At 45.1% G+C, this 72089-nt stretch overlaps 2 protein-coding genes across 2 annotated transcripts; both read right to left on the bottom strand.

The window, feature by feature from the left end:
* Nucleotides 1–2427: 2427 nt before the first annotated feature.
* On the bottom strand, nucleotides 2428–5424 carry LOC134965348 (nicotinamide N-methyltransferase-like). Its single transcript, XM_063941818.1, has 4 exons — nucleotides 5337–5424; nucleotides 4975–5199; nucleotides 3597–3804; nucleotides 2428–2971 (listed from the first exon to the last, which is right to left on the bottom strand). The coding sequence occupies exons 1-4, from the start codon at nucleotides 5422–5424 to the stop codon at nucleotides 2545–2547; spliced, it is 948 nt and encodes a 315-aa protein (XP_063797888.1). The 3' UTR covers nucleotides 2428–2544.
* An 18778-nt stretch (nucleotides 5425–24202) lies between these two features.
* On the bottom strand, nucleotides 24203–37228 carry LOC134965347 (nicotinamide N-methyltransferase-like). Its single transcript, XM_063941817.1, has 3 exons — nucleotides 37177–37228; nucleotides 27421–27628; nucleotides 24203–24635 (listed from the first exon to the last, which is right to left on the bottom strand). Exons 1-3 carry the CDS (start codon nucleotides 37226–37228, stop codon nucleotides 24203–24205), a joined length of 693 nt encoding a protein of 230 aa, XP_063797887.1.
* Between the last annotated feature and the right edge of the window lie 34861 nt (nucleotides 37229–72089).

Below are 72089 nucleotides of genomic sequence, written 5' to 3'. Positions count from 1 at the left end.
TCATACAATATATCTACTATACCCCACAAATTAATGGTCAGCACACCCTTGTGCACTGTATTTGTTGCCTTATATTTGTATTTTAATAAATGCTATCCAGTCTGAATTAGGCCCAATATACACAATGAGAGTGGCTGTATGTAAATTTATAAAAGGAAAGTGTGGAGAGAACATGCGACTGTGATGCTGCTGCCTCAGAGTGTGTAATATATATTATACGCTGGGTGAGCGATCCCTAGTGGTAGATGTATTCACAGAATAAGTTTAGTGAATATGTTTGTAGGTACAAATTCCTTTAAACAGTCTGTTCCTCTAATTAAGTATTGCAGACAATTGTTATTGGAGAGCCACATTATCTTAAGTGGATTTTTAATGAAAAAGGTACAATGCACATTTATTGGCAAGCTGCTCAATCAGATTGTGATGTCACTCAGGTGCTAAAAGGGAGGGGTAATTCTGGGTAAGAGAAAATCATTATACTATCTCTAATGGACACTGATACCCCTTTTCCACTAACTCTAAAAACACGGGTAAATATGCGGGGGTGTGCATTTACCCATGTTTTATTCTAGTGGAAACAGCCCCCCCTGCAAATTTCCAGATCAAGTGATTTGGGAATCCTACCCGGGTAGCTTACTGGGTTGAATATGTGTTCAACCCGGTAAACTGTGTAGTATAAACGGAAGCTGTGTCGATGCAACATGGCTCCCGTTCACAGTGTATGGAAGGGCAGCACTGGGAGATCATGTGATCTCCCAGCACCGCCTCTGCCGAGTCACCAGTAGTGTCACCAACCCAGCAATATGCTAGGTTGGTGAGCGCAGTGTAGAAGGGGGCTCTAGCACGGGTCTCAGCCATATCAGGCTCCCGGCTGCGACCTGTGCTAGCTATTGGAAAAGGGGTATGAGTGAGAAATAACACTACATAATAGTCAGATAATACAGACATATTAGTTGCGTATATCTGCAGATATAGGGTTAAGCTTCCAGGCCGAACAGCAAGGCGTCTCTGTCACTGGGGGTCCCTAATACTAAGTGTGGGTCTGGGGTGCGGGTCTACATCATGTTGGCACAGGTCGGCTACCCCAGGGCAGCACACAGGTGAAAATTAGTAAGGGTTAATAAGAAGCACATAAGTGCTATATAAGTGAGGTGTGATTAAAATAATACAAAAATATACACAATGTGACAGGGAAAAAATAAATGTTAATAAAGTGTGAGGGTGTGCCAACCTGAAGCAGCCTAGACATACCAACACAGGGGAAATATTTTTAATAAAAAAGGTGCCTGGAGTCCACAGATGGGCTTGGTGCTAATGAGGAGGGCAGTTAGATATGTGCTAACCCTCCATAACAGGACCAGACAGCTGTTTTACCTTTGGGCGGTGGGAGGGGGGGCTTCTTCAGTGGTAGCCTAGTGCACTGCAGCCTTTGGTCAAGTAATCCAAAACCAAATCCGAATGTGACTCAAAACACTAGGGTATGCGCACATCCCCAATAGTGTTTACGCACATGCAATTTCCATATATTGCAGAAAATGAATCTCATCTCATGATTGGATCTTTAAGCATAATTAAAAGACTATATACAGTTGGTCATAAAATTGTGCACATCTTACATTGTGTACATTCTGACAACCAACTTGCAGATAGATCTTCCTATAGTTGTTGATGTAAATCTTTATTCCTTATGATCATTAGTACAGACAGGGATTATTGGAAGGAACACTTGTGTATAAGCAATCATGGATGTTTCTGTAGATGCCAAAATCTCTCTGGAAAATAATATAATTTTTTTAAATCTTTTTTTTATTTTACATTTTATTTGTTTTATAAGTGTTCATTCTTTCCCTTTTCTTCTTTTTTTCTTTCAATTATTTTCTATTTCTCTATATTTCCTCTCTTTCTCTCTGGTTTTCTCACTCTTTTGCTTTCATTATATAATTTTTCTTTTCTTCTCTCCCTTTCACTCTCTGTCTAATAGTATCGCTCCTTTTCCTATCAGCTTTAAAAATATAGTGATTAGAATAAGTTAAATTAGACAAAATTAAATATCTCCCACTGAGTACTTATTGGATGGAACTACTGTATCTAGAAGTAATATTTTTTCCGCAGAAACAAATAGTTCTTCTAAAATAATGACTGGTATAGTGTAACAGTCATGGCTGGAACTTGTATCACCAGACTAGTCCATTCCAAATATTTTATAGAACAGGGAAACATGAACATGGCCAGAAGACATTCAGCAGTTTAGGAGAGTGCCAGTAGTTTAATAGAAAAAAAAACAACTGCTACCAATTTTATTACACTATTCCTACATCTGAATAACAAAAACATTCAAAATGAAAACATTTCAGGAATAATATTTATTAGAATTTTCATTATATTTCAAGAAAGATGACAAATAATCAACATTTATTGTTAAGTACCTTCATTTATATATCATTTTAGCTCTTTTCTGTATAAGACCAGTTTGCAAGATTTAGTAAATGCCTGAGGGCATTAAGCAGCATTTTGATTGAATAATCCAGCCAGTGGCCACGGATTCTAGCAATTCCCTTTGACGGCATTAAGGACCATAAATTGTTTATAATCTGTGAGATCACTGTCTACTGTCCTATCGAGTAACTCACAAGAAACAATTTCACAACCTTCATCAGTGAGGGTCTTTCTTATAAAACTTTCATCATATGGAAATATATGTAACCTTTGATTAGCAACGGTAAAATATGTGCCATTCAGGACACCAATTACAATTAAGTAACCCCCAGGTTTAAGCAGTTTCAACACCTTCCTCATGTTTCTAATGTACTCTTGTTGGTCCTGACTAACCACATCCAGCACCCATGCGGTGAGCAGACAGTCGGCTGGTGGTAACACCTCCGGATCTGTGAGATTTTTATTGCAGAAGTCAAATTTCAAAATCCGTTTAATTGTTTCCTTTAACTTTTCTTCCTTTTTCTGAGCTGCAGCACTAAAAAATAAATAATTACATTACATAATACAGTACAGCAGGTTTAAGTGACATTTGCAGAATTGTATTCTTCACGTCAATTGGTTTAATACCTCATCCACAAAAACAAAGCAAACCGTCTGAAAAAGCATAAACACTTCACTTGTAACTATAAATGAATTTTGTGAAGCAGTGGAGTGTTCACTGCCCTCTAGTGTTCATTATGTGTAAGGCATATTAATTCATTTTTCTACCCTGGATTGCTACATGCACAATTGGAACAGTTGAATCTGGAGGAATGCCGATGGCCAACTAGGAAATATTCACTATTATAGTCGGTCTATATCAGGGCTGGCCAAACCGGTCCTCGAGATCTACCAACAGTTCATGTTTTCCATGGCTCCTGGAGATCTGTAGAATTGTCAGTTAGGAATGAATGCAGCACATCTTAATTTGTAATGACTACACCTGTGCACCAGCTAGGTGGTCTGGAAAATGTGAACTGTTGGTAGATCTCGAGGACTGGTTTGGCCAGCCCTGGTCTATATGATCTCATTTCCCTTTTAAGATATGTTTTTGTTATGATCATTATTTTTTTAAATCGATTCATCCCCTATTTTCTTATAAGTTTAAAATTATATTGTACCTGTTGCCTTGCAGATCGGTAATGGTCTTAAACGCATATTTCCAATCAAAAGCCCCAGTGCGGGTGTTCACCCATTTGTTGAGTTCCATAATACATGACTCTGATAATTTTAGTATTGTGATCTCTTTAAAGAATTCAAAGACAACAAAAAGTTGATGAACGATGGATCCAATACTGATGTCAATCAAAGTATCTCCTTTAATTTGACCTGCAGGGAAAGAATCAGGTACATAGAAACACAGCAAACTATAGAGGTAAAGTGAGTTAATGACAAAGAAAGATAATGTGTGTCCTAGCATAATACTGGGTGCCATCATCTACAGCCATGGAGTTATAAATGCCCAGCAATCCGAGAGTTAATCCATTACAATAAGCAATGTCAATGAGGCAATGGACACATGAGGGTAATGTAATAAGGTCCGTGTTGCCGGAGGTGCAGTTCTTAGGGCAAGTATGCCCGTACTTTTAAAGCGGCAATCGTTTACAAGACAAAACCAGGTCATTACATCCAGCCCCATCTGTCTGATGGTATATTATATATCTGACAAAGAAGGTGATAATGAATTCATATGCTTTAGTACTGCAATTTCTAAGCTTCAATTAAAGGAAGATATCTCTATGATTCCCGAGCCTGCTGCCATTTCTGTGTGGAGTACATATAGGGGGTCATTCCGAGTTGATCGTAGCTGTGCTAAATTTAGCACAGCTACGATTGTAAACTCAGACATGCGGGGGGGACGCCAGGCACAGGGCTGGTCTGCCCTGCATGTCAGTGCCGGCCCCCCCTCGCACAAACACAAAAGCATCGCACAGAGGCAATGCCTTTGTATCTGTGGAGTAACTCTCGGCCAGCGCAGCTCCTGCGGCTGCAGCCAGCGGCTGCGTGAGACGTCACGCAGCCACCACACCACGCCCCTCCCAACGGTCCGGCCACGCCTGCGTTGGCCGGACCGCGCTTACTAAATGGCGGCTTAACGCCGCTGTTCAGCCCTCTCCTGCCCAGCGACCGCCTCTGTCTCAGAGGCAATCTCTGGGCACCGATGACTGCCATGCGCCAGCGCACTGTGGCGCCAGCGCATGCTCAGTTCTGACCCAATCGCTGCGCTGCGACAAACAGCAGCGAGTGATCGGGTCGGAATGACCCCCATAGTTTGGTGGATCAGCACTCTTCCTCCGGAGAGATAAAGCCCCACGGGTGGAACTGACGTCTGTAGCTACATTCTCTCTGTGAGCAGAAATGGTCTCACCTGTTTCCATTATACGCCACAGAGGAATAATGTAGCTGTTCCTGTACACTATAAAGTCACCCATTTAATTGCTCTGTTACTCAAAATAACCTGCTGTATATCGGAGGATACAATCTGTCCTGAATACAGACCTGTTGTTAATGCGCTGTGCAGCTTCTCCATAATAAATCCCACCGTCTCATCTTTAAACCCACTATTTGTGTCAAAATAAGTATTAAGGAAGCCCCTAGAGTCCATCCCATCCACATGATAACTCTTCAACTCAGGTTTGGCCATTCCCTTGTCTTCTCTCTCACAGGACAGGATGAGTCTCTGATCTGTAACTGTAGCCTGATAGTAACACGTATGGATGTTCCCTTTATATACAGTGGAAACATATGGTTATTTACTCATTAGAATGTTCTCATACACAGCTGATCTTATCACTTAATGCAGAGTAAATAATAATATTAATTAAATATTTGACAACCAGGTGAAAATGTTAATCCATTACATTGTAACTCATGAATATGAATCATTGGCATCATGATATGAATCTTCATGATTTTGTTTATGAATATGTTTAACCCTCTAAACTCCATCTTTGGAAGCTTGTGAAGACATATTAGATATTTTTCTTTAAAAAAAATATACATAGTTACATTGATGGTGGATGAAAAAAGAAGAAGCGGCACTTACTGTAAATTGAGATTGCTTGTTTCAGATACATCAACGCATTCCGATCTTAATAGGGTGTTTTCTGACCAGAGCTGGATTAAGGGTACTGGGATCAATTATCCCACGCCCCGCTGTCCAGGGTCGGACAGGGCCACAGGGAAATTCCTGGTGGGCCCCACTGCCTGTGGGCCTACCCCCTCCTTTAGGTATTAGGTCCCAGACTCTATCCTAGTACACTTTAATTATACATTATACATTTGTTACATATTTAGTGCACAGGACTATGGTGTATTATCTACAGTGCATTGCTGTTATTATTATGGTACATTATCATGCATGCACTAGCAGTGTTTACTATGTATATCAAGTAGCCCAGCCCATGCACTCTCTAATGGTTAGCCAAACCTCTGTGGTGGTTGGCCACACCCCCACTGGGGCCTGGCCACACCCTTAAGCATGGCTCCTACCTCAGCATTTCCCCGATGGGCCCTTCAAGTAAGACATTACCCCTGTCTGACAGCGCCCCCACCCTCCATGGATCAAACCTATATTACCAGTCCAATTCACAGCACTGCACCCGTAGCCATCAACAGGAAGCCATCATTCAGTCGCATGCGCCGCGGCAATATGTATGCAGACAGCCTGTTGCACATCTTATATACCCATTAAGCCAGAGCATGAGACGTGTAGCCCATGAAGTACATCACGTGTCATGCACTGGCTTGATGGGTATAGAAGGTGTGCGATAGGCCGCATATCACTCATTGCTGTCTTGGGTAAAGGGGATGATTTTTCCAATTTGCAAAAAGGGATGATTTTCAGCTTTTGGAACAAAGACGGCAGTATTTCTGAAACAGTACAGTTTGTAAACTATCTGTGTACTGCTGTGGTGAAGATGTATTGTAATTGGACAAATGGCACTATTGTGAAAAACCAACGTGGATACTGCAGAGCACTATATGCAATTGATGTGAGATGTGAACGCCAGCTATAAAGGTGCATGAGGGCTGGCCGACATACTACAGTGGAGCAGCTCACCATCAAAATGATCCTGGGGGCTACCAGACGTGCATCTAAAATGACAATTCAGGCAATCTAGCTGCAGTCCGTTCTGCACACTGCAGTTGCTCTGGATATTAGCTGGTGGTCAAAATAATGTGACTCGGCCGTGTGTATATACTTAAAAGCAAGGAAAAAAATTGTGATCAAAGAGGGAAAAAAAACACTCATAGCAAGGGGAAAATTTAGCAATATATGTGACCTTCCCGCACTCCCAAGACAGATTATCACAGCCTTTGGAGATGATTGATATTTATAATATTGGATAATAGACACCATGGTCCTGTGGTATATTGGAAGGCAAATTTAAATTTCATATCACAACGTGTGGTATTTCCATCAATTAAGCAGCAACTTATTGCATGAGGCATATATCCCTTATGGCAATAACTTTGTAAACTCGTAAGGATTTGCTTTGTATGCATTATGTTGATACAAGCACTGTCAATACTGGCACGCAATGCAGAAAGGATTGTATATTAATTGTGCAAACCAATTCAATTGCTCTGTTACTCATAAAAAAGGTCCCCATACATCAGCAATCAATTGGGGCAATTTGGCGTTTTACAGATGATTGTGTCAATAAATCTGTACTGTATGGGGTTCACAGATCACAGATTCCAATCAAAAATTGGGATTGTTAAATCAGATTTTTCAACATGTTTCAGTTTACAGATAAATTGGGGCTGTAGATTGCTAGTTAATGGTAATAATCAGCAGATCTGCAGACCATTTCGACTACACTAAAAGCCTCTCAAGATTGGCAGATCTGTATTTGCTGAAAATTATCTGCAAATCACTGCAAAAAAATTTGTAATGCATGGGCACAGATTGGTGGATTGGGGAATCTTTAAACTGGGGGAAATCAGTGAATTGTTTTTTTCGTGCTTTATCTGTAACTGTAGCCTTATAGTAATATGTATGGCTGTTCTCTTTGTAGGCAGCAGATACATGTAGTCATTTACTCTCATTACAATGTTCTCAAGCACATCTGACTATAAATGTATCAATCCAAAAATATACTGGTAGGTTAATTGGATCCTAACAAAATTAACCCTAGCGTGAATGTGTGTGCATGTACATGTGGTAGGGAATATAGATTGCATAAAAAGAAGAAAACTGAGAAAAAAAAGGGACTAATTTTTTGTTTTGGGGGGGAGGGGTGTGCGGGGGGGGGGGGGGGGGGCACTTATTAGAAACAATATATTGACTGTTTTTAAAATGTACTTTTATTCCTAAAATTAAATGATTTGACAAAACAAGAATATGAACATATAGACATACAGTACATAAACCACACCCACAGTTCCGTATAGAATAGAACTCTAATATATTTAGAGGTTATGCAGTTTACTAAATATCAGTCCAAACAATTGGAACCAGTATAGATGATAATATGTGCCACAAACTCTGCTCCATATGCAGTCTTGTGATTGAGTATCTCGTTTTGAAGTATTGCAAAATATTACAAACATAATCTGATCATCCAGGATGCAAATATCCAGGGCCGGCGCCACCATTAGGCAGCTTTAGGCTGCTGCCTATGGGCGGCAACACTTCAGGGGCGGCTCTGAGTGCAGCAAAGAAAAAAAAAAAAAAAAAGAAGTGACCGCTCTGTGCTCGCCACCGCTCTAGAGCTGTTCCCATCTGCCCCTCTTGTGTCGCTCACTGCCCCCCCACCCTCCCGACCTGATGAGTATGTAGCAGATGATCTGACTGCTCCCTCCGCCGGCGCTGGGTCCACAAACCAGGTTAGGAGGCAACAAAGCTGCCGGAGCCTGTGGAGGAGGCGGGGGGCGGGACCTTAACCCGATGCGAAGAGGGCTTCCCCAACCACTGGTGGATCCCCTTGCTCTTTATGATACCTTTCTTTAACTGGCAGCACGGGTAAAGTGACTCTCGTGGTTGTTTCACCGGGAGCTCGGGCTGTGTGTCTCTCACTCCCCCCCCCCCCCCTCCTGCCTGTCCCCACCTCGCAACTCATCCTGCCGAGTGGTGAGTAGCAGCGAAGGTACGTGCAGGCGCTGCACCATACATTGCTCCCTGTCAGCGTCCGGCATCTGCTCTCCCTGGCCTGCATCTGTTTGCTCCGTGCAGACGGGGTTGAGCCACCTCCTCCTACACCGTGACTGCCGTGTGGACGCTATCCCGACATGTTGCCCCCCCCCCCCCACCCCCACCGGTGCTGTGGACACGCAGGGGGACTTCTATGTGGTTGGGGAGTGAGGTTGGGTTCTGTGCAACATTACAGAAGTGTGAGTTACAGCCCCAGTGTCACACAGCATCACACTACCCTGTGTTTATATATATATATATATATATATATATATATATATAGTTAGGATGGGTCTAAGTTGCTAATGCATAAAATCTATATGGAATGCAGTCAGGATCTCTGTGTTCAGAATCCGGCCACTTCTCGGAATACCTACGCCGGAGTCCCAACTTGAATCTAAATGTCGGAGCCGCTATTCCGAATGCTGGGATCCTGAACTGCCACGACCCTAGAGAAGTAAGCCGTGGGGGGTGGGTGGGACTGGGGAGGGAGAGGTTAGGTGTAGGCTTGGGGGGGGAGGATTAGGGTTAAACTGCGGGTAGGGGGAGGGTCAGGGTTAGGCACACCTGGGGAGGGTTAGGCTGGGGGAGAAGGAGGGATAGGTTTAGGCTGCAGGAAGGGGGTGGTTAGGTACCAACGGGGAGGGTTAGGATTAAGCTGGGGGGCAATTAGGGTCAGGCTGCGCGAAAGGTGTGTTAGGGTTTGGGGGAGGGGGGGTTAGGGGTCAGGGTGAGCTTACTTAATTAGAAAGTGTTGGGATTTTAATCTCTGGGATACCGCTGTCAGTATTTTGGCATCCTAAGCGCCAAGATGTATATATGTATTCCATATATATTTTTTATATATATTACCATCAGCCCGGCACTCCGTTTTGGATGTTGATTGGCCCGGTGCTCTCAGTGCGGAGGATAGTATATAGAATTGATACTGCGGCACTCGGAGTCATTTAAAAAGAGCAAAGTGTAGTCCAAAAGATTTACATCACACAATTCAAAGTTTCGGGGTGCCTAACCCCTTTGTCAAGGTGTGACAATGGGGTTAGGCACCCCGAAATGTTGGACTATGTGATGTAAATTTTTTTGACTACACTTTGCACTTTTTGTACGACTCTGAGTGCCGCAGTATCAATTTTATATATATATATATATATATATATATCCGTGCCTGAAGTGAGCTGGTGTACAACGGTATGCTATACCGACACTTCTTCAAGTACTGTCCCCCGCCGGTCCGCCGCCACATCAAGCTGACCGCGGCGCTACTATTTCAAATCTGCTGCGGCTCCTGCATGCGGCATGATTATGCCAAGGCTCCGGCTCCCGCCCCCCTGACAGCTCGGCTGCCCAGCTCCGGCTTTCTCCTGATGACAACTTGGGTGGCCAGCTCCCACTCCACAGCATAGCTGCCCAGCTCCGGCTCCCGTATGCTGATACCCCCGGCTACCTGGCAACTGGTGAGCAGAGGGGAACTGGTGGAGGAGAGTGTCAGGGTGGGGACAGTGTGTGTGTGTAAATGTGGTTGTGTGTGTGTATATATATGTATGTGGCTGTGTGTTTATATGTATATATGTGTGTGTGTGTATACTGTATGTGGCTGTGAGTATGTAGATATGTGGCTTTGTGTGTGGCATAATGTGAATTTCAGCTCATTCCACATGGCATAATGTGAATTTCGGCTCATTCCATGTGCTCTAATGTGAATTTCGGGTCATACCGTGTGCTCTAATGTGAATTTCTGCTCATACCGTGTGCTACAATGTGTATTTCGGCTCATACCGTGTGCTATAATGTGAATTTTGGCTCATACAGTGTGCTATAATGTGAATTTCGGCTCATACCGTGTGCTGTAATGTGAATTTCGGATCATACCGTGTGCTATAATGTGATTTTCGGCTCATACCGTGTGCTATAATGTGATTTTCGGCTCATACTGTGTGCAATAATGTGATTTTTGACTCATAGAGTGTGCTATAATGTGATTTTCAGCTCATACTGTGTGGTATAATGTGAAAGGGGCACCAGTACTAGAAAATATAAGGGGTCCTACTATTGTGGTGCAAAATGTGTATAAGGGGTGGTAAACTACACTGAAGGGCACGCCCCCTTTTAAGTGGCCACGCACCCTTTTTTCGGAGTAGCGTGCGCATAATTACAACCTTCACTTTTCCATACCCCCACTTCAAAATTTCCACTTCAACCACTGTGTGTGTGTGTGTGTCTATGTGTGTCTATGTGTGTGTGTATATATATATATATATATATATATATATAAAGTGAGGAGCGGATTCGGTTTTACTCGGTTCTCAAAACGGCATCTTCTTGGCTATCCAAAACACATGACATCCATGAGCCAGTAAGATGCAGTTTTGAGAACCGAGTAAAACCGAATCCGCTCATCACTAATATATACACACACACACACACACACACACACACACACACACACACACACACACACACACACACACACACACACACACACACCTCCCTAATAATTGCCCCTAATCTGGACACCTAAACCCAAACTGCTAAAACAGTCCTAATATCTTATCCCTAAATTTTACCTGAGGGCTCGGTATTTTGGCAGGGGCGGCCGCTGACTATTTGCCTAGGGTGCTGAGAAACCTTGCACCGGCCCTGCAAATATCCACAATACAAACGGAAATCAGTATCCAGATAAATATCAGTACAAATACTGTAGATTCAACCAGTGCAGTACAAGGATTTACACAGATATAAAACACTTGATCTTGTTTATCAGACATATTCATATCAGGTGTGTGCTGATCACAAAGCTGAATACAAAGGGATTCCTATTTTAGAATCCTCTATTGCGGTGTGTTATACAAAGAGACACTGTTTTACAGTCTATACAGTATATCCATACTACCACAAGTATGTAGCAATAAATGGTAACAAATATATAGCTGTAATTGTGACCAAGTTAGGAAATTAGCTGAATGCATCATAAATTTGTTTATATTTACATAGATCAATTAATGGATCCTCACCCTGAAATGGTACATATTGTGCTTAATCTAAAATGCAATCAAATCACATTGTTTATAGCAATTTTCTGCGGTTTGTCACTCCTGTTAGATTAGTGGATCGATCAGTCCATGTGTATGCAGAAACATGTAGGTATACTTGTCATCATACTCCTTGTTAAAGAAAGAAGAGAGGCGCTCCTATTATCAGTGCAGTGTAAGCAGCTGCCGTCACTGTGTGACATGCATTATACAGTGAATGAGCGTTCCTCACTGCACCTAAAGGGGGATACTCACGGGAGAGATGTGTGCTGAGCGATCTTAACACAGACCGCTCAGCACACATCTCTCTCCCCGCTCAGCACAGCGCGATGTGCTGAGCGAGGGGGAAAGCCGACGGGGGGCCGCTCACTTCACACAACGGTGAAGTGAGCGACACGCTAGATTGAGCCTGCATGCAGGCTCAATCTAGCACCGGCGATAGCGATGCGCGGGACCGCGCATCGCTATCGCTGGAGGGCATACACACGGCAGATCCGTGCTTAAAATCTAAGCAATCTAGCAAGATTGCTTAGATTTTAAGCACAGATCTCTCCGTGTGTACCCCCCTTAAGGGCTGGAAACAGATAAGTATACTTCTGCTTTTGAACAGATGACCCCGGACACCCTGATGAATCAGTGCAGGGGATCCCAAGAGTCCTCATGCACAATGAGAGAGCATAGAAAAGGTAGAAAGGTATAAAAACCAGTAAACAGGATAGTGTAAAGTGCACCCGTTCCTTTTTAAGTTTAAGCTTCTTCCCTGCATGTGTAAAACATTGATGCAGGGTGAGTGTTACACTCCTGACGCCCTAGGGTGCCTGTAGCAGATTAGCAAAGTGGCAGTGCTAAGGACCCTGATGGAGGTAGAGACCCTGGTGCCAGAGGTATTGCAGGGTGTCACACTCACCATGCGGCCCCACACGCTGTCACCGGAATTTGTAAGGGGGAACCTGTAGACACTGCAAATAGTAGTGTAAAATCCAATATGACTGCACTGGGTGTGCCGCGTCCCGTTCAGCGCATAGACGGGCGCCCGCTCTCAGACTGCTGTTTCGCTTTAGCTTCCTCAGTGAGACTTCCGGCATGGGAGTGCCGACATTAGCTTTAACTGGAGCACCAGCCAATCGGGAGCGGGGGTGTGCAGCTAGGAATAAGCCTGCTGCTTGGCTGTCCCTGGGATATTAGTCAGTAGTATGCCTGGAAATCTTCTGGGGTTGCCAGCAATTTCATTGCTGGGAAGCCCGGAAGATTTCTGGGCATGACACTGAAGAGGTCAAATGTACCCCCTACACACCATATCAGTAAGACGCATTCAATATTTTATTTAATTGAAAAATAAACAGAATCTGGTTGCTTTGAGTTACAGCTCCTTTTCACTCAGTTCTTGTGTTCCTCTTGAAAAAAATAGAAGGAGCATTTACAGTATCTAGAGATCATTCCTTTGTTCCAGATTCTCCAATGTCATCTGATCTGACCAGGAAATTTCCTGCCATAAACGTAACAGGGAACTACTTTCATTATTTCACAGTCATGAGCTTCAGCAAATCAGTATGGTCTCATTCTGGTATGGCCTCACTCAGAGCCGAGGGACTTATATTGACTTTCAGAGGCGGACAGTATCCATCTATTATTGCTATTAAGACCCAACCAACTGTATGGAGTAATCAGCCTGACCAGTTATTCTCCTATAGTGACTGCTGGACACAGACTCCTTATAAAACTACGGAGACTGTTACAAGTTGAAAATAAAATCCTTGGTTCAATATGGTAAATATGTCACTCCTTAATACACAGATATATATATATATATATATGAAATGGTAAGTCAGTGAGCTACTTCTCTTTCTGCCACGATAATATAGTTAAAAAACAGGAATATTCCTGTGAATCCGTATTAGACTCTTCTCCACCGGTGTCCCTGTGGACGGCTGCTCAGTTCCTTGGTTAGTAGCAAAAAAGGTCTGTAATCACTAGAGATGGAGCAAGTGCCTCATGGTGCAATAGCTTCTCAGAATACTGAGTAAACAATCATATAGGTGATCTGCATACCGGGTGGTATTCATGTGCCCGGCAGTCGGGAGACCGATGGTCACATGACCTCCACCAAAATCCTGCCCCCTCACTATCCCGATGGTTGGCATGCCAACTAATAGGAACTATTTCCACTTGTGGGTGTCCATGACACCCATAGTGTGGGAATAGAACCCGTGGTGACCGCAGGTCGCCACTGAGCCCGCAGCATGGTGAGCGCAGCAAGCACGCAAGGGGCTTGTTGCACTCGCCCCTCCCCACCAGGATCCTGACTTCGGTATGCTGTCAGAATCCTGGCATTGGTATGCTGACCGGCGATCTCCTAACCACCGGTCAGCCATACTACACCCCTGCATACCAGATAGTAAATTCTTTTGCGCATATCACATTTAGTTGTCATGTCGCATTGTATGTTGTAGACCTCAGTAGTGAAAGTGATCAAGCGTGAACTCGAGATTCATGTCAACCGCAGTTCTCTGAATCTCAAGGACCTGATCCTCGGCTATCTTAATGTATATACATTAAGATAGCTGTGGATCAGGCCCTTGATATTCAGAGAACTTTAGATGACCCAAAGCTCAAGTTCACTCTTGATCACTTTCACTACTGAGGTCAATGACATACAAGGCAACATGACCACTAAATGTGATATGCGCAATTGAATTTACTATCTAGTATGCAGATCACCTATATGAGTGTTGTTTGTTTACTCAGTATTCCGAGAAGTTATTGCACCATGAGGCGCTTGTGCCATATTATATATATATATATATATATATATATATATATATTCTCAGAGAACCGAACCCTACCGAACTTCACCATTCGAGTCCGGGATTTCCCGCCTGACTCGGAAACCAGAACGAGGCAAAATGTCATCATCCCGTTGTCGGATTCTCACAGGGTTTGGATACCATATAAGGAGCCGCGCGTCGCCACCATTTTCACTCCGGCATTGGAGAGTGTAGAGAGAGAACGTGTCTCCATTCTCTCAGTGTCGTTGTCTTGTGCTGTATTTGTCCAGTCACAGTGGTTGTGTCCTCTTGCTGCCATATGTCCATTGCTGCTGTGTTGTGCTGCATCAATTCAGTGGTGGTGTATTGTGCCGCATCAGTCCAGTGATAGCGTCCTGTGCATCAGCCATCAGTCATTCCAGTGACCAGGCAGTCACAGTGGTATGTCCACTGCTGCCGTATAATAATAATAATAATACTAATAATAATAACAAGTCCCTTACAGTGTTGCTATGTTGTCCTGCATCATATAATGAAGCCAGTAGTATCATCGCTTACACATAATACCCCAGTAGTAGTGCAGCTTACATGTAACGCCCCCAGTAGTAGCGCAGCTTACGCGTAACGCCTAAGTAGTAGTGCAGCTTACATGCAACGCACCCAGTAGTAGCACCACTTACACATAATGTCCCAGTACTAGCGCAGCTTACAGGTGACATCCCCAGTAGTAGTACTGCTTACACGTAACACCCCAGTAGTAGCGCAGCTTACACATAATGCCCCAGTAGTAGAGATGAGCGGGTTCGGTTTCTCTGAAACCGAACCCGCACGAACTTCATGTTTTTTTCACGGGTCCGAGCAGACTCGGATCCTCCCGCCTTGCTCGGTTAACCCGAGCGCGCCCGAACGTCATCATGACGCTGTCGGATTCTCGCGAGACTCGGATTCTATATAAGGAGCCGCGCGTCGCCGCCATTTTCACACGTGCATTGAGATTGATAGGGAGAGGACGTGGCTGGCGTCCTCTCCATTAGAAATTAGATTAGAAGAGAGAGAGAGATTGTGCAGAGTCAGACAGAGTTTACCACAGTGACCAGTGCAGTTGTTGTTAGTTAACTTTTATTTATTTTAATATATATCCGTTCTCTGCTATATCCGTTCTCTGCCTGAAAAAAAACGATACACAGCAGCAGCCAGTCACACAGTGTGACTCAGTCTGTGTGCACTCAGCTCAGCCCAGTGTGCTGCACATCAATGTATAAAAGGCAAAGCTTATAATAATTGTGGGGGAGACTGGGGAGCACTGCAGGTTGTTATAGCAGGAGCCCCCAGGAGTACATAATATTATATTAATTTAAAATTAAACAGTGCACACTTTTGCTGCAGGAGTGCCACTGCCAGTGTGACTAGTGGTGACCAGTGCCTGACCACCAGTATAGTAGTATATTCATTGTTGTATGTATTGTATACTATCTCTTTATCAACCAGTCTATATTAGCAGCAGACACAGTACAGTGCGGTAGTTCACGGCTGTGGCTACCTCTGTGTCGGCAGTCGGAACTCGGCAGGCAGTCCGTCCATCCATAATTGTATTACAATATATACCACCTAACCGTGGTATTTTTTTTTCTTTCTTTATACCGTCATAGTGTCATACTAGTTGTTACGAGTATACTACTATCTCTTTATCAACCAGTGTACAGTGCGGTAGTTCACGGCTGTGGCTACCTCTGTGTCGGCAGTCGGCAGGCAGTCCGTCCATCCATAATTGTATTATTATTATAATATATACCACCTAACCGTGGTTTTTTTTCCATTCTTTATACCGTCGTCATAGTGTCATACTAGTTGTTACGAGTATACTACTATCTCTTTATCAACCAGTGTACAGTGCGGTAGTTCACGGCTGTGGCTACCTCTGTGTCGGCAGTCGGCAGGCAGTCCGTCCATCCATAATTGTATTATTATTATAATATATACCACCTAACCGTGGTTTTTTTTCCATTCTTTATACCGTCGTCATAGTGTCATACTAGTTGTTACGAGTATACTACTATCTCTTTATCAACCAGTGTACAGTGCGGTAGTTCACGGCTGTGGCTACCTCTGTGTCGGCAGTCGGCAGGCAGTCCGTCCATCCATAATTGTATTATTATTATAATATATACCACCTAACCGTGGTTTTTTTTCCATTCTTTATACCGTCGTCATAGTGTCATACTAGTTGTTACGAGTATACTACTATCTCTTTATCAACCAGTGTACAGTGCGGTAGTTCACGGCTGTGGCTACCTCTGTGTCGGCAGTCGGCAGGCAGTCCGTCCATCCATAATTGTATTATTATTATAATATATACCACCTAACCGTGGTTTTTTTTCCATTCTTTATACCGTCGTCATAGTGTCATACTAGTTGTTACGAGTATACTACTATCTCTTTATCAACCAGTGTACAGTGCGGTAGTTCACGGCTGTGGCTACCTCTGTGTCGGCAGTCGGCAGGCAGTCCGTCCATCCATAATTGTATTATTATTATAATATATACCACCTAACCGTGGTTTTTTTTCCATTCTTTATACCGTCGTCATAGTGTCATACTAGTTGTTACGAGTATACTACTATCTCTTTATCAACCAGTGTACAGTGCGGTAGTTCACGGCTGTGGCTACCTCTGTGTCGGCAGTCGGCAGGCAGTCCGTCCATCCATAATTGTATTATTATTATAATATATACCACCTAACCGTGGTTTTTTTTCCATTCTTTATACCGTCGTCATAGTGTCATACTAGTTGTTACGAGTATACTACTATCTCTTTATCAACCAGTGTACAGTGCGGTAGTTCACGGCTGTGGCTACCTCTGTGTCGGCAGTCGGCAGGCAGTCCGTCCATCCATAATTGTATTATTATTATAATATATACCACCTAACCGTGGTTTTTTTTTCATTCTTTATACCGTCGTCATAGTGTCATACTAGTTGTTACGAGTATACTACTATCTCTTTATCAACCAGTGTACAGTGCGGTAGTTCACGGCTGTGGCTACCTCTGTGTCGGCAGTCGGCAGGCAGTCCGTCCATCCATAATTGTATTATTATTATAATATATACCACCTAACCGTGGTTTTTTTATACCACCTAACCGTGGCAGTCCGTCCATAATTGTATACTAGTAAACTATCCAATCCATCCATCTCCATTGTTTACCTGAGGTGCCTTTTAGTTCTGCCTATAAAATATGGAGAACAAAAAAGTTGAGGTTCCAAAATTAGGGAAAGATCAAGATCCACTTCCACCTCGTGCTGAAGCTGCTGCCACTAGTCATGGCCGAGACGATGAAATGCCAGCAACGTCGTCTGCCAAGGCCGATGCCCAATGTCATAGTACAGAGCATGTCAAATCCAAAACACCAAATATCAGAAAAAAAAGGACTCCAAAACCTAAAATAAAATTGTCGGAGGAGAAGCGTAAACTTGCCAATATGCCATTTACCACACGGAGTGGCAAGGAACGGCTGAGGCCCTGGCCTATGTTCATGGCTAGTGGTTCAGCTTCACATGAGGATGGAAGCACTCAGCCTCTCGCTAGAAAACTGAAAAGACTCAAGCTGGCAAAAGCACCGCAAAGAACTGTGCGTTCTTTGAAATCCCAAATCCACAAGGAGAGTCCAATTGTGTCGTTTGCGATGCCTGACCTTCCCAACACTGGACGTGAAGAGCATGCGCCTTCCACTATTTGCATGCCCCCTGCAAGTGCTGGAAGGAGCACCCGCAGTCCAGTTCCTGATAGTCAGATTGAAGATGTCAGTGTTGAAGTACACCAGGATGAGGAGGATATGGGTGTTGCTGGCGCTGGGGAGGAAATTGACCAGGAGGATTCTGATGGTGAGGTGGTTTGTTTAAGTCAGGCACCCGGGGAGACACCAGTTGTCCGTGGGAGGAATATGGCCGTTGACATGCCAGGTGAAAATACCAAAAAAATCAGCTCTTCGGTGTGGAGGTATTTCACCAGAAATGCGGACAACAGGTGTCAAGCCGTGTGTTCCCTTTGTCAAGCTGTAATAAGTAGGGGTAAGGACGTTAACCACCTCGGAACATCCTCCCTTATACGTCACCTGCAGCGCATTCATAATAAGTCAGTGACAAGTTCAAAAACTTTGGGTGACAGCGGAAGCAGTCCACTGACCAGTAAATCCCTTCCTCTTGTAACCAAGCTCACGCAAACCACCCCACCAACTCCCTCAGTGTCAATTTCCTCCTTCCCCAGGAATGCCAATAGTCCTGCAGGCCATGTCACTGGCAAGTCTGACGAGTCCTTTCCTGCCTGGGATTCCTCCGATGCATCCTTGCGTGTAACGCCTACTGCTGCTGGCGCTGCTGTTGTTGCCGCTGGGAGTCGATGGTCATCCCAGAGGGGAAGTCGTAAGCCCACTTGTACTACTTCCAGTAAGCAATTGACTGTTCAACAGTCCTTTGCGAGGAAGATGAAATATCACAGCAGTCATCCTACTGCAAAGCGGATAACTGAGTCCTTGACAACTATGTTGGTGTTAGACGTGCGTCCGGTATCCGCCGTTAGTTCACAGGGAACTAGACAATTTATTGAGGCAGTGTGCCCCCGTTACCAAATACCATCTAGGTTCCACTTCTCTAGGCAGGCGATACCGAGAATGTACACGGACGTCAGAAAAAGACTCACCAGTGTCCTAAAAAATGCAGTTGTACCCAATGTCCACTTAACCACGGACATGTGGACAAGTGGAGCAGGGCAGGGTCAGGACTATATGACTGTGACAGCCCACTGGGTAGATGTATGGACTCCCGCCGCAAGAACAGCAGCGGCGGCACCAGTAGCAGCATCTCGCAAACGCCAACTCTTTCCTAGGCAGGCTACGCTTTGTATCACCGCTTTCCAGAATACGCACACAGCTGAAAACCTCTTACGGCAACTGAGGAAGATCATCGCGGAATGGCTTACCCCAATTGGACTCTCCTGTGGATTTGTGGCATCGGACAACGCCAGCAATATTGTGTGTGCATTAAATATGGGCAAATTCCAGCACGTCCCATGTTTTGCACATACCTTGAATTTGGTGGTGCAGAATTTTTTAAAAAACGACAGGGGCGTGCAAGAGATGCTGTCGGTGGCCAGAAAAATTGCGGGACACTTTCGGCGTACAGGCACCACGTACAGAAGACTGGAGCACCACCAAAAACTACTGAACCTGCCCTGCCATCATCTGAAGCAAGAAGTGGTAACGAGGTGGAATTCAACCCTCTATATGCTTCAGAGGTTGGAGGAGCAGCAAAAGGCCATTCAAGCCTATACAATTGAGCACGATATAGGAGATGGAATGCACCTGTCTCAAGTGCAGTGGAGAATGATTTCAACGTTGTGCAAGGTTCTGATGCCCTTTGAACTTGCCACACGTGAAGTCAGTTCAGACACTGCCAGCCTGAGTCAGGTCATTCCCCTCATCAGGCTTTTGCAGAAGAAGCTGGAGGCATTGAAGAAGGAGCTAACACGGAGCGATTCCGCTAGGCATGTGGGACTTGTGGATGCAGCCCTTAATTCGCTTAACAAGGATTCACGGGTGGTCAATCTGTTGAAATCAGAGCACTACATTTTGGCCACCGTGCTCGATCCTAGATTTAAAGCCTACCTTGGATCTCTCTTTCCGGCAGACACAGGTCTGCTGGGGTTGAAAGACCTGCTGGTGACAAAATTGTCAAGTCAAGCGGAACGCGACCTGTCAACATCTCCTCCTTCACATTCTCCCGCAACTGGGGGTGCGAGGAAAAGGCTCAGAATTCCGAGCCCACCCGCTGGCGGTGATGCAGGGCAGTCTGGAGCGACTGCTGATGCTGACATCTGGTCCGGACTGAAGGACCTGACAACGATTACGGACATGTCGTCTACTGTCACTGCATATGATTCTCTCAACATTGATAGAATGGTGGAGGATTATATGAGTGACCGCATCCAAGTAGACACGTCACACAGTCCGTACTTATACTGGCAGGAAAAAGAGGCAATTTGGAGGCCCTTGCACAAACTGGCTTTATTCTACCTAAGTTGCCCTCCCACAAGTGTGTACTCCGAAAGAGTGTTTAGTGCCGCCGCTCACCTTGTCAGCAATCGGCGTACGAGGTTACATCCAGAAAATGTGGAGAAGATGATGTTCATTAAAATGAATTATAATCAATTCCTCCGCGGAGACATTGACCAGCAGCAATTGCCTCCACAAAGTACACAGGGAGCTGAGATGGTGGATTCCAGTGGGGACGAATTGATAATCTGTGAGGAGGGGGATGTACACGGTGATATATCGGAGGGTGAAGATGAGGTGGACATCTTGCCTCTGTAGAGCCAGTTTGTGCAAGGAGAGATTAATTGCTTCTTTTTTGGGGGGGGTCCAAACCAACCCGTCATATCAGTCACAGTCGTGTGGCAGACCCTGTCACTGAAATGATGGGTTGGTTAAAGTGTGCATGTCCTGTTTTGTTTATACAACATAAGGGTGGGTGGGAGGGCCCAAGGATAATTCCATCTTGCACCTCTTTTTTCTTTTCTTTTTCTTTGCATCATGTGCTGATTGGGGAGGGTTTTTTGGAAGGGACATCCTGCGTGACACTGCAGTGCCACTCCTAGATGGGCCCGGTGTTTGTGTCGGCCACTAGGGTCGCTAATCTTACTCACACAGCTACCTCATTGCGCCTCTTTTTTTCTTTGCGTCATGTGCTGTTTGGGGAGGGTTTTTTGGAAGGGACATCCTGCGTGACACTGCAGTGCCACTCCTAGATGTGCCCGGTGTTTGTGTCGGCCACTAGGGTCGCTAATCTTACTCACACAGTCAGCTACCTCATTGCGCCTCTTTTTTTCTTTGCGTCATGTGCTGTTTGGGGAGGGTTTTTTGGAAGGGCCATCCTGCGTGACACTGCAGTGCCACTCCTAGATGGGCCCGGTGTTTGTGTCGGCCACTAGGGTCGCTAATCTTACTCACACAGCTACCTCATTGCGCCTCTTTTTTTCTTTGCGTCATGTGCTGTTTGGGGAGGGTTTTTTGGAAGGGCCATCCTGCGTGACACTGCAGTGCCACTCCTAGATGGGCCCGGTGTTTGTGTCGGCCACTAGGGTCGCTAATCTTACTCACACAGCTACCTCATTGCGCCTCTTTTTTTCTTTGCGTCATGTGCTGTTTGGGGAGGGTTTTTTGGAAGGGACATCCTGCGTGACACTGCAGTGCCACTCCTAGATGGGCCCGGTGTTTGTGTCGGCCACTAGGGTCGCTTATCTTACTCACACAGCGACCTCGGTGCAAATTTTAGGACTAAAAATAATATTGTGAGGTGTGATGTGTTCAGAATAGGCTGAAAATGAGTGTAAATTATGTTTTTTGAGGTTAATAATACTTTGGGATCAAAATTACCCCCAAATTCTATGATTTAAGCTGTTTTTTAGGGTTTTTTGAAAAAAACACCCGAATCCAAAACACACCCGAATCCGACAAAAATAATTCGGTGAGGTTTTGCCAAAACGCGTTCGAACCCAAAACACGGCCGCGGAACCGAACCCAAAACCAAAACACAAAACCCGAAAAATTTCAGGCGCTCATCTCTACCCAGTAGTAGCACTGCTTACACATAACGCTGTTAAAATCCACCCCGTGCAAGTCTGCGTACACTGTGCTAAAAGTTTTGCTTTCGCCAGTCAGCAGCAAATCCATTTGCAACTCACTCACCATCTAATGTTTTTTCCAGTCCGTGCAGTTTGTGCATAACCCAGGACTTACTCCTATAGTGCGAATGAAACAGGCTGATCGGGGCAGGAGCTGACATCACAAACCCTCCCTGAAAAAGCTTGGGAACGCCTGTGTTTTTATCAACATGGACAGAAAACAGCCAGTTACCACTCCCAAACATCTGCTTCCTGTCAATCAACTTGCGTACACCTAGCATATCTATCCTTGTAATAGACCTTTTCCAGACAACCACCATATATCAGTTCCACCAAGCAAATGGTTATACTGTACATATTCTTTTCAATTTTTATTTGAGATTTTTGTTAATTTGGAGGTGCTCACTCTCTTCCTCTCTCCTTACCTTATTCTTCATTTCCCTATTTTTTTCTATATGTTTCTCTTTACTCTATTTTTTTCACTCTCTTTTCCTTTCATTATATATTTACCTTTCACACTTTTTTTATCTCTACTTTTTCTTGCAAACAGTAGATCTGAAAATCTGATGGTTAGTATATATTAAATTAGACAGCAACAGTAAGCAGCTGACTGGCTTAGGTTTTGCACATTTCTAAGTAAAAGTCATGAGTCACATTTACATATAGCCTAAAACTATTTTTGATTAACTTTATTGTAATTAAACTCATTATACTACTCTTCATCTTTTTCTGAGTGTACTTAAAGGTTCTAAGTACTGGTACCTAACCCCCCCCCCCCCCCCCCTCTTCCCACACCCACCACCAACAATAATAATAATTAAAAAAAAAAGGTAGTTCTTCCACCATATTGACTGGTACCGTATAGCTCTTCTCCCTGGAAATTGTATAATTAGACTATTCCACTTCGAAATATATTCAAATATTATACAGAAAGTTATGTTAGAGAACAACAGCAAACTACTGACTAGCTTGGGCTTTGCATATTTCTAAGTAAATATCTCCCAACTAGTCATGAGTCACATGTACATATAGCCTAACAACATTTTTTTTTTAATGAACTTTATTGTCATAAAACACATTATGCTACTCATCATCTTCTTCTGAGTGTACCTAAAGGTTTTAAGCACTGGCATCTCCTCACATCCCTCCCCCCTTCCCCAATTTTTAAAAAAAAAGGATAATTCTTCTACCATAACCAATGGTTCAGTAGAACTGTCCTGCTTGGAAGTTGTATCATTAGACAATTCCATTTCATGTATTATATAGACCAGGGAGAAACTAACCTGGCCACTGGACATTCAGCAATTTAGGTGCATGCCAGTCCATTTCTTTTTCTAAATAGCAGAACCTATTTCTTTTAACGTGTGTGTGTGTGTGTGTGTGTGTGTGTGTGTATATGTGTGTGTGTGTATATGTGTGTGTATGTATATATATATATATATAATACAGGTTGAGTATCCCTTATCCAAAATGCTTGGGACCAGAGGTATTTTGGAGAACGGATTTTTCCGTATTTTGGAATAATTGCATACCATAATGATATATCATGGCGATGGGACCTAAATCTAAGCACAGAATGCATTTATGTTTTATATACACCTTATACACACAGCCTGAAGGTAATTTTAGCCAATATTTTTTATAACTTTGTGCATTAAACAAAGTGTATCTACATTCACACAATTCATTTTTGTTTCATATACACCTTATACACACAGCCTGAAGGTCATTTAATACAATATATTTAATAACTGTGTGTATTAAACAAAGTTTGTGTACATTGAGCCATCAAAAAACAAAAGTTTCACTATTTCACTCTCACTCAAAAAGTCCGTATTTCGGAATATTCCGTATTTCGGATATTTGGATATGGGATACTCAACCTGTATATATATATAATTTTAGACTATTACAGAGACGGCAGAGATGGAGGAAAATAATTATCATTTGCTTTACACTTATGTAAGCTTTATTTCACATGAGGAGACAGCTTTACAGTATGTAAGATTTAGAAATGGCTGAGGGCTATAGAAGGTAAGAAAAACTAAGTTAAAGTAGATCAGTAGCTATTAAGAGGCTTTTTAATGAATCATCCAGCCAATGGTCACTCCTCAGTCAACCTAAGAATTCCCTTTGATAGCAGTAAGGACCATCACTTGCTTATGATCTATGAGGTCACTCACAACTTTTCTGTCAAATTTCTCACAGGAACCAATTACATAGCCTTCGTCAGTGAGGGTCTTTTTTACAAAGTTTTCATTATTATTAAATACATGTAGCTTATCATTACCAACAATGTAATATGTGCAGTTTAAGTTTACAATTAAAATAAGTGTTCCCCCAGGTTTAAGGAACTTTGACATCTTCCTCAGGTTTCTGATGTAATCTTGTTGGTCCTGACAGACCGCTTCCAGCATCCACGCTGAGATTAGACAGTCGGCTGGTGGTAACACCTCCGGATCGGTGAGATTTTCGTTGCTGAAGTCGAATTTCACAATACGTTTAATTGTTTCCTTTAAGTTTTCTTCCTTTTCACAAGAACAATCTGGGTCACTAAAAAAATGAAACCAGTATATTATATAAAACTGCAGGTTTTAGTGTCATGGCAGATTTTATGTTTCTCTTCAGTTCTTTTATAACTCATCCATAAAAAAAACAAATCAAAAACATATGAAAGAGCATACAAATTTTACTTGTAACTATCAATGATTTTTGTGAAGCAGTTGAGTGTTCTCTGCCATGTCCTGTGTTCTTTATGTATAAGGTGTCTTGATAATTGTTTTCTTCCTTGAATTGCTACATCCACATTTAGAAGTATTGAATTTGTAGGAATATTCATTATAATCATCTAACTGTATGGTTTTGATTCTAAACTAAAACAGTTATCCATTATGTAAAATTTTGCTATGATTTTTTTAACATATTCTCTTCCTTTTCATACTTAACTAGCTGAATATCCGTGCTTTACTACAGAATTTAAAGACTAATACCTATCTTTGTCAGGCCGCACCTCTGGGCTTCCCCGGATTGATGCTGTAAAAATGCTGATGCTGAGGAGAATAATCCACCTCGTTCTCTGCCCGTCCCACCTCTGATGCTGCCCTGCTCAGTGCTGTATATGCTGGGCTGACAGTCCAAGCTTCGCTCATGGAAATCTTAAAGCAATAAGACTATTGTGATTACGCCATATTCATGTTTAAGTTCACTACTCCTTCTCACCCCCCATGCTGATGGGTGCTGAACCTAGACTGAGATTGCATCGGGAGTGTCAGTATCCATCTCAGCAACCCCGACAACTATAGATTTTTACATGTCACACCCTTCCCACCCCCACCCCTAGGGGTGCTAGGGGTGTCTTACTCCCACAGTATTTTTTTTCCATACTGTAAGCCATATGGGTACCAAGTTTGGTGTAAATTGCTCCAGGCATTCCAGAGTTATGCTGAAACACACACACACACACACACACACACACACACGTAAGTACGTACGTACATACATCCTCACCCCACAACACATCACTGATACATACACACATACATACCTACATATATATATATATATATATACATATATATACACTGGGGTTTGAAAGTTTGGGCACCCCTGGCAAAAATTAATTTTAATGTGCAAAAAGAAGCCAAGGAAAGATGGAAAAATCTCCAAAAGGCATCAAATTATAGATTAAATATTCTTATAACATGTCAAAAAAAAGTTTGATTTTATTTCCATCATTTACACTTTCAAAAGAACAGAAAGCAAAAAATATTGTCTGCAAAAGTTTGGGCACCCTGCAGAGTTAATACCTTGTACTGCCCCCTTTGGACAGCTGAGACCTGGCAGTGTCATGGATTGTTCTCAATCATCGTCTGGAAAGACCAGGTGATGTCAATCTCAAAGGTTTTAAAAGCCCAGACTCATCTGACCTTGCTCCAACAATCAGCACCATGGGTTCCTCTAAGCAGTTGTGTAGAACACTGAAACTGAGAATAGTTGAAACTCACAAAGCAGGAGAAGGCTATAAGAAGATAGCAAAGCGTTATCAGATGCCCATATCCTCTGTTCAGAATGTAATAAAGAAATGGCAGTCATCAGGAACAGTGGAAGTTAAAGCAAGATCAGGAAGACCAAGAAAAATATCAGACAGAACAGCTCGCAGGATTGTGAGAAAAGCAAGTCAAAATCCACGTTTGACTGCACGATCCCTCCAGGAAGATCTGGCAGACACTGGAGTTGTGGTACACTATTCCACTATAAAGAGATACTTGTACAAATATGGTCTTCATGGAAGAGTCATCAGAAGAAAACCTCTTCTACGTCCTCACCACAAAAATCAGCATTTGAAGTTTGCAAATGAACATATAGACAAGCCTGCTGCATTTTGGAATAAAGTTCTGTGGACCGATGAGGTTAAAATATAACTTTTTGGCCGCAATGAGCAAAGGTACATTTTGAGAAGGAAGGGCACAGAATTTAATGAAAAGAACCTCTGTCCAACTGTTAAGCATGGGGGTGGATCAATCATGCTTTGGGGTTGTATTGCAGCCAGTGGCACAGGGAACATTTCACAAGTAGAAGGAAAAATGGATTCAATAAGATACCTGCAAATTTTGGACGCTAACTTGATGCCATCTGTGAAAAAGCTGAAGTTAAAGAGAGGCTGGCTTTTACAAATGGATAATGATCCTAAACACACCTCAAAATCCACGGTGGATTACATCAAGAGGCGTAAACTGAAGGTTTTGCCATGGCCTTCACAATCTCCTGACCTAAACATAATTGAAAATCTATGGATAGACCTTAAAAGAGCAGTGCGTCACAGACAGCCCAGGAATCTCAAAGAACTGGAAGACTTTTGTAAGGAAGAATGGGCGAAGATACCTCAAACAAGAATTGAAAGACTCTTGGCTGGCTACAAAAAGCGTTTACAAGCTGTGATACTTGCCAAAGGGGGCAGTACAAGGTATTAACTCTGCAGGGTGCCCAAACTTTTGCAGATGCCATTTTTTGTTTTCTGTTCTTTTGAAAGTGTAAATGATGGAAATAAAATCAAACTTTTTTTGACATGTTATAAGAATGTCTAATCTGTAATTTGATGCCTTTTGGAGATTTTTCCATCTTTCCTTGGCTTCTTTTTGCACATTAAAATGAATTTTTGCCTGGGGTGCCAAAACTTTCAATCCCCACTGTATATATATATATATATATATATATATATTGATATATATATATATATTGATATATATTGATATATATTGATATATTGATATATATATATATTGATATATTGATATATATTTATATATATACATACAGATTGTTTATACTCATATTTTACCTGATGCCTTTCAGCTCGGTAACAATCTTAAATGCATGATTCCAATTAAAAGCCCCAGTGCGGGTGTTCACCCATTTGTTGAGTTCCATAATACATGACTCTGTTAATTTTAGTATAATGATCTCTTTAAAATATTCACTGATATCAAAAAGATGATGAACGAAGGATCCAACACTGATGTCAATCAAAGTTTCTCCTTTAAGTCGACCTGCAGGGAAAGATTCAGATAAAAGAAATGCTACATTCTGTATAGCCAAAGTGAGTTTATGAAACTAAACGTAATGTGTCTCCCAGCATTGGACACATACTGGAATAGTTGTCATGATGTATGTTTCCTGGCAAAATACTAGGTGCCTTCATCTATGCCAGTTAAATAAATTACTGGCAATCTTAGATTTACTGTAGGGACTGATTCCGAGGTGGAAACAAAGCAAATGCAACAAGTACATTTTGCACTTGAGTAAAACCATGGGACACTGCAGGTGGGGCAGAATCATTGTACAGAGAGATTTAAATTTGAGAGAGGCCTGTCCAATATCACATCTGCAGTAAATTACAATGTAAAAAATAAATCTGCCCAACATTTGTAGACTACATGCAAAAGCAACCGGTATCGATTCTGCATGCAAAAATTATAAATGTATTTGACACCTTTGCATTGAAACATGGAATGTTTTGATGAAGTAATGGACACATGCTATACATGAGCTATTGTGTCAGCAAAAAAATCCATTCTGTATATAATAATTAACATTGGTGTGATAGTGTGTTAGATATTTATATGTCTAAAAATAAATATTATTCATTCTTTTTTTGTGATTCAAAAAAAGATTTTTCTACAAAGCTAGATTTGCTAGTCTGCTGTGTGCGCTGTGTGCATAAGGTTTGGTGGGTCTTCCCCCTGACTCCTGAGAAGCAAAGCAACACAGGTGGAAGTGATGTCGGTAGCTATAACCCCTCTGAGGCCATGAAATGTTTCACCTTTTCTCATTATGATCAGCAGAGGAGCAATGTACTAATCTCTGTACACAATAAATTCACCAATTTAATTAAAGAAGTAAACAAAAGGGTCTGAAGGTGCCAGTCACAACAAATATATAAACTGTATATGATAAATTATATATATATATATATATATAAAATCTCCTGTATAATAGCCCAGATCTATGACTTTGTGCCTGTGTGTATAATGATGGGCATGGCTAGGAGCTCTCATTGGGTTAGTGGCAGGTCTATCACACCCAGTCCACAGCTGATTGGGTGAGAAACGCCCTCCCACACAGGTTACATTCAATGGGAGGCTCTGCCCTTTGCCTGCTGTGTTTTCACAGAGCAGGATTAGCAATGGGACTGATGGAGTTGCAGCTCCAACCCCACACCCCAAAATAGGCCCACTGCATCTGCAGCAACATACCCACCAACAATTTACACATAAATATTTATACAAATTCGAAAAGGGGGCATGGCCACAGGTACAGCCGCGTGGCCTCGCCCCTTTTCCTGTACTTCTAATGGAAGCTTGGAGAGTCAAAAATCGGTACAGACCATAAAAAAAGGGACTATACCTGCCAAAAAGGTACTGCTGGAGGGTATGCCTCTGCATCTGCAACAAGTCTCTGTGCTGCAGATAGGGGGGGGGGGGGGGGAATCCTTTTACTGCAGCGTCCTATGTCCTGCTGCCAGTACGCCTGCCCCCTCCGGCATCACCAATTCCCACTCCCTAGCCGCAGCGCAGGTGGAGCAAAAGCTGCCGCAGCCACCGGCATAGATGTGTATGAAAGTGGCGCAGCAGAAGGCTTTCATAGCCCTCCCTGCGCCAAATACTCTCTGAGCCCCGGAGCCTCCTCTGCGTGTGATGTCACAGATGTGCCTCCCCGCCACAGCCGTGCCCAGACCCCAGAGGCCCTGACTCCACAACACAGCACCTGGGCTGCCAGCCTGGAAGCCCCGAGATGGCTAATGTAATGGATAGAGTGGGTAATATCGCAGAGGTTAATGTCTGGACGCTGAATCAATGACAGTGCTGTGCAGTGCAGTGGGTGTGCAGTCAGGGCCGGTGCTAGGGTGTTCGGCGCCCCCTGCAAACTATAAATTTGCACCCTTGCATACTTTACAAAGGCACAGCGCACATAATACCCCCTGTAGTAGAGACACTTACACATGTAACGCCCCCTGTACCAGAGACACTTACACATGTAACGCCCCCTGTACCAGAGACACTTACACATGTAATGCCCCCTGTACCAGTGACGCTTACACATGTAACGCACCCCTGCACCAGTGACCATACACAAGTAACACCCCCTGTAGCAGTGATGCTTATACACGTAACGCCCCCTGTACCAGTGCAGCTTACACATGTAAACGCCCCCTGTAGCAATGACGCTTACACATGTAATGCCCCCCCCTGTACCAGTGTAGCTTACACACGCAACACCCCCTGTACCAGTGACGCTTACACACATAACGCCCCCTGTACCAGTGACGCTTACACATGTAACGCCCCCCCCTGTAGCAGTGACGCTTACACATGTAACGCCCCCCCTGTACCAGTGATCCTTACACACATAACGCCCCCCTGTACCAGTGACACTTACACATGTAACGTCCCCTTTAGCAGTGACGCTTACACACGTAACGCCCCCTGTAGCAGTGACGCTTACACACGTAACGCCGTCTGTACCAGTGACACTTAGACACATAACGCCCCTGTTTATGTGCCGCTTAGACACATAATGCCCCCTGAACCAGTGATGCTTACACACATAACGCCCCCTGTAACAGTTCCGCTTACACATGTAACGCCCCCTGTACCAGTGACGCTTACACACGTAACAGCCCCCTGTACCAGTCATGCTTACATACGTAATGCTCCGTGTACCAGTGATGCTTACACATGTAACGCCCCCTGTACCAGTTCCGCTTACACATGCAACACCCCCCTGTACCAGGGATGCTTACACAAGTAACGCCCCCTGTACCAGTGATGCTTACACACGTAACGCACCCTGTACCAGTGATGCTTACACACGTAACGCACCCTGTACCAGCGACGCTTACACACGTAACGCCCCCTGTACCAGTGATGCTTACACACGTAACGCCCCCTGTACCAGTGATGCTTACACACGTAACGCCCCCTGTACCAGTGACGCTTACACACGTAACGCCCCCCTGTACCAGTGACGCTTACACACGTAACGCCCCCCTGTAGCATTGACGCTTACACACGTAACGCCCCCCATAGCAGTGACGCTTACAAACGTAACGCCCTCTGTACCAGTGCCGCTTAGACATGTAATGCTCCCTGTACCAGTGATGCTTACACACGTAACGCCCCCTGTACCAGTGACGCTTACACACGTAACGCCCCCTGTACCAGTGATGCTTACACACGTAACGCCCCCTGTACCAGTGATGCTTACACACGTAACGCCCCCTGTACCAGTGACGCTTACACACGTAACGCCCCCTGTACCAGTGACGCTTACACACGTAACGCCCCCCTGTACCAGTGACGCTTACACACGTAACGCCCCCCGTAGCAGTGATGCTTACAAACGTAACGCCCTCTGTACCAGTGCCGCTTAGACATGTAATGTCCTCTGTACCAGTGACGCTTAGACACGTAATGGCTCTATATCTGTGCCGCTTAGACACGTAACACCCACTATACCTGTGATACTTACACACTTAACACCCCCCTGTACCAGTGCTGCTTACACACGTAACGCCCCCTCTAGCAGTGCCGCTTACACATGTAACACCCCCTGTACCAGCTTAGAGCAAACTACCAAGTAGGCGCACAGTACCAATGATGTTGATAAAAAACAATTTATTGACATAAAAACAATAACAGACTCATTAAAAGACCACAACAATACACAGAGCATATAACTGAGGTATTATAAGCCTCTAATACACACATAAGGTGTATTAATATGTGAAAGGGACGCTGAAATACGGGAGAGCCCGTCTCTGTAGGATAGGGTTAATCTCTCACATTAATTCCATATCAAACAGTTCAAGTGGAAATGAAATCCTGCAAAATGATGTAATGAGCGTCTATGACCATAGAGGTGTCCAGATTTAAATACTGTTTCCTTGGAGCAAAATGTGAATAATCAACATCATTGGTACTGTGCGCCTACTTGGTGGTTTGCTCTAAGTTGTTTTATTCTTAGGAGGCCGGCTACCTCCTTACCAAGTGGCTGCCATTATCAGTGTTATATTTGCACGACCCTGCTCAGCGCCTACAAACCTTTTTTCTGTTTGTACCCCCTGTACCAGTGCCACTTACACACGTAATGCCCCCTGTAGAAATGCTGCTTACACACGTAATGCCCCCTGTACCAGTACCGCTTACACACGTAATGCCGCAGTCACACATACACATACACACACACACATATATATATATATATATATATATAAACACACACATACATACTGTACATACATTACACACATACACAGTCACACATATATACAGTATACACAGACACTGTATATACACACACACACACACACACACACACACACACATACACACTCTCTTTCCAGACACTTACCTAATGAAGTCTAGCTGGCCGAAGCTGTAGCAGCTCATCCTCCTGCTGCAGCATGGCCCCGTCTAGTGCAGCCCCTTATTCCCATCTAGGTCCGCCCCCTTTGGCTCCCGCCCGGCCACTGAATGTCACACAGGGGAGCGGGGATAGAGAAGAGGCTTTGTGCTGCCGATGCCGAGGGGGAGAGGAGGTTTTGTGCAGCTGGTGCCGCTGCATGTGTGACAGCAGCCGGCAGCGGCAGCAGGGATAGCAGCAGCTCAGCACAGGGATGCAGAGCAGGGAGAATGCCTCTCCTTCCTGGTGCCTCCCTGCACTGAATCCGTTTGCTGAGCAGCTTGCGCCGGGCCTGTGTGCAGTGTCACTGACACTGCACAACACTCTCACCTTTTACATTGATTCAGCCAGTCACTCAGTTCTGCCAGCCAGTCACTATTGTTAGCACCAGTGTCACAACGCACCGCATTACAGGGAAGCAGTAAATAAACTACAGCTCCCAGAAGCCTTTAGCTCCGAAGCATTCCAGCCCTAAAGGCTGCTGGGAGCTGTAGTTTATTAAGTGCATCTTTTTTTTTTCCAAATATGTTTATTAAATACCTCCAAAACATGGTACAGAAATAAGGAAAAAACCGCATACATATCAGACATATCGACATCAAAGTAAGCAGATAAGAAAGGTAAAAGTACACAGCATATATGAGTAGGTGGAGGAAATTTTCCAATTTTCCAAAACAATCAACAAGAACAAACTGTAAACCACCAGATGAGCGACGGTCAGGCTATAATATATTGAGAATGGGACTGAATATGACTGACTAAAAACTGAAACTCAATTCCGGCAGTTCAAATAAAGAAAAATAAGAGGTAAAAAAGAACATCACAAAAACGTTAGAACAAAAATAAGCAAAAACACCTACCAAGAGCCACAGGCCACCGATCCGTCCATAGAAGTGTCCATCCAATCCGCCAGGGAAGAAACAGAAGAAATAAGAAGAGAGGGGAAAGAAAAGAAAAAGTGTGTGGAGAGGGAAGTACGGATGAAGAAGAGGGAGAGGGGAAGATAGGAGGCTCAGTCAGTTAGAGAAGTTTGGCTATCAAGTTGTCGGAGAGAGTACCAAAAGTTAGATTGGAAACATTTATGTATTGCTAGTTTAGTGTGGGGAGGGAGGGTACAAATGTATTTATCCCAGCACTTAAAGAGTGCAGGAGTCAGGGTTTCCTTGTGGATAGAGGCCTCCAGCCAGTCCATATTAAATAAGAAGAGTAACCTAGAAGTAGCCATAGGGAGAGTAGGAGAGGTAGGATGGATCCACTGTTGCAATATAGCTTTTTTCCCCACTGCTGAAAGTAACACTATCAATTTTTTATCAGTGCGTGGAATTCCAGGTTGGTCCGACAGATGACCAAAGAGGGCCCAGTGCATTGAAAGGGGATGCCTAGCGTTGAGGTGCCATAATTGTGTAAGGTATGCCAGAATTTTTGAATGACAGGGCAGGCCCAGAGACAATGGAAAAGGTCAGCTTCTACCGTTGAGCATTTATTACATCCGGCCCTATCTGATATACCCATTAGAAAACCTTGTTTAGGCGAAATATATGCCCTGTGTAGCAGTTTATAGGCCATTTCCTGATATATACTAGCCGGTATTAATTTAAGGGTCATAAAAAAGGTATCTAATAGGGTGTCTACTGTGAATGTAGGAACTTGGGAGATCCATTTAGCCAGATCAGGAAAATCAGTGTGGGGGTCCAGTTCAGTGCGGATGCGCGCATAGATAGAAGATATGGAGTATGTGTTGGAGCGTAAAAGGGAGTCTAAGGGGTTAACAAAGTCTTTTCCCGTGAGGTGAGGGAGAACGGATGTAAGATAATGTATAGCCTGGGAGTAGTAAAATCCATGTAGGGGTGAAATTGCATATTTCTCAATAGCCTCCTGGAATGGCAAAGGGGTGTGAGTAGGTGTCATCAGATTACGTAGAGTCTTTAAACCAGAGGAGCACCAAGCACCTAAAGGCAAAGAGGCAGTACCATTTTGGAACTCCAGGTTTCCAAGCAAAGGTAGAGATACTGAGTAATAATATTTGAGACCAAGAGCTTTCCTAGCCATTTTCCACGCCTTAATAGTGGAAGACAATAGCGGGTTATCAAATTGGGAAGATTTTATTTGAGAGGGCCGGGCATGTAGGAGGTAAGCAAGAGAAAGAGGAGCACAAAGCTGAGATTCTAACTTGGTATCTGTGAATACATCGTTGCCACTGAGCCAATCCATAGCGAAACGTAGTAAGCACGCTAGATTGTATTGTTTAATGTTTGGGAGGTTTACGCCCCCTTGGCGCACAGATTGCAACATTTTTTTTTAACTTATCCTGGGGCGCTTACGGTTCCATATAAACTTGGAAAGCAAGGTATTAAGTAAAGAAAAGTCGGAGTTAGTGAGAAGAATGGGAGTCATTTGGAGAATATACAGGAGTTTCGGGAAGCTTGCCATTTTAAACAGGTTGCATCTCCCTAAAATATTAAGGGGAAGGTTTTGCCATAGGCTAAGTTCAGTCTGTATTTTATGTATGATCGGGGTAATATTACGTGCATAGAGGGTGGAGAGATGTTGTGGTAGAGCCACTCCTAAAAAGGTGATATGCGAGGGGGCCCATCTAAACGGGAAGGGTCTAATCCAACCCAGTCTCGCCTGGCCAAATATGGCCAGGGCTTCAGACTTGGCAAAGTTAATGGAGAAGCCAGCAAAAGACAAAAATCTGTCAATTGCCTCTACCAATACAGGAAGGGAGCGTTTAGGGTCAGAGGTACATATAAGTAGGTCATCTGCGAAGGCTATAATTTTGAGTTCGCGATCCCCAATAACAATGCCTCTAAACCCAGGTAGTAGTTGGATATAACGACTAAAAGGTTCCAAGGCCAAATTAAAAAGCAAAGGGGAGAGAGGGCATCCTTGTCTGGTGCCTCTCTCAAGAAAAAAGGAAGAGGAGGCCTGTAAAGATATAGGGGGGGCTAATACTGTATTTGTGGTGTTTCAATCTGTATAGCGTTTAATGTACTTTTTATTCCTTCTGTTCCCATGTCTCTCTGGCTTGTGTCACTATTACCCCATGTGTGTGTTCATCCATTACCCTATATATTCTGTACTATAATCTTACCCAGGTAAATACAGGTGTGCTGTGACCTGGCACCTAGTGCTGTCATGTTATGTTCTTGTAGGAGAATGCCAGTCTGGTATGAGGTTACTACAGGTTATCATTGCCATGCCTATTGAGTCCATCTATGATCCTTATATGGTCACACAGGAAATACATTTGAGGACCAGGTAATGTCTCTTTGAAGCTTCTCCTCCACAGGGGACAATCAGGACTTAAACCAATTTCCCTGTCATTGTTCCTTCTGTTTACTGTCCCCTGTCCCATCCTGGTCTCTCACAGACAACTCAGAGCCTGACCCAGCATGTGGTCAGCAGGAGAAGGGCAGCTGTGGGAGGGAGTAGGGAAATACCTAAGGTGGGGTCCCACCAATCAGGAACCTGCGTCTCCTCCCCAGGTGAGTGCGGCATGATGGGCATTTGGAAGGTTTTAAAAGAGGTTGCGCAGGTCAGCTCCTCATGTTAGTCGCAGGACTTTGGCTAAGGGGTGATTCTCTGCCAGGGTACCTTGTGGAACCCATCAACAGTGCTGTGTGGAGTTATATGTACTTACTACTACTGCATGGACTAATCTGCTATCACTGCTGTGTGGACTCAGTGATAGTTCTGCTGTATGGACTTGTTTATCTGGAACTTCTGCACGGAATTGCTGTGGACCTAAATCCTCTACTGGGACTTACTATCTGGACTGCTACCTGTATACTGTTTCTGGGCTATATTTACTTCTGCTTCCTGTGAATTATCTATTCCTGTGTGCTGTGAGAAATAAACCATCACTCTGGTTTCATCGGCTCTGTGTCTGAGTGATTAGAAGAACCCCGTATCTTCACATTTGGCGGCAGCAGTGGGATCATTCAGACACCAAACAACGACCGCAGGAAGCGTGAAGGCCCAGCAGAGAACAGAGGATCAGGCCATATGTAATGCAAGAGGATCTGCAGTGAGGTGGTAACAAGTGAGCAGGTGTCAGTCCTGTGCAAAATAAAATGTTTCCAAGGAAAGAAAATGAACGCCTCAAGTCTCCCAGGGCAGTGGAGCTCGCGGATGGAGGTGTGTCGGTGTATCGGCAGGCTGGTAAGCCGGATCTGTTATTGATTGCTATAAAGATGCAGTACATTTGGGAGTACTGGAATGAAGCTATGCGGATGATCAGTGGCTGGAGAGTATCCAGCATACAGGACAAGTTGTGTTACCTGGGGGATGCATTCCTGCACTGTAAAAGTGAGGCAGCCTCATGGAATCTGCTGGGGGAGCCAGAGTTTGTAGAATTCACAGAGGAAGTGATTGCTACAGTGACCCAAATGATGCAGAGAAGTCAATATTCTGAGGCTGAAGGGCAAGTCCAGAATCAATTATCTTCTGGGCTAGAGCCAGAGGAAATATCCAAAATGGGGCCGCTGCAACCCAGGCAGATGACTGAGGGGTCCGCCTTGCAAGTGCCTGTTACCAAGGGAGCAAAGTCCTTGTCAGCGGGGCCCATAACCACATTGGAAGAAATGAGCATGGAGGAGCTGATAGCAGAATGCCAGCTGCGAGGCATCCCTTTCCAATTCTGCACTCGCAGGGAAATCCTCCAGCTTATTCTCCAGGATCAGCGGGATCCAACAAAAGCGTTCACCGATTACCGGACGTGGATCCTTCGTCTCGGCCCAGGGATGAGTGTGTGGGAACAGCTGGAGTGTCTGGAGGAGTGCTTCATTGTGGCAGAGGAAGAGGCAATGGATCGGGGGCTCCTGGATACCCCAGCATGGCTAGACCAGTGTTGCAGGGTGGATGCAGAAAGGCACCGTCTGCAACAGCTTCTCCCACACCCAAGGGAAGCAGTTGCCTGGTGTACTATGCTGGGAGAGGCTAGCGCTGAAGTGAAGGCTATGCCCACAATACAGACATCCCAGGAGGAGCTGTGCTACACCTTCCCTTTTGCTGAGGTGGAAGATGTAGACCTAGTAACCAGCTGCCAGGGAATCAATGAAGACTGTGCCCAAGAGATCACCATGGATGGGGGAGTATTGTTCCACTCCCCGACTACAAACATACCAGTCACGGATGGCCTCTTGCTCCAGGATGCCCAGCTTATTCAGCTGGGGGAGGCTCATCGCGACGGATTGGCAATGGCAGCCCCATTCATTTCACTGAGGAAGGCTGATGAGAACATGCCCTGTGTATCTCCTGCTACCCTAACTCCACAAGAAGTTTATGGAGGATTATTCCATTTTAACGATTTGGGGAATGAGGAGCTGCGATGTGAATACTGGTACGTACCCTGTGATTCAACAGTGACATTGGTAGCAGAGACTGGTAACATAATATCAGAGCAGGAACCAGAAAAGGATGTGTTGCACCACCGTAATACCTGTGACAGTGTGGACTGTAACTATGTGCCGAGGGATGTGCCTGCCATAAGCCAGATCCAAGCAACTACAGATCAAGTGGAGGTTGGGAGATGCCGCTTGCTATCTCGTCTCCTTTACCAGGGTGAAGGCACAGTGCCACCCACACCCCTTCCATCTGCAGAGCAAGAGCAAGTTGTGGAGATAATTGTGGAAGCTTCAGTTGTTAAAACCCTGACTGGTACCCCACCAGCTACCAAGCGCACAGGACTGGCGGGGGAGGAGGTTATCCAGGAGGAGGTGTGCGCAGAAGGAGCTGCAGGTGAGATACTGGCTTTTGAGGGGGGAGCGCGGGCACAGGACCAGCCTGTGCTGGTGACTCCCCTGCAGCCACCAGCTGAATTGTTTCTGATGAAGGGTCCATCCTCAGCACTAGGTATTGAGACCACGTGCTGTACGGAAATTTGCCAGCCCCCTAGTTGGGGTTTGAGGAAGGAAGGACTGGACAGAGTTGCGGAAGTGCTGGGGGCAGAACCCCAACATTGGCCTGCCTTTAGGCAGCTGTTCCTTGTGCAAGGGGGGGAGGTGGAAGGTACTCCCTGCCCCGTTGTGCCAGAGGCACAGGTATTAGTACACCCACTAGGTGGGCCGGGTGTAAAAGTTTGCAATGTTGCGGAGTGGGGATACCCAACATCTGAATTGCTAAATCCCCTGCTGGTGAAAATGAATGTGTCATATTGTAATATTGTCCTTGCTGGTTGTCTAACATTACTGCCTCTTACCACATGGGTCTGGTGTGACATCACCCTGTGGGACTCAGGTGGTACACACACATGATATTCTCTCCCCTGCACCCACCGCTCCTGGGTGGTAATGTTTCCTCAACACTTAAGAACAGAAATAAAAAGTAGGGGAAGGAATGTAAAGATATAGGGGGGGCTAATACTGTATTTGTGGTGTTTCAATCTGTATAGCGTTTAATGTACTTTTTATTCCTTCTGTTCCCATGTCTCTCTGGCTTGTGTCACTATTACCCCATGTGTGTGTTCATCCATTACCCTATATATTCTGTACTATAATCTTACCCAGGTAAATACAGGTGTGCTGTGACCTGGCACCTAGTGCTGTCATGTTATGTTCTTGTAGGAGAATGCCAGTCTGGTATGAGGTTACTACAGGTTATCATTGCCATGCCTATTGAGTCCATCTATGATCCTTATATGGTCACACAGGAAATACATTTGAGGACCAGGTAATGTCTCTTTGAAGCTTCTCCTCCACAGGGGACAATCAGGACTTAAACCAATTTCCCTGTCATTGTTCCTTCTGTTTACTGTCCCCTGTCCCATCCTGGTCTCTCACAGACAACTCAGAGCCTGACCCAGCATGTGGTCAGCAGGAGAAGGGCAGCTGTGGGAGGGAGTAGGGAAATACCTAAGGTGGGGTCCCACCAATCAGGAACCTGCGTCTCCTCCCCAGGTGAGTGCGGCATGATGGGCATTTGGAAGGTTTTAAAAGAGGTTGCGCAGGTCAGCTCCTCATGTTAGTCGCAGGACTTTGGCTAAGGGGTGATTCTCTGCCAGGGTACCTTGTGGAACGCATCAACAGTGCTGTGTGGAGTTATATGTACTTACTACTACTGCATGGACTAATCTGCTATCACTGCTGTGTGGACTCAGTGATAGTTCTGCTGTATGGACTTGTTTATCTGGAACTTCTGCACGGAATTGCTGTGGACCTAAATCCTCTACTGGGACTTACTATCTGGACTGCTACCTGTATACTGTTTCTGGGCTATATTTACTTCTGCTTCCTGTGAATTATCTATTCCTGTGTGCTGTGAGAAATAAACCATCACTCTGGTTTCATCGGCTCTGTGTCTGAGTGATTAGAAGAACCCCGTATCTTCACAAGGCCACATTATTAACTACCACCTGGGCCATCGGAGCAGTGCAGAGGGTCCGCATTAGACTACAGAAATTAGTGCCAAATTGCTGATGGGAGAGCACTCTAAAAAGGTGTGGCCAAGCGATTTTATCGAAGGCCTTTTCGGCATCTAGATTAATAAGAATATTGTCTTCCAAATTATGAAGGCGGGTATGGGAAATAGCAGCTATCGCCGATCTAATACCTTGTACAGATTGTCTGCCTTTAATAAAGCCTAACTGGGCCGGGGAAATGAGATGAGGCAGACAAGACTGTAGACGGTTGGCCATTAGTTTGGTAAGCAATTTGAAGTCATGGTTAAGAAATGAGATAGGGCGATAGGAACCCACGAGGGAGGGATCTTTACCCGGCTTGGGTATTACGATTATCCGTGCCTCATTGAAGTATAAGGGTATAGTTCCGGAGGTAAAGATATGATTATATAATTTGGCTAGAGTGGGTGTGAGTTCAGCATTAAGTAATTTATAATATTCAGCCCCAAAGCCATCAGGGCCTGGGCTCTTGCCGTTTGGTAAAGATTTGATAGTTGTGAGTATCTCTTCCTCAGTTATAGACATCTCGAGAAGGTCCCTGTCCTCTCGAGAGAGGACAGGAAGCTGAGCGTCATGCAGAAAGGATTTACCTGTCTCCACGTTATCTGGCTCTGCTGTATATAGGGATTTGTAAAACTGCATAAATTCGGCGCAAATGGCTGTCGGATCTGATATAATAGTGTCTGAAGATTTAACCACCTCAACCCATGTGCGCGTGCGGGGTCCCCGAGCGAGGTTTGCCAAGAGTCTGCCCGATTTATTACCCCATCTAAAAAATTTGTTCCGCTGGTAATCATATCGTGTCTGGGCCTACTCTGTTAGGAAGGTATCATATACTTGTTTAGCAGTCAGGTATGCCTCTTTATGTGCGGGAGTGTCGGAACGCTTATACGTTCTATAAGTTGAGGTGAGAAGGGAGCTCAGCTCATGGAGGCGGGAGTTAAATGCTTTGCGTTTAGAATTTACGTATGAGATAATGTGGCCCCGGATAACAGCTTTAGAGGCGCTCCAGAACAGTGAGACATCCTCCGCCTGGGCCAAATTATCAGAAACGTAGGTGTGCCAAGTGTGTCTAAGGTGTAGGAGAAAATTCTCAGAGTGAGTAAGATAAGCAGGGAATCGCCAGCATTTGGAAAAGCATTGGGGCAACGCAAGCTTAAGAGAAATCATAATAGGGGCATGGTCTGAGATAATAATATTTTTAATCGATGTGTGAGTGACTTTAGGGAAGAGGTGTCGGGATAAGAAAATATAATCAATACGGGAGTGCGTAGAGTGGGGGTGAGAGTAGAAAGAGTAATCACGAAGAAGAGGATGATGGATACGCCAAGGGTCGGAGAGAGCAAGTTGTGAACAGAGGGAAGAAAGAAGATCACAGCCGGATTTGGAGGATGAAGTACTCACCCCAGACCTGTCCATGGACGGATCGATGACCGTGTTGAAATCTCCTCCTAGGATTAGATTAGAGCTCCCCCAAGAGGAAAGTTTCTGTAGGACAACTGCAAAAAAATCCTGTTGAGAGACATTTGGGGCATATAGATTAAGGAGAGTATACAAGACATTATCAATAATCACATCTAGCAAAATAAATCTCCCATTAGGATCGAGAAACCTTCTGCGTATCGAATATTGTAGGGACTTGTGAAAAAGGATGGCAACTCCCCTGGTCTTATTAGAATAAGGGGCCGAGATACAATCCCCAATCCAGGGGGCACGTAATGTGTTACGGGGATCGTCCAGCCAATGTGTTTCCTGTAGGAAGGTGATGTGAGGGGTCAAACGGTGGAGGTGGGAGAGCACTTTCTTATGCTTCACTGGAGCGTTAAGGCCCTCCACATTCCATGATACTATATTGAAGGCAAGGAGTGGGGTATCCTCCGCGGCGGCGGGGGGAGTAGGGGCGGGGTCAGCTATATCAGCCTATACCGATGGATGGGAATGCAAGAAAAAATATACTAAAGGTAAAGTAGGGCCCCTGCCCGTCCCAGCGAGCGGGAAGGGGTTGACCCATGGAGGATCGGGGTCGGCAGGTCCGGCAGGTGCAGCCAACAATATTAAACAGTAACATAAAAAACAAACAAGAAAACAAGAAAATTTACAGCTCATTGTATACACAGAGCTGCGCAATTATTCCTCTCCACGTGACCTACAGATGGAGGAAAGAAAAAAAAGAGAGAAAAACATGCATGCAAGCAATAATAACAGTGCAACAATCAAGTGGGTAAACTCGAGAAGTGGGCCTTGGGGAGTGTTATGTCATCGAAGAACAACGGCTTGCCGTCCTCGAAGACCCACAGCCGGGCCGGGTACAGGAGAGAGAATTTGATTTTGGCGTTAAACAGTTGCTTGCACAACGGGGCAAACTCCTTGCGTTTAGCAGCGACAATGGTGTAAAAATCCTGAAATATCAAGAGCCGATCTCCGTTGTAGGTTAAGCTATCCGTCTTCCGGTAGTGGTCTAAGAGTCGAGCTTTGTCGGCATAATTAAGGATTTTCATGATCACCGGGCGAGGGCGACCAGAGTTTTTTTTACGTTCAGGGCCGATTCTATGTGCCCGCTCAATAGCCAGAGGGGCACCTTTGAGATCCATGGCCAGTTGTTGCGGAATCCAGTTAGAAAGAAGATCAAGTAACTCGTGGCCTTTGACCGATTCGGGGATACCCACCACCCGGAGATTACTTCTGCGTCCGCGATTCTCCAAATCATCTAGCTTCTGGGTCAGACCAGAAATGTCACTTTGCTGTGAATTAATGGTGAGTTGTGCTGCATGCAAATCATCCTCCAGGGTAGACACCCTCTGTTCGACGTCATCTAAGCGGCCAGAGTGTTGAGTTAATTTAGATAGAGTAGAGTCAATAGCTTCTCTAATGCCCGCCAGTTTTTCATCTAGCAGAGGGCCCAGCACCGCCGCAATATCCGCAGGTTTCATTTTGGGAGGCTTACTGGCCGGAGCAGACTTGCGTTTTTGTAAGGACCTGGAACGGGTGACAGAGCAATCTGAATCAGACGAGTGTCCCCACACAGTATCGCCTCGGGTTGTAGAGGCGGGGTCAGCAATTGACATCGGGGTGGGTATGAGAAATTTTTCCATAAAAATAAGCGGGCAACGGAGGACCGATTTATACAGTAGGAGTCGCCTCACGCAAGGAGCAGGCTATAATGAGGTCACATGGAGAGGAAAAAAAAAGGGGAAGTATAACAGGTTACATCCCAACGAGTAATGGCTCAGGACCGGTAGGCATCAGTCCGTGAACAGCGCACATGGGCGAGGAGAAATGTCACACAGGTGTAGAAGCCGGCATGGGTTTATGGGTGGAGCAGGTGGAGCGAAGCCATCAGCCGGAGAGTCGGATATGCCAGAAGGCAGTAGGGGGAGAGCTGGTTTTATAGTGATAGGAGCAGCTGAAATAATCAACACGGTGTGTGGTCCAGGGGTAGTGGGCAAAGCAGCTCCCAAGTGTAGTAATCCTGCAGCAAACAGAATAAGAGGGGGTCTCCCAGCCGAGAGAATATCTGGGTACCTCAGGGGTCACAGCAGTAGGTAGCAGGTTCCGAGATAGAGGTGATCGCAGCAGCACCTACTCCAGCAGGGGTGCAGGGTCAGCTCTCTGCAGGGTGAAAGCCTCCGGGCAGATGGCGGCAGGGTTGTTAAAGTTCGCACCTGTTGTTTCAAGGTGTAATATGATGACTCCCCTCCGGCCGCTAAAAAGGAGACATGAGAATAGGCAGAAGTATAGAAATATATTTATAGTGGCTGTGAGTTGTCTAATCTAAAAGTCGCCACAAGAGGGAGCTAGAGTTACAGCCATTTCTAGCTATGGAGTGAGGAGAGAGTTGTGCCAGTCACAAGATGGCCGCCGCCTGTAAATGAGACACGGATCCTCCGGAGGTCCCCGGGTCGTTAATCCCCGCCAGTGAGGGGGGGAGATCTGTCTTGCGAGGATGTTGAAGGTGGGGGTCGGAGGGCAGGCGCCCGGAGAGGCCGGGGATCGGCAAAGCAGAACTTAAAGTCCGGGCGGCGCCAACCACAAGATGGCCGCCGGCCGCCAGTCACACGCGTCCCGGCTCTCACTTCCCGCAGATTGTCCGGTCGCCGGTCTCCTGTGAGGGTCAGTGCCTGATGGATGAGTTCTTGGGTGCCAGGGAGCGCCGCTCAGGTGGGGGAGGGGGTCCGCAGAATCGCCGCACCAGGTCCAACGGACCGACGGCTCCACTCTAAAATCGAGGCCCCGGCTTCTGGGGCGGAGGTAGGCCGCAATCCGCAGGGGGCAACGCAGGGCCTCCCCGATTCCGCAGCCTCGACCTCCGGGTGCAGGGTGATGTAGCAGGGCTTAGGGGATTGTTTCCTTGCAGGTGGGCCCCCAAAGTTAGCTCAGGGGTTTATTTTATTGTGTTGCTGGCCGGAGCTCTGCAGGAACCCGACTTCTCCTGATGCCAGCCAGGCCACTATTAAGTGCATCTTATTCCCTGTAATGCGGCGCGTTGGGACACTGACGCTAACAATAGTGACTGGCTGCTGTGTGAGTCTCTGGGACAGCCACTGCCAAAGGGAGGAAAGCAGCTTTGCTGCTGATAGGAGAAGAAGCAGGATAAGCATTACTCGCCCCTTCCTCACTCACAGTACCACCGGGCCCCATCCGCAGCAACCCCACACAGCAACTTCAGCACCCGCGGTAGCTCCGGACCCCCTCCCCCACCCGCAGCAACAAAGCACCCTCACCTTCCGCTGCACCACCGCATCCGCCCCTCCCCCACCCGGGGTACCCCCGCAACTGCTCCTCCCCCACCCGCGGTGGCTCCGGACCCCCACCTGCGCCACCACCATACCAGCCCCTCCCCCAGTGGCGCCACAACCTCAACTGCCCCTCCCGCGGCACCCCTGGATGCCATCCGCATCTTCCCTCCCCAACCAAAGCACCTACTAGGTGATCATCAGGCCCTGCGTGCGGTTTTCACCCCATTGCAAGGGGCTTCGACCCCTTAACCATTGCACGCCCTTTGTCTGTGCAATATTTAACCACTCACACAATTATGATTGGAGGTAATACTCCACATAACAAAAATATTGCACGCCACAAGGGTGTGCATGGGTTAAGGGGGCATAGGCCCTTACAACGGTGTGAAGAGCGCCCGTAGGGTGCGATGAATCACCTAGTATATGTATATTAGTGGTGGCATTGGGGTTGGTGACACCTAGTGCAGCCAAAAGTACCCCCTTGTGCACTGAAGGTGAGAGGTGAGTATGAAAAAAAGTGGTGTGGCCTTGGATAAAGGGGTGTGGGCTCACAAGAGTCACCCACTGGTGTGCCTAGTCTGAAGGACCCCCAGTACTTCACTCCAGGGGCATGCCTAGCATTCCCGGAGATACTGGACTGCCCCCAGAGACTTATGACTGCAATGCTGGCTTCATCTCAGTTACATTAGTCAGGTGCTGCAGGATAATGTCACACTACAGCACTTAGCTCCTGTCACTACAGAGGAGCCAGCATTTTAGTGTCACCCCCTCCGAGGATAACACCCAGGAGTGACGCCTATGGTATATATATTCATTTTAGAGATAGGTCGTCAGCTCTCTTAGGTGGAAGTGTCTATGAAACATCCAACTTATGAAAAAGCAAAAGGTTTGCTCTGACCTGTATGAATATACCACTTTCACACCGTCTGAGGTGGGCTGCACCCGGGAACGTGACACGGGAGCTCCCAGTTTGCAACCCGCCTCAATACTCCTTTCACACCGCAGACTGCAATCCGGCATATTGCCGGGTTGGTGACATCATCAGTGATGCAGTATGGGTGTTCACATGATTTCCAAGCTCCGCCCATCCACACACTGAACGGGAAACGGGTCGCAATGACCCGGCTCCCGTTCACACCGCACAGCGAGCCGGGTTGAGCACAAGTTCAACCATGCTCGCTAGCAGGGTTGAAATACTGGGTCGTTCAATCTGGTATATTGCCCCTGGTAACTTTCACACCGCACAGGAACACGGGTTATGCGTGCTCATGTGCCAATAACCCGTGATCAAAGATACTGGTGTGAGAGGGGTATAAGTTTACAGAGCCTGGTATTGTAAATGAATATACTAAAGGCTAAGCATTTATTTAAATACATAATTAAAATCAAAGATAAAATTTGTGATCACAATCAGCAGGAAAATAAATAAAACCACACGTACAGTAGCAAGAGGGAAAGGGGAACATTCTGCAATATCTGTGACCTTCGATACTCCCAATACAGGTTACCATTGCCTTTGGAGAGGATAGATGTTTGTAATATTGGAATACAGACACTTTACTCCTACTGGAAGACAAGCCTAAATTCTTATCACAGTTTGTAGTACATGAAGCAGAAACTAATTGCATATATACCTTATGTCAAAGACTTTCTAAATACTGCTATACAATGCAGGATTTTCTGTATATTAATTATGGATATACTGTGCAAACCAACTGAATTGCTCTGTTACTCAGAAAATCCTGTTGTATATATGAGGCTACAATCCATCCTGTATACAGACCTGTTGCTAATGCGTTGTGCAGCGTCTCCAGAACAAACCCCACCGACTCCTCTCTGAATACACTTCCTTCATCAAAATAACATCTAAGGAAGTCCGTGGAATCCATCCCATGCAGATGATAGAGCTTCAGCTCGGGTCTGGCTTCCATTCTCTTGTCTTCTGTATCACGGTACGGGATGAGTCTCTGTAGCCTTAATAATATCTGTCTGTTCCCTTTATATACAGTAGGTCGCTATAGTTATTTACTCTTATTCCAATTCTCATACACAGCTGATACTAAGTGACTTCTTATGATTAAATATTTGTCTTACCCAGGGGAATAATGTCATAATGCTATAATGTCTGTAAGGGATGCCGGTGGGTATGGGATGCTGGTGGTCATGGGACCTGACGCCGGAATCCCAATACCACATGGAATCCTGGTGCCGGACCACAACTGTCGACATCCCAAAGGTAAATATCGGGGTGACTATTAGGTTTTGTGCGCTGAGGGGGTGGTTGTGTTTGGCACTTGAGGGGGGGGGGGGTAATCCGTAGATGTCACCACCCAAGTTATTAGTCCTAGCTGCCACCCACAGTGTCTTAGCCCTAGCCACCACCCCCACTATTTTAGCCATAGCTGCCACCCCAGGTGGGTCAGGGTTAGGGTAGGGGACAGGGGAGGGGTAAAATAATTACCACATCCCCTGTCAGCATTCTTAAGATGTCAGTCATGTGACCTCAGGCATCCCGAACACCTTCACTTGTATCACACCCGTTTGTACATTGTAAATGTATTATTGAGATTTTTGTGTTTAACCCTCTACACACCATCTTAATAATCTTGTAAAGACACATTAGATATTTGCCTTTAGTTGAAAAATAAACAGAATATGTTTGCTAGCTATAAGTTACAGCACATTTTCATGCAATCTTCTCTTCCTCCTGCAAAAATAAAGGAAGCAGCATTTACAGAATTTGGAGATCTTTCCTATGTTCCAGATACTGCAATGCCATCTGATCTGACTAGGACCTTTCCTGCCATAATGTAAAAAGAGAACCAGTGTAATTATTTTCTCAGAGTCAGACAGTATACATCTGTTTTATTGAGTCTATTTGCAGGGCTGTCTCTACATATGGGCGTAATGGGCAGTTGCCCAAGGGCCCCACAAAGCTAGGTGCCCAGGGCTGTTCGGCCGGTAACCCCCATTAGCATGCTGCTGCAGCAGGTAACACTCTCGCCCCAACCCCCACCCCATTGCATTTTGCCACAGCTGGTGATGCCCAACCCACAGCTGACAGGGGATCTTCCCCTTGTACCTTGCAGCCCTAGGCCTCCTCGCATGCAGCTCCACTGCCCAGACATTTCATATGAAGAGCTGGCCGACTGGGCAATATACTCTGCCTCCATTCATCCCGACTCACAATAACTACATTCTGCAGGTAAGGCAGCACTTACCTGACCTCCATTGTCATCTTTTAATAAAACAACCCTGATACAAGCAAGTGAGTGTGCAAAAGTTCTAGCCGGCTGGTGGTAAGGTGGTGTAAGATTCTGAGAGACTGCTGGACCCAAACTTGGAAGGCACTCTGGAGCCGTGGAATAAAAAAAGGTTCTTTAATATAGTTTGTCCTCATAAAGGAGATGGCAAAAGAATAATAAAGACACAAGTATTTAACAAAGAGTTCTAGAATGAAGATTTAAAGCAGTCAGCTGGATATTTGTCCACCGATGAATGAAGTACTGTAGATGGATGTCCAATTCTGGATGCCAAGACTTTGCTGGTTACTTGAACTCAGGTGAACTGTAGATCTGAGAAGTAGAATGACAGAACAGCCGGGACACAGCTAATACTTGAGCTGAGGTGCACTGAAGACTTGAATAGCTAAAAACTCTTACTAGACCTGGCCAGCCATCTAAACTGAGTGATCGAGGGAGAAAGCCCTAGTCAGGAAGGTGACCTAGAACCCAATGGACACTCTGTCAGAGCTACAGCATTCCTCTGCGGAGAGAGGAAAACCTCCCAGTAGGACAAACATCTCTGTAGCAATCCACCAATTATGCCTGTATGGTAGAGTGGCCTGGAGTATGCCAAAATGCACCTTAAGGACTCTGAGACCATGAGAAACAAAATTCTCTGGTCTGATGAGACAAAATTTGAACTCATTGGTGTGAATGCCATACGTCATGTTTGAAGGAAACCAGGCACTGCTCATCACCAGGCCAATATCATCCCTACAGTGAAGCATGGTGGTGGCAGCATCATGCTGTGGAGATGTTTTTCAGCAGCAGGAACTGGGAGAATAGTCAGGATAGAGGGAAAGATGAATACAGCAATGTACAGAGACATCCTGGATGAAAACTTGCTCCAGGGCACTCTTGACCTCAGACTGGGGCAACGGTTCATCTTTCAGCAGGACGACCCTAAGCACACAGCCAAGATATCAAAGGAGTGGCTTCAGGATGACTCTGTGAATGTCCTTGAGTAGCCATGCCAGAGCCCAGACTTGAATCCCATTGAACATCTCTAGAGAGATCAGAAAATGGCTGTGCACCGATGCTTCCCATCCAACCGGATGGAGCTTGAGAGGTGCTGCAAAGAGGAAAGGGCGAAACTGCCAAAAAATAGGTGTGTCAAGCTTGTGGCATCATATTCAAAAAGACTTGAGGCTGTAATTGCTGCCAAAGGTGACTCAACAAAGTATTGAGCAAAGGCTGTGAATACTTACTGTATGTACATGTGATTTCTTAGTTTTTTATTTTTAATAAATTTTAAATATCTAAAAAAAAATTTTTTTTTTACGTTGTCATCATGGGGTATTGTGTGTAGAATTTTTAAGGAAAAAAATAAGAATTTACTTACCGATAATTCTATTTCTCATAGTCCGTAGTGGATGCTGGGACTCCGTAAGGACCATGGGGAATAGCGGCTCCGCAGGAGACTGGGCACAAAAGTAAAAGCTTGAACTAGCTGGTGTGCACTGGCTCCTCCCCCTATGACCCTCCTCCAAGCCTCAGTTAGGATACTGTGCCCGGACGAGCGTACATAATAAGGAAGGATATTGAATCCCGGGTAAGACTCATACCAGCCACACCAATCACACCGTACAACCTGTGATCTGAACCCAGTTAACAGTATGATAAACGAAGGAGCCTCTGAAAAGATGGCTCACAACAATAATAACCCGAATTTTGTAACAATAACTATATACAAGTATTGCAGACAATCCGCACTTGGGATGGGCGCCCAGCATCCACTACGGACTATGAGAAATAGAATTATCGGTAAGTAAATTCTTATTTTCTCTAACGTCCTAAGTGGATGCTGGGACTCCGTAAGGACCATGGGGATTATACCAAAGCTCCCAAACGGGCGGGAGAGTGCGGATGACTCTGCAGCACCGAATGAGAGAACTCCAGGTCCTCCTCAGCCAGAGTATCAAATTTGTAGAATTTAGCAAACGTGTTTGCCCCTGACCAAGTAGCTGCTCGGCAAAGTTGTAAAGCCGAGACCCCTCGGGCAGCCGCCCAAGATGAGCCCACCTTCCTTGTGGAATGGGCTTTTACAGATTTTGGCTGTGGCAGGCCTGCCACAGAATGTGCAAGCTGAATTGTACTACAAATCCAACGAGCAATCGTCTGCTTAGAAGCAGGAGCACCCAGCTTGTTGGGTGCATACAGGATAAACAGCGAGTCAGATTTCCTGACTCCAGCCGTCCTGGAAATATATATTTTCAGGGCCCTGACTACGTCCAGTAACTTGGAGTCCTCCAAGTCCCTAGTAGCCGCAGGCACCACAATAGGCTGGTTCACGTGAAACGCTGAAACCACCTTTGGGAGAAATTGAGGACGAGTCCTCAATTCTGCCCTATCCGTGTGAAAAATCAGGTAAGGGCTTTTATAAGATAAAGCCGCCAATTCTGAGACACGCCTGGCTGAAGCCAGGGCTAACAGCATTACCACCTTCCATGTGAGATATTTTAATTCCACAGTGGTGAGTGGTTCAAACCAATGTGATTTTAGGAACCCCAAAACCACATTGAGATCCCAAGGTGCCACCGGGGGCACAAAAGGAGGCTGTATATGCAGTACCCCTTTGACAAACGTCTGGACTTCAGGCACTGAAGCCAGTTCTCTTTGGAAGAAAATCGACAGGGCCGAAATTTGAACCTTAATGGACCCTAATTTTAGGCCCATAGACAGTCCTGTTTGCAGGAAATGTAGGAAGCGACCCAGTTGAAATTCCTCTGTAGGGGCCTCTTTGGCCTCACACCACGCAACATATTTTCGCCAAATGCGGTGATAATGTTTCGCGGTTACATCCTTCCTGGCCTTTATCAGGGTAGGGATGACTTCTTCTGGAATGCCTTTTTCCTTCAGGATCCGGCGTTCAACCGCCATGCCGCCAAACGCAGCCGCGGTAAGTCTTGGAACAGACAAGGTCCCTGCTGGAGCAGGTCCTTTCTTAGAGGTAGAGGCCACGGGTCCTCCGTGAGCATCTCTTGAAGTTCCGGGTACCAAGTCCTTCTTGGCCAATCCGGAACCACGAGTATAGTTCTTACTCCTCTCCTTTTTATGATTCTCAGTACTTTTGGTATGAGAGGCAGAGGAGGGAACACATACACTGACTGGTACACCCATGGTGTTACCAGAGTGTCCACCGCTATTGCCTGAGGGTCCCTTGACCTGGCGCAATATCTGTCTAGTTTTTTGTTGAGATGGGACGCCATCATGTCCACCTTTGGTTTTTCCCAACGGTTTACCATCTCTTGGAAGACTTCTGGATGAAGTCCCCACTCCCCCGGGTGAAGGTCGTGTCTGCTGAGGAAGTCCGCTTCCCAGTTGTCCACTCCCGGAATGAACACTGCTGACAGTGCTATCACATGATTCTTCGCCCAGCGAAGAATCCTTGCAGCTTCTGCCATCGCCCTCCTGCTTCTCGTGCCGCCCTGTCTGTTTACGTGGGCGACTGACGTGATGTTGTCCGATTGGATCAATACCGCCTGACCCTGAAGCAGGGGTTTTGCTTGACTTAGGGCATTGTAAATGGCCCTTAGTTCCAGAATGTTTATATGAAGAGATGTTTCCATGCTTGACCACAAGCCCTGGAAATTTTGTCCCTGTGTGACTGCTCCCCAGCCTCTCAGTCTGGCATCTGTGGTCACCAGGATCCAATCCTGAATGCCGAATCTGCGGCCCTCTAGTAGATGAGCACTCTGCAGCCACCACAGAAGAGACACCCTTGTCCTTGGCGACAGGGTTATCCGCTGATGCATCTGAAGATGCGATCCGGACCATTTGTCCAGAAGATCCCACTGAAACGTTCTTGCATGGAATCTTCCGAATGGAATCGCTTCGTAAGAAGCCACCATTTTTCCCAGGACCCTCGTGCACTGATGCACTGACACCTGGCCTGGTTTTAGGAGATTCCTGACTAGCTCGGATAACTCCCTGGCCTTCTCCTCTGGGAGAAACACCTTTTTCTGGACTGTGTCCAGAATCATTCCTAGGAACAGGAGACGTGTCGTTGGAATCAGCTGCGATTTTGGAATATTTAGAATCCACCCGTGCTGACGTAACACTAACTGAGATAGTGCTACTCCGACTTCTAACTGTTCCCTGGACCTTGCCCTTATCAGGAGATCGTCCAAGTAAGGGATAATTATAACGCCTTTTCTTCGAAGAAGAATCATCATTTCGGCCATTACCTTGGTAAAGACCCGAGGTGCCGTGGACAATCCAAACGGCAGCGTCTGAAACTGATAATGACAGTTTTGTACTACAAACCTGAGGTACCCTTGGTGAGAAGGGTAGATTGGGACGTGGAGATAAGCATCTTTGATGTCCAGAGACACCATATAGTCCCCTTCTTCCAGGTTTGCTATCACTGCTCTGAGTGACTCCATCTTGAATTTGAACCTCTTTATGTAAGTGTTCAAGGATTTTAGATTTAAAATTGGTCTCACCGAGCCGTCCGGCTTCGGTACCACAAACAGCGTGGAATAATACCCCTTTCCCTGTTGTAGGAGAGGTACCTTGATTATCACCTGCTGGGAATACAGCTTGTGAATGGCTTCCAAAACTGCCTCCCTGTCGGAGGGAGACTTTGGTAGAGCAGACTTCAGGAACCGGCGAGGGGGAGACGTCTCGAATTCCAGTTTGTACGCCTGTGATACTACCTGCAGAATCCAGGGGTCCACTTGCGAGTGAGCCCACAGCGCGTTGAAATTTTTGAGACGGGCCCCCACCGTGTCCGAGTCCGCTTGTAAAGCCCCAGCGTCATGCTGAAGACTTGGCAGAAGCAGAGGAGGGCTTCTGCTGCTGGGAAGAGGCTGCCTGGTGCAGTCTTTTTCCTCTTCCTCTGCCCCGGGGCAGAAATGAGTGGCCTTTTGCCCGCCTGTACTTATGGGAACGAAAGGACTGAGTTTGAAAAGACGGTGTCTTTTTCTGCTGAGAGGTGACCTGGGGTAAAAAGGTGGACTTTCCGGCCGTTGCCGTGGCCACCAGGTCCGATAGACCGGCCCCAAATAACTCCTCCCCTTTAAACGGCAATACTTCCATATGTCGTTTGGAATCCGCATCCCCTGACCACTGTCGCGTCCATAACGCTCTTCTGGCAGAAATGGACATAGCACTCACTCTTGATGCCAGGGTGCAAATATCCCTCTGTGCATCACGCATATATAGTAATGCATCCTTCAAATGCTCTATAGTTAGTAATATACTGTCCCTATCCAGGGTATCAATATTTTCAGTCAGGGAATCCGACCACGCAACTCCAGCACTGCACATCCAGGCTGATGCGATTGCTGGTCGCAGTATAACACCAGTATGTGTGTATATACCCTTCAGGATATTTTCCAGCCTTCTATCCGCTGGTTCTTTGAGGGCGGCCGTATCAGGAGACGGTAACGCTACTTGTTTAGATAAACGTGTGAGCGCTTTATCTACTCTAGGGGGTGTTTCCCAACGCGCCCTAACCTCTGGCGGGAAAGGGTATAGTGCCAATAATTTATTAGAAATTAGCACTTTTTTATCGGGGGAAACCCACGCTTTATCACACACCTCATTTAATTCATCTGACTCAGGAAAAGCTACTGGTAGTTTTTTCACTCCCCACATAATACCCTTCTTTGTGGTACTTGTAGTGTCAGAAATGTTCAATGCCTCCTTCATTGCCGTGATCATGTAACGTGTGGCCCTACTGGACATTACGTTTGTCTCCTCACCGTCGACACTGGACTCAGTATCCGTGTCTGGGTCTGTGTCGACCCACTGAGGTAACAGGCGTTTTATCGCCCCTGACGGTGTCTGAGACGCCTGGACAGGCACTAATTGATTTGTCGGCTGTCTCATGTCGTCAACAGTTTTTTGTAAAGTGCTGACATTGTCACGTAGTTCTTTAAATACAACCATCCAGTCAGGTGTCGACTCCCTAGGGGGTGACATCACTAATACAGGCAATTGCTCTGCTTCCACATCATTTTCCTCCTCATACATGTCGACACAATCGTACCGACACCCAGCACACACACAGGGAATGCTCTGATAGAGGACAGGACCCCACTAGCCCTTTGGGGAGACAGAGGGAGAGTTTGCCAGCACACACCAGAGCGCTATATATATATATAGGGATAACCTTATATAAGTGTTACTCCCTTTTATAGCTGCTGTTTATAATTTAGCTGTCAATAGTGCCCCCCCTCTCTCGTTTTTACCCTGATTCTGTAGGGACTGCAGGGGAGAGTCAGGGAGCCGTCCTTCCAGCGGAACTGTGAGGGAAAATGGCGCTTGTGTGCTGAGGAGATAGGCTCCGCCCCTTCACGACGGCCTTATCTCCCGCTTTTTTCTGGAAAACTGGCAGGGGTTAAATACATCCATATAGCCCAGGAGCTATATGTGATGTATTTCTTTTGCCATCCTAAGGTATTTCTGTTTTTATTGCGTCTCAGGGCGCTCCCCCCCAGCGCCCTGCACCCTCAGTGACCGGAGTGTGAAGTGTGCTGAGAGCAATGGCGCACAGCTGCAGTGCTGTGCGCTACCTTAGTTGAAGACAGGAACGTCTTCTGCCGCCGATTTCACCGGACCTCTTCGTTCTTCTGGCTCTGTAAGGGGGCCGGCGGCGCGGCTCCGGGACCCATCCAGGCTGAACCTGTGATCGTCCCTCTGGAGCTAATGTCCAGTAGCCTAAGAAACCCAATCCACTCTGCACGCAGGTGAGTTCGCTTCTTCTCCCCTTAGTCCCACGATGCAGTGAGCCTGTTGCCAGCAGGACTCACTGAAAATAAAAAACCTAAAATAAACTTTTACTCTAAGCAGCTCAGGAGAGCCACCTAGCATGCACCCTTCTCGTTCGGGCACAAAAATCTAACTGAGGCTTGGAGGAGGGTCATAGGGGGAGGAGCCAGTGCACACCAGCTAGTTCAAGCTTTTACTTTTGTGCCCAGTCTCCTGCAGAGCCGCTATTCCCCATGGTCCTTACGGAGTCCCAGCATCCACTTAGGACGTTAGAGAAATGAATTTATTCCATTTTGGAATAAGGCTATAACATAACAAAGTGTGGAAAAAGTGAATCGCTGTGAATTCTTTCCGGAGGCACTGTATATATATATATATATATATATATATATATATATATATTGTGACAAGGATCTGTTATGTTCAACGTACTTGGAACCCAAGAGATTGGTTCCGGGTACAGATACGTGAAGCTGCGATAGAACTGAGATACTCAGCTTCCCCTAACAAAAATCCCTGACTCTGTTGTCCTTTCCAGTGGTCGATTAACGCCTGCAAGACTATGGTTTCTTGTGGCCACGGCAGCTGCGTTTGAATGGATGAATTAGGTCCGCCCAGACTCCGATGCCCCCCGGTCTTAATAGGAAACAAGCTGTTAACGGAGACCAAGGAAAACAAGGGGAAAACTAACTAAGACTGACACGACTAAAACAGAGGATACAAAAAATAACAAAGTAGTTTATGTGCGGCGCAGCCACCTGGAACAATGGCAAATCATGTAACAAAGTAAAAATTTCCAAGTGCGCTGTCAACAGCAGCTGGTATAGGGATGGTCTAAAATCCCTTAATACATAGCAAATACAAGAAAACAGGTGGGTATACCAGCGCTGGCTGAATTACGTAAATAATGAATGGACGGTTGGTTTAAAATTAAAATAATCTGATTTTATTATCTAAAAAAACTAAAAGAATAAAATCTCTTCTCTAAAAATGCAGATGCACAAGTAATAAACAGTACATGGATTATTGCCACCAATAGAGATGTATATGTATTTTGCAATACAAAAAATGTTCCACTTCTGTACTCCTGTATAGTTCAGGAAACTTGGCTAGGGCACTTTCCCGTATAAACAGTCACTAGGTATGTAATGGGTTTACTGGATATGTTGAAGCATAGATCCCATGATGTAGCATCAGCCTTAGGTGGAGTCCAATTATGGCTGGAGGGATGCTACATCATGGGATCTATGCTTCAACATATCCGGTAAACCCATTGCATACCTAGTGACTGTTTACACGGGAAAGTGTCCTAGCCAAGTTTCCTTAACTATACAGCATTACAGAAGTGGAACTTCTTTTGTATTGAAATATACATATACATCTCTACTGGTGGCAATAATCCATGTACTGTTTATTATTTGTGCATCTGCATATTTTAGAGAAGGGATTTTATTCTCTTAGTTATTTTAGATAATAAAATCAGATTATTTTCATTTTAAACCAACCGTCCATTCATTATTAATGTAATTCAGCCAGCACTGGTATACCCACATCTTTTCTTGTATTGGCAAATCAAGTAATGCAGCCTAACTGCCAAATATGAACCCGTCGTAATAAGGCAAGGACAGCAATGCGGAAACCTCCACAAAAATGACACAACCAAAAATAGATAAAGTAAATATGGCTTCAGCCATAAAGTGCGGCAGAGCCGCTACTAATGACACCACGAAAGGTGTGCTCAAGAAACAACCGTTATCCAGAGGCTTTGGATACCAGACCACTCTACTGGAAGGCAACTCGGAGGATAGCAGGAAACAATCCCTTGGACAGGACTCCGGAAACTGGACACTGGAGTATACAAGCTGGATGCAGGAACACACCAGAGGCAGGAAGACAGACTCCACAGGAAGCTGCTGACAGGGATCAGGACCTGCTGATAGGGACCAGGAACAAGTTTGCAGGAAGCTAACCAAGAACTGGAACATACGGGTACAATAACAAACTTCTATCACCGGCACTGGACTGCAGGGCTAGCTGGGTAATACAGGAAGCACATCCCAATCAGGATGGCTGGAAGCCAGGCACAAGGTAATGGCCGAAATACTGGCAGGTGAGGCTACACAGACAAGAGCCAGACTGCAGTACACAGACTCACCACATAATGACCAAATTATCTGACAGGTGAAGCTTAACACTTAGAAAACAGACTGCAGTTACACTAGCCAGCAGACTATACAGGAGGCCAACAAGAGTCTTCTAAACAAGTACATGAGAAATCCTGGCATGCAAACAGAAATATAACATAAAATTCATGAACAGAAAGCAAACAGGAATGAACCACTGCTTGTGGTTCATAACAGTACCCCATCCTTAAGGGTGGACTCCGGACACCCCATAAAAGCCAAGAGGAACAGAAACAGAAGTATAACATAAAATACATAAACAGAATGCGATGGGGAATGAGCCTCTGCAGTGACTCATAACAGGATCACATACACGGGAACTCAGATGAACACTGCATAACCAGAGAAGAAGAAAAGAAAAGGAAAAAAAACTAAAAGTTTAAACACCGGTATGCTTACCAACAGTTTCTGCTGTACAATGTGTCCTTGCTCGCATTCTCCACCACTTGTGACAAGGATCACATACACGGGAACTCTGATGAAAACTCTCAGTGTTTATTTTGTACAGCAGGTTACCACATAGCAAGTTAAGTCCATATGCAGTCAGTATTACAAGCAGTAGCATACAGGCACACTCAGCATAGCAGACTCTTCAAGGGCTCCAGTGGTCCGTAGTCTAACCCACATAACCCGGCCTATCACCTGGACACTAACTGCTGTCAGGAGCAAGGTGACTGCCCTGGAAACCCTTATATCAGGAGATCCCAGGTGCTGCTGATCACTAGGGAGGACAATCCCGGGTATCGGAATTGAAAAATGCTCAATCCCGGGATTCCCGGGATCCCGGGATTGTACTGTGTATGTGTGTATATATATATATATATATATATATATATATACGGTACATACAGCCTGGCACTCTGCTTCAGGGAATAAAGTGCCCCGGTGCCCTTAGTGATAGAAGAAATGGGATAAATGAATGCTGCAGCACTCTGAGTCGTTTAAACATCAAAGGTGAACTGAAAAAATCATGATGTGATTTTTCCAATACACCTTTGATGTTTAAAAGACTCAGAGTGCTGCAGCATTAATTAATTCTATATATATAGATATATATAATACTCACTATGGAGTAGAGGGGTCACTGAGGTCCAGAGGCAGGCAGCAGAGCAGCGCAGCGTGAGTATCACTCACATTCCACCTGCTTTAGAGTCCTCTTTACTTTAAAATTATGGCGGGCAGGAGGGCTGGCTGGCTGGCTGGCAGGCGCATTGGAGGGCGGATGTGGCAGAAGGAGCAGCCATGGCTGGTAAGGGGCTGTGCAGCGTGAACTCGCTGACATCACGCCGCACACAGCAGGGCAGCCGGGGCCAGGCAGCGTCTGAGGCTGAGCCGAGCGCTAGTGCTCAGCTGCGCTGCCCGGTCAAGAATCAATAGTGCGCATGCACACGTGAATCCCGGGATTGAAGGCTCCAATCCCGGGATTCAAATCCCGGCATTTTTGGCCCCAAATCCCGGAATCCCGCCGATCCTGATCCTGGGATTGGTCACCCTACTGATCACACACCTGGGATTCTGCTACTGCTTCCAAAACCTGGTCTGGATCCTCCACATTACTTTCACATGGAACAATGCTGTCTCTGCCACACTCCTCCCCCCTTAGCTTCAACCTTCCTGGTGAAGCTACACCATTTTCTGGTGAGCTCTCTGCCTCGGCCACCCCTACCTGTGTCATCCACCCATGTACACATACTTCCACTACCTTCCAGAGGTCATCCACCTCGCCTTCTTCCTCCTCCCCGAGCTTCACCATAGGGTTGCTTGGAGGAACAGGACCTACAAACCTCCTGGAAAGGGCATCGGCATTGAGGTGTTGTTTCCCCAGGCTATGCCTCATCTCAAACTTAAATGGCTGCAAAGCCAAAAACGAGCATTCACCTCTTTGTTTGTAGGCATACACTGTAAGGGTGCATGGTCTGGGACCAACAAATGTTCTCGTCCCAATAAATAATACCTTAATGACTCAACTGCCCATTTAATGGCCAAGCACTTCTGCTCTACAGTTGAGTACCTGCGCTCCCTGGGCAATAATTTACAGTTAAGGTAGAGGATGGGCTTCTCCTCTCCATCTACCTCTTGGGATAGGACTGCTCCTTATCCTGTCCCAGTGGCATCTGTTTGTAACACAAATTGCTTTTTAAAGTCAGGAGCTTGCAAGACAGGCTCAGTACACAAAGCTCATCTTAAATCCTGCCAAGAAGTATCCACTGGTCTAGACCACATTATCTTGTCTGGGAACTGTTTTTTAAGACATTCGTTAGTGGAGCCGCTCTAGCGGCGAAATCTCCAATGAACCTGTGATAATATCCGACCAAACCGAGAAATGTCCTAAGTTGTGATTTACATTTAGGTCTAGACCAGGTGAGGACTGCTTCTACTGTACTAGGCTGAGGTTTAACCTGTCCTTTGCCCACAATGTACCCCAAATACTTGGCCTCAATCATACCAGTGGCACATTTCTCAGGGTTGACGGTAAACACGTCTGCCCGTAGAGATTGTAAAATGGCTTCTACCTTTGGTAGGTGTGACTCCCAGACAGAGCTGAAAATAACAATGTCATCTAAATAAGCAGTCGCATATTCCCTGTGGGGCCGCAGCAACTGATTCATATCTCTCTGGAAGCTTGCTGGGGCACCATGTAAACCAAATGGGAGCATTTTATATTGGAATAAGCCTTCTGGGGTAGAAAAGGCTGTTTTCGCCTTAGCAGCTTCTGTTAACGGAATCTGCCAATAACCTTTTCTCAAATCAAGTGTAGTGAGATATTGACTATTGGCTAAATTTTCTACCAACTCATCAACCCAGGGCATAGGGTAAGAATCAAACCGGGACACTTGATTTAATATACGGAAGTCATCGCAGAACCATAAGGCACCTGAAGGCTTCGATACTAGGACAATTGGATTATTCCACTCACTGGTGGATTCCTCTATAACCTCTAGGCGTAATATCTCTTCCACCTCCTTCTTTACCACTTCACTTCGGGTATGCGATATGGCCTCTGTTTAATGACCACCCCGGGTGGAGTCACAACATCATGTTGGATGATCTGTGTCTTTCCCAGAATGGCAGAAAACACTTCTTGGTAGCGTTTCGTCAAGTTCACCACTTCCCGTTTCTGTTCAGGAGTAAGCGTGACTTCCATGGGTACCTGGCATTCTGAAATCTTTTTAGCTACCAAAGTGGGCCAATTGGCAGTTTCCTTCTAGGGTTTTAACAGGTTTACATGGTAGACTTGTACCTCCCTCCTTCTACCCTCCTGTCGGGCCCCGTAATTGACCGGTCCCACTGCCTCGATAATCTCATAGGGGCCCGCCATTGTGCATAAATCTTGCTTTCTGTGGAGGGCACCAGCACTAACACTTTATCTCCTGGATTAAAGGACCGGTTAACTGAGGTGATGTCATACCTCTGTTTCTTATGTTGTGGGGCCCTTTCCATGTGTTTGTTCAGTAGTGGCGCAATCTGCCTTAGATGGCCGTATAACTGGGCCACAAACTGAACAACGTTAGGGTCCTGGCATGGTTGTTCTTCCCACCCTTCTTTTAAGAGATCTAGAATTCCTCTGGGCTGTTTCCCATAGAGGAGCTCAAAGGGACTAAACCCTGTAGAGGATTGGGGTACCTCTCTGACCGCAACATCAAGTAAGGTAGGAGCAGATCCCAATCTCATTTTTCTTGTGACACTGCCCTCTTTATCATTTGCTTAAGAGTTTTATTTAATCTTTCTACCAGGCCATCTGTCGGCGGGTGGTACACCGAGGTGGTAATCCTGTCTACGTTTAGCAACCAACATAAATCTTTCATGAGTTTAGACACGAAAGGTGTACCTTGATCTGATAAGACCTCTTTCGGTATTCCTAAGCGGGTATACATGGTTAGTAGTTCTACGGCAATAGTGCTAGATTTCATATTGCGCAGGGGTATAGCTTCTGGGTACCTAGTGGCATAATCAACTACCACCAATATGTATTGGTGCCCTCGAGCAGATTTTTCCACTGGCCCTATCAGATTCATACCAATCTGCTCAAAAGGTACGGAAATGATAGGGAGGGGTACCAGTGGAGCTCTAAACTGTGGCCAAGGGGCTGTCCTCTGGCAGACTGGGCATTCCTGACAATACCTCTTAATGGAAGCATAGATGCTGGGCCAAAAGAACCTTAACTGGATGCGTTGGAGTGTGTTCTCCTCCCCTAGATGGCCCCCCCACAAATGCATATGGGCAGCTTCTAACACCAACTGCTCCAGTTTTCGGGGAACCAAGAGCTGATCTACCCTTTTCCCTTGTAAAGTGGCAACACGATATAGGAAGTCATTTTCAAAACAAAATATGGTACACCCTCTGATGGTAAAGCATCAACTACCCTGTCTTTAACTACTTTATCAGTCTCAAAGGCGTGTACCAAATTGCTGTCATCACGTTGACCTCTCTCAAAGTTTTGCAGTGATATCTTCTCACCAACTGGGTTCCAATGGGCCTCGGACTCAGTCTCTAGGGGTGGTTTGGGTCCGGCAGCCTCTCTCCCGGACGCTAAACTTTGGTAGTCTCTGGCTTCTGAGTTGTTTCGGTGGTTGACAGTTTGTTGGTAGCATGCCAGGTAACCAGCTCCTGTAGCAGCCCAGGATGATCTTACATGGAGGTCTGAAGGTCACGGCCACTACCACCTTTAATGGCTGACCTTGAACGGTCAGGGGTAAGTAGACCCGTTGGCACTCCTCCACATCGCCATGGATGCACAACACCCTGGCAGGAGGCTGGACCTTGTCTGCTCCCGGAGGAACCATGTTGGGCGCAACAATGGTGAGCTCACTGACGGTATCTATCAGGGTACAAATCTCCCAGTTTTCCACCTGTACCTGCACCTGGAACAGGGAGGACTCTGCTTGGGATACCCCCACCGCCGCCATGTTGACCAATGGGCGAGCCATTATCCCCACACTGCAATCCATCGGCTTGCCCTGTTTCAGGCAGTCCTGACGCACATGTCCAGGCTCACCGCACTCAAAGCACACCAAGGCAGTCAGAGCCTTTGGTTTAACTACTGGGACCTGAGTTCTGGGTTTGGGTGTTGGCCCGTGTCCTGACCTTGCTTTATACAGCTTTCCCAGCATCAGGTGCCGCTCAATCACCACTGCCAACTACTCAAATGTCTGGAAGTCAGCCTGAAGGGCCCACTGCTGCACCCAGCAGTCTAACACCTGCATAGCCTGGTCCAGTGCGACTACTTCCACGATCTGTACTGCAGAGTTTTTATCTGGCTGCAACCAGGCCCTTGCCAGTCGGGCTAGTTTGGCCAGCTGAATCCTAGGAGGCTTAGAGCCTTCAAGCCACCAGTCATGGAATTCTTGAACTTTGCTGGGCCCCGTCACTCTAATCCTATCTAGTATAGCCTTTTTCAGGCTAGGATAGGAGCGTGCCTCAGTCACAGTCATGTCCACATACGCCCGCTGTGCCTCCCCTGTTAAACAGGGAGTCAGCCTGTCAGACCATTCCTCTGCAGACCATCCCAACTGCGTGGACGTTTGCTCAAACATTCAAAGTAATGCCTCTATATCATCCGCTGGGGTGAGCTTCAGTAGCCTTTCCCACTCTGGCTCAGATATTTTTACCGCTTTTAACTCATCACACATTTGAATTTGAGTTTACGGTCTTTCAGCCTGGGTTCATTGGACCTCATGTAACATTTGAATCTGGGTTTGTTGCCCAGCTCTCTGGGTTTGTTGCCCCTCATGTAACATTTGAATCTGGGTGTGTTGCCCAGCTGCAAGTTCAGCAAATTGTTTTAGCAATTCCTCCATATTGCCCTGCGTTGCCCCTTTAAGGACAAATCTAGGAGGTTTAGTATAATGTGCCAGGCTTATCAAACAGGCCAAGCTGACACCCGCCTGCTTTGCTGGCTATTTAGCATATAACAGCAAACAGTCTATGGCCCTGTAAGGCTGCCGCTTGCATTGCATAACCAGAGAAGAAGAAAAGAAAAGGAAAAAAAACTAAAAGTTTAAACACCGGTATGCTTACCAACAGTTTCTGCTGTACAATGTGTCCTTGCTCGCATTCTCCACCACTTGTGACAAGGATCACATACACGGGAACTCAGATGAAAACTCTCAGTGTTTTTTTTGTACAGCAGGTTACCACATAGCAAGGTAAGTCCTTATGCAGTCAGTATTACAGGCAGTTGCATACAGGCACACTCAGCATAGCAGACTCTTCATAGGTTCCAGTGGTCCCTTGTCTAACCCACATATCCCGGCCTATCACCTGGACACTAACTGCCATCAGGAGCAAGGTGACTGCCCTGGAAACCCTTATATCAGGAGATCCCAGGTGCTGCTGATCACACACCTGGGATTCTGCTACTGCTTCCAAAACCTGGTCTGGAACCTCCACATTACTTTTACATGGAACAATGCTGTCTCTGCCACAAATTTTTATATATATATATATATATATATATATATATATACATATACATATACAGGCATAAAGTCCCGGCACTCCACTTTGAATAAGGTAAGGTTGCTGCGGTGCCTTCCCAGAGGTGAATCTCCTCAATGAATATATTGTAGAATGAGGGCGGCACTCACGCAGGCTGATGCAGGTAAAAAAAGGTCAGTTTTATTGATCCGACATGTTTCGGGGACTAACCCCGTCCTCAGGGCTTTAATGAGCTGACCTCATTAATTAACAATTAACCCTCCACCGTGAGACAGATGGAAAGCTGGAACAAGTAAACCGGAATATACTTTTTTTTCTATCGCCACCTCTTCTATTAGCAGGGATGTGGTCTATCTTTCTGTAACGTAAACTGGATAAGGTGTGATTTAATTGTTTAAAGTGTTTGGCAACCGGCTGGTCTATTATTTTACCCTCTAGGATTTGCTTAACAGCGCTGCAATGTTGTGTCATACGTTCCTTAAAGGTACAGGAGGTCTTTCCGACATAGAAAAGCCCACAGGGGCATCTAATGTAATAAACAACATATTTGGAAGTGCATGTTAAGTTGTGAGTGATTTTGATGGCTTTACCAGACTGGGGATGATAGAAAGTATCCCCAGTTTCCAAGTACAGACAGGTAGTGCAACCCAGGCAACGAAAATTCCCTGGTTTTCTGCTTAGAAATTGAGCCGGTTTACTGGCATTGTACTCAGAAATGTCAGAATGTACTAATAAATCACGTAGATTAGGTCCCCTGAGATAACAAGGTGTTAACTGTTTAGTGGCAAGTGAGGACAGAGCTTGATCAGCCTGTACCACAGGCCAGTATCTCTTGGCACATCTAGTTAACTGTTTACTGGCAGTAGAGAATTGATTCACATAGATCATTTTATCCTGCGTCTTATTCATAGTACTGGCGTCCTGTTTGATCTTAGGGGCTGCTAACGCTCTCTTCTTTGCATCCTGTAATGATTTATTAGAGTAACCTCGTTCAAGGCATTTGGAAATAAGACTTTCCATCTGTATTAATTCTTCTGATGTATCACTGCAAATACGATGTATCCTTAGTAGCTGTGAGAATGGTAAACCCTGAATCAATGACGCAGGGTGATGACTGGAGGCCATGAGAAATTTATTACAATCTGTAGGTTTAGTATAAACCGATGTTTTAAAACCTACAACATTGCAGGTGACATTCACATCAAGAAAGTGTATACTGTCCTTCTGTATATTGTATGTGAATTTGATGTTCTCATCCCGTACATTAATCTCAGACATCATGGTAATAAAACCTTCCTTAGTACCAGTCCAAATCATGAATACATCATCTATGTACCTAGTAAAAAAAGCAATATTATTACTATATTCTGGTACATCAAAAAACAATTTTTGTTCCACATTAAACATAAACGCATTTGCGTTAACCGGAGCGACTGGAGATCCCATCGCACAGCCGTGTATTTGCAAAAATAATTCTTTATTAAATAAGAAGTAATTGCGGGTCAAAACCTATCTTAATAAATCAAAAAACAGATCTAAAAGAAAACCAGTGTAATGTATGTTGTCACAAATCAGACCATTCACAGCAGCTATACCTCTCTCATGGGGGATGTTTGTATACAAGCTCACAACATCTGCTGTGCACAACCAGAAGTCTGTGGTGGTTAATGAAAAAGCCTTAAGTTTATCTAAGAAACAGAACGTATCTTTCAAGTAAGATTTTTCATGCTGAATGACCGGCTGTAAAAGAATATCTAAGTAACGGGAAATATGACTGAACAGCGAGTCTCTGGCTGCAACAATGGGGCGACCAGGTGGTTTGTGCACGTTCTTGTGTAATTTGGGTAAGGTATAAAACACAGGTACCAGAGGTGTCAACACATATAAAGAATTCAACATATCCATGTCAATAATACCTTTATCCATTGAATTCAGAAGTAACTGATATAATTCTCTAGCATATACATCTGTGGGATCTTTCGGTAATTTAGTATACACCTTAGAATCATTCAACTGTGAATATGCTTCCAATAAATAATCCTCTAAGTCCTGAATCACAATTCCACCTCCCTTGTCCGCGGGGCGGATTGCGATATCAGTCCTACCTGATAGATTTCTCAGAGCAATACGCTCATCAGAAGACAGATTATTCACATATTTAGGCGGAGTCTAATACCCCTTTTCCACCTACGTACCATGTCCGATCCGGGATGTTTAACACGGCTACAACCCGTGTCGGCTCCCCCGTTTCCAATACACTTCGACACGGGTTATTCCCGTGTCTGATCTGTTTCCACCTAACCCGGGTAAGCTCTGTAAAAGCCTATTGCTGTCATTACAAATGGACTTTTTAATGTCTCATCAAGATGATGTCATCAATAGGACCAAAAGGGAGGGGTGGGGGCTGCTCACAGCATTGCAGCAATGGACGCCGGTGCAGTAGCTGTGTCTAGCATGGAGTCGCAGACTGTTTGCAGTTTACTGCTGCTTTCTGCTACAGACAGCTTGATGCAGCTTTTCACCTTGTGCTACCTACTGCAGAGCTGGAGAAGGAGAGCTCGATTCTTTGCAGAGAGGTCTACCTATCGACGCAAATATTTGAAAAGGAGGAGAGCGCGTATATCATCCACTGTTGTTATTTCTCTCATAACAATGAACTCTACACCAAGCCGAAGAATGTTGGTGAGAGATCGCAGACATGGAGAAGCATTCATGCAGACCATTCTAGCATATCAGGAGGAGCAGTGGATGGAAAACTTCAGGATGTCTCGCGCTACATTCGAGTATGTTTTGGAACTACTGTCCCCCGCAATAACCATGCAGACCACCAGGTTCCGGAAGCCCATTGAGCCAGCCAGGAGATTAGCGATTGCTCTCTGGTGGTATGCTACCCCTGGAGAGTATCGCACAGTTTCCAGTTTATTTGGAGTAGGGATTGGCACGGTCTGCAAGATTGTCTACCAGGTCACTCGGGCATTGCTGGATACCATGTACCATCGCTTTATTTCCTTGCCACAAGGACAGCGGCTAGATGCGACTATAAAAGGGTTTAAGAAGCGTGGCTACCCACAGTGTGCTGGTGCCATAGATGGGACCCACATCCCCATCATCGCCCCCCGTGACAACCCAGCAGACTATTACAATCGTAAGGGTTGGCATTCCATTGTTCTGCAAGCTGTAGTGGACCACAAATACTGGTAAGCACTGTTTCACTAATGTGTTTGAAATAGGCTTGGCCTGTTTTATGATAATGCATAAACCTTTATTATGCAGCTCTTTGATCTCTGTGTCTGACCAGGTATGGCTAGCCATGTTGATGTGCTGGAGCTTCTGCTGATGTATATTGTCTGTTTGTTTGGAAGCTGCTGCAATAAAAATATCTGTATGTACCCAGCGTGACTTCAGAGTGTTTTGTTTGCAAGCTGCCTCAATGCCTGCATGTGCCCAGCGTAGTGTTGTAGCTGCTGCAATAGATGTGCATCCGCGTTTGTTTGCTGCTGCAGTGCCTGCATGTGCCCAGCGTGTCTCCCAGGGATGACATCATCTTCCAGTGCCCCAGAAGCACCAATCAGCGTCTCAGAGCATTACTCGGGTCAAAAAACACGTGTAATGACCGTTTGTACTGCACCGTTATACGTGTCATTACCGTGTTCTACCCAGGTAATTAGCCGGGTAGGATTCCCGGGTCACTCAACCCGTGTTGACCCGTTTCCACCTACTAAAAACCCGTGTCGATGCGCGCCCCCGTGCAAAAACATGGGTAAAAACAGCTAGTGGAAAAGGGGTATTAGTTACAAAGTCAATTTGATTAGTCATAGTCTTAGTATAAGCACGAATAGCAGGGTTCAACGATGGAGGATCAAAGGTGGATTTGGTTCTTACCAGACATCTGGACGCCCTCTCCTGATCCTGTTCTTTATCGTTGAAAACTTCTTTCAATCTCAGCTGTCGATTGAAGCGTGCCAGGTCGATCTTACTCTCAAAACTTTTATGTACATTGGTAGGGACAAAACTCAGACCTCTTTGTAATACCTTGGTTTCCATTTCAGAAAGAGGAGTAGAGGACAGGTTAAATATTACTTCTTTGTTTTTATATTAATTTTTCTTTTCTCTTTCGCACTGTCGTCCTCGTCTGGCAGTTCTTCGAACAGAGCGTCTCTTTTTGCCCTGGTCTTGATCCCTAAAGGGACACAAGGTGCTGATTTGCTGGTAGAGGCGATGTCAGAGTCACTTTGGGACGTGGCGCTGGACCCATCTGTCTCCAGGGGAAAAGCTTTAGGTTTTCTTGTAAAATGTTGACGTGCTTGTTTGCCAAAGAAACGTTGATTACTTGAAAGGAAATAAACTTTGTTTTCCTCATAGTCTTTCGTTACAGCTGCATATTTCTTAGTTTTAAAGTTAATTAAATCCGTCCTATATTTGTCTATTTGAGTTTGAAGTTTAACAGCGCATTCATTATTGGCGTCATTATTCAAAAACTCCAAGCTTTCGGTCTCAAATTTTTTAATCCTTTCGCGCACCACATTGAGCTCACGAGTAGACTCCTCTATTACAAGCAAAATTAAATCAAATGACGCTTTGTTAAGATCCGCAACAAATTTGCGGCAAAAATCGGGATTTAAACGTCCAATAGTTGGAGAGATCTTAATGCGAAATCCTGTTGGGATTTTTTTGTCTCTGTAGTAATCTGAGAGGGTAAATCCATGCAGATAAAAATCTACTTCGCGTTTTTTCATTTTTAATAGTTGTAAGAATAAATGTTCATTGTTGTCTATCCCAATGGAAGAGGTTAATTTGTCTTTGAATAAAAATTCTTTCGACATCCAAGTCCGATAATGATAAAGTCTCTCCTTGTGGAAACACATTACTGCGGTAACCCACAGGATCAATTCTTCCAGTTTCCATCGTGCACAACGTACACAGTGTGCTAGTGAAAAAACACCAGTGACAAATATCTTAAAAACACAGACCTCCGACCTTATAACTCGTGCGTGAGTCCAAAAAGCAATATGTCGGGTGCCATACACTGGTAAGGCAAACAATTACCTTCCAAAATGTAAATGTCCAAGCAGTCGGCACTCCAGACTATGTCGATATAATGCCCGGTGCCTTCTCATGCAGAGCAACCCACTGTACAAACATACGAAATTGAGCGGCACTCCCAGGACTTATAATGAAAAATGGGTCCTTAGCCCATCAGTAGTTTGCAACGTTTCGGTAATTTTATTTCAACCATCATCAGGCATAGTAACATGTTAACAGACAATCTTACCTTTAAGTAACATACAGAAAACACGTGCACCGGCCACAGAATGCCCAGAGCCCTGGACTTCCTCTGACATCCGTCAGAGCTGACCTCATTAATTAACAATTAACCCTCCACTGTGAGACAGATGGAAAGCTGGAACAAGTAAACCAGAATATACATTGTTGAACAGGTCTAGCAGAGACAAATAAACTTATAAACAGACTTGCAATAAACACAAAATAAATGGAGATACATAGCAAGAACAAAATACACTTAATCAGAATATCACAAGAAGATGCTGAATGATAATGACTCATTAAGTCCATTAGGAGCAAGAGTATTAAGCCGATAGATCCAATGAGTCTCACATTTTAATAACTTTTTATTTCTTTCACCACCACTTCTATTAGCAGGGATGTGGTCTATCATTCTGTACAATTAAATCACATCTCATCCAGTTTACGTTACAGAATGATAGACCACATCCCTGCTAAATGTGATTTTTAATACACTTGACTATCACCTAAGACCCTGAGTGCCGCTGATTGCTTCATCGCCTTCGCTTTACTTATCCACACCAGAGGGCACCAGGGCATACAGCTTTGCCAATAGTGGGAGTGCCGGTCCATGCCAGAAAAAAATAAAAATAAATATATATATATATATATATATAAAAAATAAACACATTTATAGAATACTGCAAGAAAATGGATATATATATATATATATATATATATATATATACACAAATACTCTTTATACCACATTCATTCACTTGACTTGAGAGCTCATTGTTATTCAGTTACAATACAATGACCTTTATTAAATAACACATTTCAATATACAGTACTGCCATAGCCAGGATTCAAACCTATAACCTGTTGAATTCTAATCAAACACCCTACTCATTGAGGTATTTTTTTTCCTACTTAAAAACTATGGCCCTCATTCAGGTTGGATCGCAATACGCGATCCAACTGCAAAAACTACTACGAGGATGAGGGCACATGTACAGGGCCCATTCTGCGCATGTGCCTGCCTTTTTTGTGGGTGCCCCGCAGAAAATGCAATTGTCTCTGCCTGTCAATCAGGCAGAGGCGTTCGCGGCTGGCAACACTCTGTTTTCAATGCAGAGATGGAGCATTGCGGGGGCGGAAATGGAGAAACAGGGGCAGTGCCAGTGAAACGGTGGACGTGATGGGGGCGGCTGCCTGAAGTCACACACAGCTGCTGCGATCGAAAAAAATGCACAGCCAGGTTGCCTCATTTTTTCAATCAAGGTTTGGGGGTGGCTGATCGCATGCTGGGCGGCCTTGCCCTGCGATGGGTGGCCCCCAGCATGTGATCCAAAGGATTGCAAATTCTGCTACTTAGCAGAATTTGCAATCATTACTGATTTGAATCAGGTCCTATAAACATTGTATGAAGCTACTGGTACTTTGTAAAAAAAATAATCAGCATTGCAACTGAGCAGATCTATGTAGTCTGCAGCCACACATCTAATCCCTTGCAGCCACACACTACATAGATCTGCTCAACCGCAATGCTGATCATTTTTTTTTCACAAAGTACAAGGCAAGCTTCAGGTAGTTACAATTCTCTATTTTAGAATTATCTACCTTTCTATGCAAGGGCAGATAGCTCAATGAATAGATTGTCTGACTGCAATGCCATAGGCAATGGGTTCAAATCCTGAACTTGTCAGCATCTTGAAATTTAATAAATGACAGTGTGACTGAATAACAAAGAACTCTCAATTTGAAATAGGTATTAGCGACAGAAGGGGTCAGGGTAGGAGACAGTGGCGGTCAGGAGATGCTGGACTTCAAAAAGGAGGGGAGCTGCCAGTGAAAGGAATTAAAACAGATAATTGACAAGTGCTGCCAACTGCGCCCCCTACCCTGCAGTATTATGTGTGGTGCCCCTCCACACACACACCTAGTTATGGCCCTGACCCTGGGGTGGATTTAGGGGTGAGGGTACCCCTAGTCACAACAGTAATGGCCATCCCCCTTCCTCATTTTAATATTTTTATTGATTTGTTATAAGCCCTCATTTGATGCCAATTTAATAAAATAATGAAAAGCCACTAACTTTGACATTGTTATTTTTCATTATGTATACATATTTACTAAGTAGGACAGCTTACAGGTGCAGTATGTGCATGTCTTACCAATTTACACTCTATTCAAGATGGCATATGGTATAGTACAGTGGAAAGATTTAGCAGTTTCTGGTACATTTTGGTCTGACAGTACCAACGCATGCATCCAGGTCCAGCCCTAAAACAAGTGCAGCCCCTAGGCATGTGCCTCATGTGCCTAATGGAAATTTACCACTGTAATTACCTCATATAACCCTGAAAAATCAAGAAAAGCAGGGAATGAATATATATTGATATAAACCCAACATTATTTTGGGGGGCCCTACAGGGTTATTATATGCAGCGGCTCATGTGGTGAGGGTAAATACTTAAACAGCTTAATTAAGTGCCTCCTTTCATGAACTATTAAATTACATGGTAAAGGAATTACTGTAGCAGATCAGTGTAACCATTACATTACATCGTTACGTTGTACAGTATATCATTACAGCCTATGGCAGCTGCAAGGCTGATTCTATTTGAAATGATACAAATGTTTCCACAGTATCTATTTATTTAATACAAGTACAGCTTTGTGTAACTGCAGAGAAAATCTGTGTGTAAATTATATAAATTTAAGTGGTTACAATGTCCCAGAAATTAATGTAAAGGAAAACTGCCTGCGACAACTTCAAAAATGAGCTAAAAATATACTGAATTATCACAGTTTTATAATTACACTTCAGGATAATATATTTTGACAATTACTACACATGTCCTGTTGCTTATACCACTTTCAGACTGCCACCCAGGGCTGCCTTCAGAATTTGTGGGGCCTGGGACTGAAATAATAGGCAGCCCCCCCATCAAAAACACAAAACAAAAATCAAATATATATATATATATATGGATAATGTGGTCCCCTGGTTTGGACTAGCAAGTCTCCTCCACAATGTAGGGACCAGGCGGCACTCCACGGAATTTTGAAAAAGCTATTTTATAGGACTTTAAATTAGAGATGAGCGGGTTCGGTTCCTCGGAATCCGAACCCGCCCGAACTTCATGTTTTTTTTCACGGGTCCGAGCGACTCGGATCTTTCCGCCTTGCTCGGTTAACCCGAGCGCGCCCGAACGTCATCATGACGCTGTCGGATTCTCGCGAGGCTCGGATTCTATCGCGAGACTCGGATTCTATATAAGGAGCCGCGCGTCGCCGCCATTTTCACTCGTGCATTGAGATTGATAGGGAGAGGACGTGTCTGGCGTCCTCTCCATTAGAATAGAGATAGATTAGATAGAGAGAGAGAGATTGTGCAGAGTCGCAGACAGAGTTAGTTTACCACAGTCAGTGACCAGTGCAGTTGCTAGTTAACTTTTATTTAATATAATATATCCGTTCACTTCTCTCTGCTATATCCGTTCTCTGCCTGAAAAAAAAAACGATACACAGCACAGTCAGTCACACAGTGTGACTCAGTCTGTGTGCACTCAGCTCAGCCCAGTGTGCTGCACAGTCATCAATGTATAAATTAAAAGCTTATAATTAATTGTGGGGGAGACTGGGGAGCACTGCAGGTTGTTAGCAGGAGCCAGGAGTACAATTATATTAATTAACAGTGCACACTTTTGCTGCAGGAGTGGTGACCAGTGCCTGACCACCAGTATAGTATTGTTGTATACTACTAATATCTCTTTAAATATCAACCAGTCTATATTAGCAGCAGACACAGTACAGTGCGGTAGTTCACGGCTGTGGCTACCTCTGTGTCGGCACACGGCAGGCAGTCCGTCCGACCAGAATTGTATTATTTATTATTATATACCTACCACCTAACCGTGGTTTTTTTTTCATTCTTTATACCGTCATAGTGTCATCCTAATTGTTACGAGTATACTACTATCTCTTTATCAACCAGTGTACAGTGCGGTAGTTCACGGCTGTGGCTACCTCTGTGTCGG

This window comes from Pseudophryne corroboree, chromosome 10, assembly GCF_028390025.1.
Source record: "Pseudophryne corroboree isolate aPseCor3 chromosome 10, aPseCor3.hap2, whole genome shotgun sequence".
In the NCBI taxonomy this organism is placed as follows: Eukaryota; Metazoa; Chordata; class Amphibia; order Anura; family Myobatrachidae; genus Pseudophryne; species Pseudophryne corroboree.
The sequence above is the reverse complement of the archived record's forward strand: the minus strand, read 5'-3'. Positions and strand labels throughout refer to the sequence as shown.

Coding starts and splice junctions, on each gene's coding strand:
- LOC134965348 (XM_063941818.1), bottom strand. CDS start 5,424: ATGGAGTTTAGAGGGTTAAACATATTCATAAACAAAATCATGAAGATT. Junction 5,200..5,336: donor TCATATTCATGAGTTACAAT/GTAATGGATTAA, acceptor CTGTATATAAAG/GGAACATCCATACGTGTTAC. Junction 3,805..4,974: donor GCACAGCGCATTAACAACAG/GTCTGTATTCAG, acceptor CTTTCCCTGCAG/GTCAAATTAAAGGAGATACT.
- LOC134965347 (XM_063941817.1), bottom strand. CDS start 37,228: ATGAGCCTCCCCCAGCTGAATAAGCTGGGCATCCTGGAGCAAGAGGCC. Junction 27,629..37,176: donor CCTGGAGCAAGAGGCCATCC/GTGACTGGTATG, acceptor CTTTCCCTGCAG/GTCGACTTAAAGGAGAAACT. Junction 24,636..27,420: donor ACCGAGCTGAAAGGCATCAG/GTAAAATATGAG, acceptor TCATTTTTTTAG/TGACCCAGATTGTTCTTGTG.